This window comes from Camelus ferus, chromosome 9 (genome assembly GCF_009834535.1).
Source record: "Camelus ferus isolate YT-003-E chromosome 9, BCGSAC_Cfer_1.0, whole genome shotgun sequence".
In the NCBI taxonomy this organism is placed as follows: Eukaryota; Metazoa; Chordata; class Mammalia; order Artiodactyla; family Camelidae; genus Camelus; species Camelus ferus.
Window position 1 is genome coordinate 36,974,956 of NC_045704.1, and position 62,243 is coordinate 37,037,198.

General features: G+C 41.5%; 2 protein-coding genes across 3 annotated transcripts; one reads left to right on the forward strand and one right to left on the reverse strand.

Moving 5' to 3' along the window:
- Nucleotides 1-4,138: 4,138 nt before the first annotated feature.
- Nucleotides 4,139-24,633, forward strand: CCDC113 (coiled-coil domain containing 113). 2 transcript variants are annotated; one of them, XM_006179748.2, is made up of 9 exons: nt 4,139-4,332; nt 6,422-6,548; nt 7,629-7,790; nt 8,979-9,134; nt 9,925-10,005; nt 12,364-12,519; nt 13,406-13,513; nt 23,312-23,467; nt 24,468-24,633. In XM_006179748.2, exons 1-9 carry the CDS (start codon nt 4,232-4,234, stop codon nt 24,600-24,602), a joined length of 1,182 nt encoding a protein of 393 aa, XP_006179810.1. In that variant the 5' UTR covers nt 4,139-4,231; the 3' UTR covers nt 24,603-24,633. The 2 variants fall into 2 exon arrangements, with proteins under 2 accessions (XP_006179810.1, XP_032342328.1); XM_032486437.1 differs by lacking the exons at nt 23,312-23,467; nt 24,468-24,633 and adding an exon at nt 15,237-15,523.
- PRSS54 (serine protease 54) lies at nt 24,604-37,444 on the reverse strand. The gene is given in 6 exon segments (XM_006179791.2): nt 24,604-25,557; nt 28,864-28,995; nt 29,598-29,856; nt 34,935-35,106; nt 37,359-37,407; nt 37,409-37,444. Coding segments are annotated over 6 exon segments (1,200 nt in total). The 3' UTR covers nt 24,604-25,005.
- Between the last annotated feature and the right edge of the window lie 24,799 nt (nt 37,445-62,243).

Sequence of the window (62,243 nt, forward strand, 5' to 3'; positions counted from 1 at the left end):
TATCCATTCCCTACCCCTTTCCTCTTTGGTAACCATAAGTTTGTTTTCTGTTTCTGTTTTGTAAATAAGTTTATTTGTGTCATTTTTCTAGATTCCATGTATAAGTGATATCATATAATATTTGTCTTTCTCTGTCTGACTTACTTCACTTAGTATGACAATCTCTACGCCCATCCGTGTTACTGCAAATGGCATTATTTCATTCTTTTTTATGGCTGAGTAGTATTCCATTGTATATATTTACCACAGCTTCTTTATTCAATCATCTGTCAGTGGACACTTAGGTTGCTTCCATATCTTAGCTACCAAGTGCTTTCTGAGACCACCTACACCCACCCATCCCAGGTGGTGCAGCCATCTACCATGCAAGGCTGGATTCTAGATTACACTGGAAGGAGGTAGAAGGGGCAATGCATGGAAGCTTGTCTCTGCAAACAGTCTCCATCTTTCCTTCCTTCCCAGCCCACCTCAGGGGAGGATCATGCATCTAATTTAAGCCCAGAAAAGGGAGACCTGCCCAGCTGACTTAGTTTTCTTCCCTAGAGTCTGGGAATTCTCAGCTGGTACCAGCTCCCTGCTGGTCCCCAAGGTTTACTGTTTCATCCCAGGAGGGACTGGAGGGAAGACAGTGGAAATGCAGTGTCAAAACAAGAACAAGAACAGCCTCTCCTATCACCTCTCTTCTGTACCTTCTCTCTGCCTCAGTGGATATTTCCAGCCACCCATGAGATAGCTATTTATCCCATTTATCAACCTTTCTTCTGGAGGAAGAAACTTTAGGACAGAGGTGATGAGGGACTTGCCCAGAGTCACTCATACAATAAAAGAGTGACTGTCCAGATTCCAGCCTGAGCCTGTTCAATCTCAGAACCTGAGCTCTTAAACCCCTCGGAGTCCTGCCTTCAGAGTCTTTCACTTATTCAACAAATGTCTTTGGGGGATTTACTGTAGGTCAGATGTTGGTGCTGGGGATAAAGCTGTGTGCAAAACAAGTGAGACTGACTGCCCTCGTGGAGCTTATATTTTAGTTCGCAAGGTGTGGGGTGGGGCTGGGAGGAAGGGCGGATAAAGAAAGAAATAATTAAAATATATGGTATTTTATTTATGTTAAGTGTTATGGGAAAAGAATAATCATTGAGAATCAGAGCATAGAGAATACCAAGGGTAGGGAAGGGATAGAAAGGGGTCTCAGTTTTGCCTAGGGTAATTAAGGAAGGCTCATTGCAAAGACTGTAATTTAAGCAAACAACCGAAGGAGGAAGAGTACAAAGAGGGTAAAAGTTTGGCAAGTTAGCAGTGTCCCCCTCCCCCAGTTTTATTGGGGTATAATTGACATGTAACAAATTGCGCAGTGAGGAATTAACTACAATTATTCAGACAAAAGATAATGGTAGCTTGGATCAGAGTGGTCATAGTAATGGTAATGAGAAGACGTCAAGTTCTGGATTTATTCTGAGGGTAGAACCAATGGGATCTGCTGACAAATCAGATGTGGAGGTGAGAAACAGAGAGGAGACAAGGGTTAACAAGGATTGCTCCCAGTTTTTAATTTTTTTGTTTTTGTTTTTTTTGTTTGTTTGTTTTTGGCCTGAGTCCCTGGGAGGACGGAGTTGCCAGTTACTGAAATGGGGAAGAATGGGTTAAGAGTATATTTGGAGGGAGGAGTAAAATGATAAGTTTAGTGGCGGTATGTTAAGTTTGACATGCCCATTACACATCCAAATGCAGATGCTGAGTAGACACTTTGATGTACAAGGCTGGGGTAGAGAAGGGAGCATGTTTGTTTCACAGCTTTATTAAGGAACACTTGACATACAACAAACTGCACATATTTAAATATTAAACAGTGTATGACTTGATAAGTTTTGAAATTTTAATTTTGTTTAAAATTTAAAGCACTGGTGAAAGAAACCCATGTCCATCAACAGAAGAATAGATAAGCAAAATGTGGTGTATATATATATATATATATATATATATATGTATATATATACACATACATATATATATACACAATGGAATGTTATTAAAAATAAAGGAAAAAAGGAAAGAAACGTTGACACATGCTACATATGGATGGACCTTGAGAAGCCTATGCTAAGTGAAGAAAACAGTCACAAAAAGACAAATATGTATGATTCCATTTATCTGAGGAATTTAGGGAAGTCACATTCACAGAGGCAGAAAGCAGAATGGTGGCTGGCAGAGGCTAGGGGAAGCAGAGAACGGTGAGTTATTGTTTAATGGGTACAGAGTTTCAGTTTTGCAACATGACAAAGTTAGGGAGATTGGTTGTGCAACAGTGTGCATATACTTGACAGTACTGTACTGTACACTTAGAAATGGTTTAGGTGGTCAATTTTATGTTATTTTATATCTTTTACCACAATTTTAAAAATGTGAAGCAGTGAAACAGTGTAAACAACAAGGTGTCATATTTTTGTTTTTGGTAAGTGCAAATTTTAGTTCATTTATGTAGCATGTTACTACATTTGAATAATATATTTAAGATTGAAATTTATTATTTGTGTTAGTTCTGGTCCTCCAGCCAAGATGGAATTAGATATGAAGAGATTTATTTAATGGGGAAAATCTTGCAATAGACATAGGAAATGAAACAGAAGTAGACAGGGAAAGCCTTCAGACCATGATGCAGTTCTCATACTTGGGAGAGAAGGGAAGAATTGGGGAGGAAACTTCTCAGACCATAAATCCCAGTTCCTGCGTTGTGATTCTCCCACAGAATCTTGCTTTAAGCTCCACGCTGCATCTTTCCCCACCATTGATACCTCCAACACCACAGTGTCTGCTGTACCATATAGCCAAATTGACAGGGCTGTTTGCACCATAGCCGGACCTGCTGCAGAGTTCTTTCTTGCTTTAGGTCCTCTTGGGGCTGGCATGCATTTGTACCACATGGTATATGAGCATATTAAGCATTGTTCCCAGAGGCCATCCCAAGAGCCCTGCCAGCAGAGAGAAGGTGGTAGCAGGGCTCAGTCTCTCTGTTATCATCTCGTAACTCTACTCTGGCCCTACAGTTGTGCATCCTAAGCACAAAACTAAAGTCTTTATTTGGAGTTCAAGAACTATGTGTTGATGCTAACATATGTCCCTTAGGGAGGGGGACACAGAGGGCAGGGAGTGGCTGACTCTTATTCTAAGCAGTTTATCACAGCTTGCTTTCTGACCACATCCAAGCCCATCCTCCCTCAAAGAAGTCTGCCCATCCTGCCTTCTGTCCTCTTCCGTTCTGTTGGGAGCAGACAGCTACTCTGCTGCCTCGATGTTCTTTGCCATGTTGCACATAAGGGTAGAAGTCAACAGCATGGATTTGGATTTAGCTGGAGTGCGACTCCATTCTTGGGTGGCTGTGGGCAACTCATCTAAGCTACTCTATTCCTCAGTTTCCTGATCTGTAAGATGAAGATAATAATACGAATTTCATTAGACCATTCTGAGGATTAAACGAGTTGATAACTACGAACTGGTGTGAGACACAACGTTTTGACCATCATCACTCCAAGTTGCAACAGCTGGTATAGGGGCTGTTCCATCATTCACCTATTCCCTCACTTAATTTAGAAGTTCCTTGAGGGCTGGAATGGTCTGCTCCTCACATTCCCCAGGATACTCAGGACATAGTACATGATCAATACCTATTAAGAAATGGCTCTTCGATTTATACCCATTTAATAATCAGCCAAGTTTTTCCCTTCCAGGAACGCAGGATATTGGAATCCAAGAGAAATTGCAATTAGTATGTATGAGGCACTAGGTGGTGAACAGGGTAGAGGCCTCACAGTGAGGTAGAGGAAGGAAGACACTACGACAAATCGAATGAACTTTATGGGTCTTAGTTTCCTCATTTGGAGAATATGTAAAGAGAATAGATACTACTGCAAGGTTGTTGCAAGGATTTTCATAAACTATGCTTAACACGGTGCCAAGGGCATAGTAAATGCTGAGCAAACTGTAGCTGCTATTATTATCATTTTAAGAATTATTGTTGAAAAAGGAAAAAGTGAATGCGCTTAGGTACCTGGTCAAAGCCAGCGACCTCACTCTGGTCAGCGCGGAGCTGGGCGGGGCCCCGGGAGGCCCCGCCCCTCCACGCAGCGTCGGAGCGCCCAGGCAACGCACCGCTAGGACGCAGTGCGAGTGACGCGCGGTCTCTAGCACCCCGCGCTCTTAGCCACCCTCGGCACTGGCAAGGGTAGCTTCGGCAGTGATGACAGATGAGGACTCTGACACCCCTGTCGCCGAGGCGCAAGCCCAGGAGGAGAATGAGATGCCTATTATGCAACTGTGCGGGCTGGTGGAAGAGCTCAGGTACCCGCCGGCCGGCCTCTGAGGGCCGCCCCTCCTCAGCGTGTGGGCTGGGAGCTCGGTCCAGTGCGGAGATGACCCGAGTCCGTATTGAACCTTGAGGAAACTGAGGCCCCCAAAGTGAGGAGAGAACTTAGCTTTGCTGTTTATTTCTGTCTCCACAGCTGCTGAGCTAACAAGGCTTGGAAAGTCCAGAGGGTAATTGGTGAAGCCAGAGCTTCATCCTGGGTCTGGTGCCACACTGTGTGTTTACATGCTGTTCTACTGTGTGGCGGCAGGTTGGACCAAGTGACCTCTAAGCCCCTTTCTGATGCTAAGATTCTATGATAAAATTAATGTGGCAGCAGATAAAAAGGAGGCTATTAAAATTTTTTTAGTATGAGGCAACTTATACCTGAACCAGAGTATAAACGTGGAGATGGACAGCAATGGACTGGCCCAATATTCTGTATTTTTAGCTGTCCGTTTTATATCTACTATAGCAAGTACATTGGATGTCAGGATTCCGTGAGGTAGTTGAGGTTAGTTGTACAATTTACTGGTCTCACACAGAATATCCTGACTCAAGCAGCTGAATAGATGTTACTTCAGTATGTTTATAAATAGGTCAGAACGGAGGCGTTATTACTAATAGCTACAATCTTTTGAGTGCTTATTATGTGCCAATTATTTTGCATATATGACTTTATATAATGGCACAGTAATCCTAGGAAGTGGATGAGGAAGCAGACACAGAAGTTAAGTCACTTTCTTAAGGTCACACAGCTAGACACTGTTTAGTGCTAGGGTTGTGACTCAGGTGCAAGACTCCACAGCCTACATTGGGAACATGACATACGCTGAAAAAGAAAGATGCTTCAATTTATTGGGCTTTCTGTTGAGTCTTTTCCACTAATCTTAAAATTCAGCCAAATAGGAATTAGCTCAATAGTATACAAAAATATCAAAGCTGTTCACTCTCTCTTATATACGTATATGTACATATTTGTGTACTATACACACTGTTATATAATGTGTGTGTTATGTAAGTTAAGAAGTTAAAAGGGTAATAATCTTGGCATATACAGGATAAACCACGTTTGTCATCTCTAGTTGTTTAAAACCCATCTACTCAAAGCTCTTCTACCATTTGTAGTAAACTTCTACTTCATCCATGGGGTGCTGGAAATAAAAGAGCTGAGAAATAAAACAAAAGGAAAATATGAAGATTGTGGATGTGCGTAACTTCAAGAATGTAGTAATTTAGAAAAAAAAGTAATAATTCAGAAGGAATTTCACAAGTGGGTTAGGAGATACTGGAAGATGAAACTTGTAGCAATTTTCAATATACAGGCATATCTCCTTGTACTTTGCTTTATTGCACTTTGTAGATACTACATTTTTTTTTAAACAAATTGAAGGTTTGTGGCATCCCTGTATCAAGCAAGTCTGGTGGTGCTAATTTTTCCAACAGCGTTTGCTCACTTTGAGTCTCTGACACATTTTGATAATTCTTGCAAGATTTCAAACTTTTTCATTCTTATGTTTGTTATGATGATTTCTGATCAGTAATATTTGATGTTACTATTGCAAAAAGATTATGCTCCCTGAAAGCTCAGACGTTTGTTAGCATTTTTTAGCAATAAAGTATTTTTAAATTAAAGTATGTACTCTTTTTAGACCTAATGCTGTTGCACACTTAGTAGAATACTATATAATATAAACATCACTTTACATGCACTGGGAAACCAAAAAATTTATGCGACGCACTTTATTGAGATATTTGCTTTGTTGCAGTGGTCTGGAACTGAACCTGCAATATCCCCAAGGTATGCTGTAATCCCAGTGCTCAAAATTTTGTGGCTCATTAGATGTATTTACAAAATATATCAAATACTTAAATAGCATTTACTGTGCCAAAGTCTTTGCATTCCTTATTGCCACCCTAAAAGATAAGTGTTATTATTCCCATTTTACAGATGAGGAAAACTGAGGCTCTAAGAGGTTAAGTATCTTGCAGAAGGTCATACAAAACTAGTAAATGTTAAATACTAGTTATTAGGGGTTTTAATTCCTATTGGTGGAACTTACTCAGGCACCTCCTGTCTTGTAGCTATGGAAACTCGGCTCTCAAAACTGAGGTAGAGATGTTTGAGAAATATTACAATAAACTGGAGCCCAGGGACCTGCGACCTCCACGATTATCAGAAGTTATATTATCAGGAGCAGAAATAGCACAGGTACACAAGGGAGATCTAATAATTCTTCTATTCTGTTTGTCCCTTTAGATGAAAATGGTGTTTGTTATCCGCCTTTGGTGTGTCCTCTTTGGCCAAGTGGCATATGACTTCCTCTCTGCTCTGCTTCTGATTCTTCCTTCCTCTGCAAAGATTCTCTTTCAAATGAGTGTAAAGGGAATCAGGTTCCACTCACAGTGGATTGACTCTCCCAGAATATCTTTGTTTGAAATAATCCCCTTAAATTGGGGGACCTAAATGTTTACAAGGCCTGGCCTGCCACATATAGGAGTGAAGATAGGCCTGGTGAGGGCACTGGAGAGTTCCTCCCTCATCAGAAAGGGCCAGCCAGGCAGCCTGGTGTTGCCAGAGCAGCTGATTTTTCAAGAGAAGCTGAAAATCTGGATAGTTTTAGTGGAATCTTCTAATTTTCAAATGTGGGTAATTAACTTTTAGTTTTTTTTTTAATGGAGGTATCAGGGATTGAACCTAGGACCTCGTGCATGCTAATCATGCACACTACCATTGAACTCTACCCTACCCACCTTAATTTTTTTTTAATTTAAAACTGTGTGGGTCTATCTTTTGAGGACTAAACACCCATCTTCAGGTCCACACATTCCCTGGGCCACCTGCTTATGACCTTTGGCTTCAGCACATAGGAAATCTAAAATTTTTGTCCGTTTGTTTATTTTTTTTCTGAACAGCATGCCCCCAGATGCAATTTCTCTTATATATTCAATTCAGGAAGCACTGAGCTCTAGGCTTTCCCAGACACTGACTTGAATGCTAGCCTATAGCAGGTTCATAATTCTCCCACCCTCAAGACACTTCCCGTTATTTATTTTCAGTTTACTGTCTAGCATACGCCTTTGAAGTATTTGGCACAGGGCCTTGGGTTGACTTGTGAAATGAACATCGCCTCAGGCCCAGTATCCAGAATCCTTTCACATTGAGTTTGTTCTTTCTGGCTGTCATTCAGAGTGATTTCTAGCAGGCCTGAGTGGTCATTTTGATGCCCACCTTAGGCGGCTTTATTACCATGTTCTACTTGACAATGGCTTTGTTTTTCTTGTGTTACAGTTACGAGGCAGAGGTCGATCCAAATCCCGCTTAGGTATGGAACGTGTGACAGGCCTCAGTGTGGACCAAAAACTTGAGCTTGTGCAAAAGGAGCTGGAAGACACAAAAGATGAAATCAGACACATGAGGGCAAATGCCGAACGGGACCTGCAGCATCACGAGGTACACCTTTCTATAGGCCATCCTTCCTGGGCTCCCCACTTCTGCCTCAGCAAGAAGTGCCTGTGGTATGTTCACGTGATTGTCGGTAACTTGAAAGAAACACAATTAGGATAAGATAAACTGAAGGCCTCCCTTTAAGGAACTTAACCACCTGCCTGAGGTATTTGTTATCACAAATAACAAAATTTAAACTTTTTAAAATGAAGCATTTCAAAATACACAAATGCAGAGAATTTAGCACAGTAAACCCTTATGTGCTCAACACCCACACAACAGTTATCAACATATGGCCACTCCTGGTTCCTCCATATCCCTACCAACTTCCCCCTCATAATTGGCCACTGAGCTATTATGAAGTGAATCTTAAACATATCATTTATCTGTAGATGTTTCAATGTATGTCTCTTAAGATATGGGTTTTTTAACAAAAACCCATAATAATAAAAACCATAAATGCCATTAAAATTTATAATAATTCCTTAATAATACAAGGGGCTTGAAGTTTAAGTCAGTGAGTTAAGTGAAAAATCTCTTGTCACCCTCTACATGCAGCACACGTGACCATGGTCCGTGTCTTGTTGAAGACCAGCACGGTCAGTGTTCCTCCTGAAAAAGAACATCACTCTTAGTTTGGTGGTCCATGGGGTGAAGTTGTTGACTTGCATTTGAGAGCCATGTTGTATGAAAAATAGCTATTGCTGTTCTGTTCCTAAATTTTTCTATTTACAAATGGGGTACACACAGAATCACATCTTTTTTCAAATTACAGAAGTATATAGTAAGAGCTTTTTTGCCCCCCTACTAATCCATCTTTCCAGACATGACTGTGGTTAATGTTTTCATGTATATCTTTCTAGGTATTTTTATGTATTACATTAATGTTATAATTTTTAATGGATAAGTAATATTTCAGACACGGAAATACATATTTCTAGAGATACCCAAGGCCCTGTTTTTGTTTGTTCTCCCCCTTTATATAGATACTTTATACAGAACTTTTTTTGAGGCATACTTTTTAATAATAACATTCATATTGTCCAATTTGTACCTTACTGGTATCTTTCTAAGACTGAGAAGAAGCATTACATATTGGGGCACAAAAAGGCCTGAGAAGTTAGGGCTCCTTAGAGGGCTACATCCTTGAGAATTTTTGTAAACTGCATTCGCTCTTTGTGCTGACTCCCCCAGGCTATCATCGAGGAAGCTGAAATTCGATGGGCTGAAGTTCAGAAGGCAGTGCATGATTTTGAGAAAGACATTCTAAAGACCATATCCAAGAAGAAAGGGAGTATTTTAGCCACTCAGAAAGTGATGAAGTACATTGAGGACATGAACCGCCGGAGGGTGAGTTGGCAGGCGGTTAGAGCTTAGAAAGGGGCGTAGATTCAGACTGACGATACAAAAGTCATCCACGTGCGGCAGCCCCACCCCATTTGGTCCACCATAAATATTGCCCACATCTGCAGATTTTTTTGCACCCCCTAAAGTCTGTGTGTCTTAAAATGCAAGCTTATCAAGGCTAAAATCAATCAGGCAGATTGAAAGTTCATAGTATCTCAGATGGGCTTCTCTTTTATTTTGCTATTTGTTTCAAGATATGATGTGTTATCTTGAGAAAGGTGTGAGCCTGTCTAATGAGTGACTGTGTGGAGTGGGACAAGTAAATCTTAACCTCTTTGAGTTCCATTATTATAAGAATGAGACATAAAATGCTCCTTTACTTCCAAAGATTTTTGTAGTTTATCAGGCTTCAGATCCTGGAGATAGGTAAGATTACTTACTGTAATATGTTATAAGTTATAAAAAGTTATGTAAATTACTAAGAGAATAATAGATCAAAGAATCATAAGATGATTTTGTCATAAAGGTCCCTAAAAATACCCAAATATATGCCCAAATTATCTTGAATTTAAAAGCAATAGGAAATTTGCATGGAGCAGACCCAGTTTCCTCTGCTTCTTGGTCATGGGTGAACTACCATAGCAATACCAGTTTGAGTAGACGTAAAAGACCTAAAAATAAGTGACTGAATGTTAGGGCTCAAGGTTTAGTTTTGCAGCCCCAAAACTACCAGCTTTTCAAACCAGCAGGGAAGAAGAAGAGAAATGGATTAAAATTTACTTTTATTTTTTAGGATAGTATGAAAGATAAATTACGTTTGAAAAATGTTTCTCTCAAAGTTCAGAAGAAAAAGATGCTTTCACAATTGAGACAGGTATGTGTCTTTTTCTTCCTTTTTTTTTTGTTTTGTTTTGTTTTGTTTTGTTTTTAAGGTAACTGTGGTAGGTAGAACCACATTCTCCCAAAAGTGTTCATGTCCTAATTCCTGTGACTGTATTACTTCAGCAGAAAAAGGATTTTGCAGATGTGATTAAGTCAACTATCTGGCGAGATGGGGGAGATTATCTTGGATGATCTGAGTGGGTCCAATGTAATCACAAGAGGGAGGCAGGAGAGTGAGAGTCAGAGAAGATGAGATGAGAGTGATGCTCTTTTAAGAGAGAGGAAGGGATCATGAACAAAGGATGCAGGCTGCCTCTGGAGGCTGGCAATGGCAGGGAAACAGATTCTCCTCTAGAGCCTCTGGAAGGAGCACAGACCTGCTCACACCTTGATTTTAGTCCAAAGAATCATTTTCAGACTTCTGACCTCATGAGCTGTAAGATAATACACTTATGTTGTTTTAAGCCCCTGAGTTTGTGGTAATTTGTTACAGCAGCGATAGGAAACCAATACCGTTTCTATGCTGGCAAATCTGTAGCTGGAGTTAGCTTGAATTTAAAAGGCCCTCATGACATCCTCGTTGACCCTTTTGGAGAATGTGGCTAGGTGGCACAGCCAATAGTGTGCTTTAATTAGTCTTTGAACAGCTGACCCTAAAGCTTCCTGATTAAAGGCAGTAAGGCAGACGTGGTACAAGGCCTCTAGGATGTGATTACATAGCTCCATCCTCTCCTAGCTCAGTATTTTTATTATTATCTCAAAGATGGGGACCGATGGCATGTGCATCAGAGGTGGTCACTGACAGTGACACAGAGTTGGGGAGAATTAACATGCCTAGGGACTATTGCTTGATTGACTTGGGATCCCAACTGACTCAACAGGCCAGGGAGGCTCTAACAACACGAAGTGACTAAGGACAAATGTAAGATCCTCCACTTTGAGCCCCTGAATATTTGCACAGGTACTGCGTGTCTTAGTCGTAGAGGACCTGATGAAGTCAGCTCAGCTGGAGGCGGTGCCGCGGCCTAGGCTACACTCAGAGAACCACGGGGCCCCTGAGAAAGGGGTGGTCTTGCTGCACTCTGCTGAGTAGCCCCACCCAGAGCACTGTGTCCCAGGGAGAGCTCCATGCTTGAAAGAATCTGCAAACTGGAGTCCACGTAGGAGAGGGACCTGGAGAGCAAGGGGAGCAGAAAAGCACGTCAGATGACCCAGGACTGACAGGGCCACAGAGAGAGGGCTGCTGAAGGCCGTGGCTTCTGTCTCCAAGTGCACTGGCCACTGGGGGAAGAGAATACACTGCTTGGGAGGCCCCCAGGGTGGACCTACGGCCAGAGTGGAAGGTCAGTGAAGGAGATTTAAGTTCAGTGTAAGAAAGATCATGGCCCCAGCAGAACTGCCTCCTGAGACTAAATTCCTGGTTCTCGAGCTTCATGAAAACTCAGGCATCCTGAAGTATGAGAAGGGGAGCAGATGGATGACCTTTAACCTAAAAGCCATTGCTACACAGAAATGACACTGATGTGGTCCTGCCCTCGTGAGCTCACAGACTAGCGGGGAGTGGCGATGGTGACAAAAGGCATGGATACGTAACTGCTATACCAAGGCATAGCAACAAGGACCTGAAGGTCCAGCTTCCAGGGGCTGAGCGGAGGGAGGGATTACCCTCTGGTGTTGAAGGTGGGTCGGGAACATTTGAGCTGGAGGATGAGTCAAATTAGGGCTGAAGGAAATTGTTGTGTTGTTTTGGAGCAAAGGGAGGAAGATGCTTCCAAGGAGGTGAGTAGTGTGGGGGTGGGGAACAGTCCCAAGTTTGGCGCTTGCCTACCACAAATATAAGATGGCATAGACCTAGTGGGGCAGGAATGCGGTAATATACCTGTGGTGCAGAAATGTCAAGTGATCAAAGGAAGGGAATGTATGGGCTGCTTGTCCTGGTTTTTCCAGGTTAAAAACAACTTTTAAATGGCCTGCTTTCTTCACAGCCCTGTTTAGGCACTACCTCCTGGGGGAAGCCTCCCCTGACCCAGCCTTCCATTCTCCCCTGGTCTGGCTGAGGGGCTTCTGTTCACCCTCTGCCCCGTGTGTCCCACTGCAGCATGCTGTGACCTGTCTGTGAACTGTCATTGAGTATGTGCTCCTTGAGGCAAGGGAGCATCGTATTTACTCAAATCTCTATCACTAGTGCCTAGTACCATGCCTGGCACCAAGCAGGTCCCCAGTCCACGTTTGATGAATGACTGAATGATAACAGGCTTCCAGAATCTCACCCAGAATTGCAAGGTGTGAGCCGTGCATTCAGAAGTCACAACCTCACGTCATTTCTTTCTTTTTTTTTTTTGACCTATAGAAGGAGGAGGTGGGCGAGGCCCTCCACGATGTTGATTTTCAGCAGCTGAAGATTGAGAATGCTCTGTTTTTAGAGATGATTGAAGCAAGGAATCAAGAACTGATCCAACTGAAGCTGGCATCCGGAAACACCCTGCAGATCCTGAATGCATACAAAGTAAGATCTGCACCAATGCCCAAGTCCCCAAGACTTCCCGTGCCCACCTTTCCGGCCACAGTGAGCTTCCAGTGCACTACCGTGGTTTCACTGACAGCTTAGATGTCCTTTACTCTCCTGTTGCTTTCTGATTTCTCCTGACAAAGCCACATCTTCTGAAACAGTCGAAATGTCCCCACACCCTGGCTGTGCGTTAGAACCACTCGAGGAGCTTTTTCTTTTTTTAAAGATAGGCACTTTAGTCCAACCCTGACCAACTGAATTAGTGGTGAGGGCCATGTATCTTTTTTTTTTAAACTTCCCAGAGAATTTTTATGCACAATGAGTTTTGAAAACTAACCACATTTAGGGCCCCGCTTAATTTAAGTGTGTAATGTGCTTAAAACCCTGCAAAGGAAATCATCTTAGCTATAAATCAGAAAACTACTAAATAATTCCACATCCACACAGAACCCTTTTGGAGAGAGTCACTATTAATAATTAAGCAGGGACTATAGGCATGAACATGGTCTGTCCCCAGCAGACCAGACTGTCTGGTCACCCTGCTAGCAACTATCTGATGCAGTGGTCAGCTCACTGGGACCCAGGTTTCCTGCCCGCTGGCTTGTGAGAGAGGTTCTGGGACTTTCCCAGAGTTTCTCTTGATAAGTGGTAGGTTGGGATTTGGGTCCCGGTGTGTCTGGCTACTTTGCAGGTGACCAGGGTCCTCTCCTCCCCTGCCACATAGGCACCAGGATTTTGAAAATCTAGGCAGCAGTGACAAGGGCAGGCCCACATTCCTGGACAGTCCTGCTATTCTCTTACTTAATAAAGAGCTGTCTGTCTATCCTTCCTGTTGTTCTGAGCAGCATCTTTGCTCAAAACTTGCTGTATTGTTCCATTTCAGAGCAAGCTACACCGAGCAATGGAAATGTCCATCAATCTGGACAAGGAGTTCTTGCTGAGAAATGAGTTACTCAAAAAAATTGAAAAAGAAACCCAACAAGTGGAGGAGGTAGGAGAGGGTAAAACATGCTGTTTCTGGTGTTTTTCTCCTATCTACAAGGGCTCGAGTCAGCATCCACCACTATCTAGGCCACCTTGGTTTTTGCCTAGAAAAGCCTAGATCATAAAAATCAAAATAGCTCTGGCCATCAAAGGAGAAGGTGGCACCTGGAGACTCACATTCCATGGTGTTGCATTTTACTACTCAGAATCTGGAGTCAAAAGTCATGAAATCATCTAGAAATCACTTAGAGTCCAAATAACCCTTGAGAATTCCTTAAGTGACCCATAAGGTACCAAATTCAAAGTGTTGTGTCTACAACCTCACAGAAAATGTATAATGCAGGTAATAATGTAACTAACTGATATGAAAAAAAGAACACATGCCAAATTATAGCGTTCTGTGTAAAGGAGAGAAAGCTCTTTAAGCATATAACTCTCAGTCGGTATAGCAGATGCTCGGCTGGCAGACCTGTGACCTCTGTCCTGAGCCTGCTCCAGGGCCTGTGGTCACCATGTGAAAACATGTGTAGTGGCATCTGAGCTCGCTGCATCCACATGGGGATGTAGCGCGCCCGTTATGTTGCTGAACACGTTGAGTTGAATTTCCGCAAATTAAATGTACCTAGGAGATGACTCAGAGGGGACTTTTGGGGGAGGTTGGGGGAAAATGAGTCCTGGACTGTAGTCAGAAAGCCTGGCATCAGGTTTCGTGTTGCCAGTCTCTAGCCTTGAACAAGCCTTTGAACTAGACAGAACCCCACATCTGTGACAAGGACATCACAGCCCTTGCCGTGGTGATCAGATAGGATGATGCTTCATCAGCCTCTGAAACCATGAGTTCAGTTATTAGTGTCGTTGTCTTGAATGAACCTGAAGTGTCCCCGGCAGCGGGTGTGGCCCAGACCTGCCTACAACGGCCCAAAAGCCACGGGATTACTGCATCTGACTCAGTTTTGCCGTGGCAGTGTACCCTTGATGGGGAACAAGTGCCCTCTGCAAAAAAGTTGGTCTCAGTACAGTGACAAAGTTGAAGCAAAAGTCTGTGTGCTCTCTCCATGCAGGATTCCTGGGGTACTTATTTGTTTGGCTTGATATTTATTAGATTACAAGTAAGACATGAAATCAATTTTTAAATGCCTGGCATTCACTGCTTAGTATATTATCATTTTCTTAAGTTTTTAAAAACAGCTCTGTTGGGATGATTCATATATCATATTCACCCATTTAAAGAGTACATTTTAATGATGTATAGTATATTCACAGAGTTGAATCAGCACAATAATTTCAGAACATTTTCACCACCCCAGAAAGAAACCTTGTACCTATTTGAAATCCTACATTTCACCTCACCTCACCCCCACCCTCCAGCCATAGATGACTACTAATCAGCTTTCTGTCTCTGTGGATTTGCCTTTTCTCAGCCTTTCGTATAAAAGGGATCATACAATATGGTCCTTTAACTTTAATATTTTTTAAGATTCATGTTGTAGCATGTGTGGGCACTTGTTTCTTTTTTATGGCTGAGTAATATTTCCTAATATGGATATATCATATTTTGTTTATCCATTCATCAGTTTGATGGATATTTGAGTTGTTTTCATTTTTTGGCTGTTATGAATAGTGCTGCTATGAACATTCACATACAAATTTTTGTGTGAATGGTTTATGTATTCTTTCCTCTTGGACATTGTGGCTTACGTATGTGGTACCTCTGTGTTTAACATTTACAGAAGCTGCCGAACTGGTTTGCAAAGTGGCTGCACCATTTTACATTCCAATTGTGTGAGGGTTCCAGTTTCTGTACATCTTCACCAGCACTTGTTATTTTTAGATTTTTTTAAATGCTGTCCTAGTGGGTATGAAGTGGTATTATTGTGGCTTTACTTTGAATTTCCTTAATGATTAAAGACATTGAACATCTTTTCATATGCTTATTGGCCACTTATCTGTCTTTTTGGGGAGAAATATCTATTCAAAGCCTTTGTCCAATTTTTAGTTGAGTTATTTATCCTTTTCAAGGGGGAGGTAATTAGTTTGTTTATTTATTTATTTTTTAACAGAGACACTGGGGATTGAACTCGTGTGCTCTCTACCACTTGAGCTATACCCCCCCTTATTTGTCTTTTTATCATTGAGTTTTAAGCATTTTTTATATATTCTGGATTCAGATCCCTTATCAGGTATATGACTTGCAAATATTTTCTCTCGTTCTTTGGGTTTTCTTTTCACTCTCTTGATGGTATTTTTGCAGCACAAAAGTTTTCATTTTGATGGAGTCCAGTTTATCTGTTTTTTCTTTTGCACTTGTGCTGTTGGTTTTATAGCTAAGAAACCACTACCTAACTCAATATCATGAAGATTTACTCCTATGTCTTCTTTTAAGAGTTTTATAGGTTTTAAATTTATGATTCATTGTGAGTTAACTTTGTAAATGGTGTTAAATGGTGTGAGGAAAGGGATCCAAAAACTGAAAGAAGAAAGAAGATGCAGTATGTTCATAACATTTGTTAAATTAAGCTTCCTATTTACTATTTGTGTGGTTCTCCCCATTTCTTTTGTGAATTTGAGTTACCATCTAGTGTTATTTTCTTACTCAAATATAGCTTCATTTCAGCTTGCCTCCTTTGTGCTGTTATTGTCAAATATGTTACATTTTTATATGTTATAGGTCCAATATAAAATAATATACATATTGTTTTATGAAATTGCTTTTTAAGTCAGTTAAGGGAAGGAAAATATGCATTTATACTGTCTTTTATAACTACCTACATAAGCACCTTCACTTGTGCTATTTGTTTTATCAGATTCAAGTTACTGTCTGCTGTCACGTGTTTTCAGCCAGAAGAATTTCTTGTAAGACAGGTCTGCTAGCAATAAATTCTCTTAGTTTTTGTTTATCTGAGAATGTCTTTATTTTTCCTTCATTTTTAAAAAATAAACTTTAAATTTTAGAACTGTTTTAGATTTACAGGAAAATTGCGAAGCTAGTACAGACAGCTCCCCAATACCTCATACCCAATTTCCCCTATTATTAGCTGCTTACATTAGTAGAATACATTTATTAAAATTAATGAACCTGTATTGATACGTTATTATTCAAATGTAACATAATGTATTTTATTCATATATCTTTAGTTTTTAACCTAATTTTTTTTCTTTTCCAGGACCCCATTCAGGGTAACACATTTAGTGTCATGTCTCCTTAGGTTCCTCTTGGCTGTGACAGCTTCTCAGACTTTGTTGTTGAGACCTTGACAGTTTTGTAGAGTGCCGGTCAGTTATTTTGTAGAATGTTCCTCAATTAGGATTTGTTTAATTTTTTTTTCCGTGATTACATGGGGTCACATGGTTTTGGGAGGAAGACTCCAGAAGTAAAGTGCCATTTTCATCACATTCTATCGGGGAGCTTCCTGTCAACATCACTTTTCACTGTCGATGTTAACCTTGCTCACCTGGCTGAGAGAGTGTTCCACAGGTTTCTCCACTGTTATTTTACCATTTTTCAGACTTACTCTTTGGAAGGAAGTTCCTGTGTGCAGCCCACAATTAACAAGTAGGGAGTTATAAGGTTTTGGAATTCTTCTGTATGGGAGATTTGTCAATTCTCCCCTATTTGTTTATTTTTTAAATTATTTATTTGTATCTGTATCAACTCATGAATGTTAATTTTATGTGTTGGGTTATAACCTAACACTATTTATTTTGTTGCTCCCATTGTTCCAGTTTGGTCATTGGGAGCTCTTTCAGTTGCCTCTGTGTTCCGTTGACATATCCCCATTTTCGTGGGTTCAGGGGTGTGTGTGTGTGTGTGTGTGTGTGTGTGTGTGTGTGTGTTTTGAGCACCTCTTTCTTTTCTGGAACTAGAAGATGTTCCAGGCTCTTCTTGTATATTTCCTGCCCAGTCCTAGAATCAGCCATTTCTTCCAGGCGTCCTGGGTCCTTTTATTTGAGATTAATACTGGAAACCAAGATCTGAGTGTGCTCATTGCTTTCTTTTCATTTTTTAAAGATAGTTTTGCTGGATGTAAGATTCTTGGTTGATTTTTTTTGTTTTCCTTTGAGCACTTAGAATATATCATGCCACTGCCTTCTGGCCTCCATTTTGTTTCTTATGAGAAGTCAGTTGTTAATCTTATTTGGCTTCCTTCATATGTGATGAATTATTTTCTCTTGCTGCTTTCAAAATTTTCTCTTTGCCTTGTCAGTCAGAATTTTGGGTATGATGTATCTGGGTGTGGATTTCTTTGCCCTAATCCTAGTTGGAGTTTGTTGAAGTTTATTTATGTATAGCTTAATATTTTTCATCATGTGTAGGATGTTTTCATGTTGGTGCACTTAGGGGTATTCCACATTTCTCTGAGACTTTTCTTTCTTTTTCCTCTGTGTTTTTCATATTGCATGATCTCATCAGTTTACCTTCAAGTTTACTGATTATTTCTTCTGTTTTGATCCCTTCTATGAATTAAAAAATTTTTTTAATTTACAATGTTGTGCTAGTTTCAGGTGTACAGAAAAGTGACTCAGATATATATATATATTTCAGATTCTTTACCATTATAGGTTATTACAAAATATTGAATATAGTTCCCTGAGCTATATAGTAGGTCCTTATTATTTATCTGTTTTATATATAGTAGTGTATATATGTTAATCCCAAACTCCTAATTTATCCCTCCCCTCCTTTTCCCTTTGGTAAGCATAATTTGTTTTCTATGTCTGTGAGTCTACTTCTGGTTTGTAAATAAATTCATTTGTATCATTTTTTTTAGATTCCCCATATAAGTGATATCATACGGTGTTTGTCTTTCTCTGACTTTCTTTACTTAGTATGATAACCTCTGGTCCATCCATGTTGCTGCAGATGGCATTATTTCATTCTTTTTTATGGCTGAGTAATATTCCATAGTATATATACACCACATCTTCTTTATCCATTCATCTGTGGATGGACTTTTAGGTCACTTCCATGTCTTGGCTATTGTAAATAGTGCTGCTATGAACATTGGGTACATGTATCTTTTTGAGTTATAGTTTTATCTGGATATATACCCTGAAGTGGGATTGCTGGATCATATGGTAAGTCTATTTTTAGTTTTTTAAGGAATCTCCAAACTGTTCTCCATAGTGGCTGCACCAGTTTACCTTCCCATCAACAGTGTAGGAGGGTTCCCTTTTCTCCACATCCTCCCAGCATTTATTATTTGTAGATTTTAATGATGACCATTCTGACTGGTGTGAGGTGATACCTCATTGTAGCTTTGATTTGCATTTCTCTATTAATGATTTTGAGCATCATTTCATGTGCCTGTTGGCCATCTGTATGTCTTCTTTGGAGAAATGCCTATTTAGGTCTTCTGCCTACTTTTTGATTGGGAGTTGTTTGTTTTTTTGGATATTAAGCTGTATGAGCTGTTTCTATATTTTGGAAATTAAGCCCATGTCAGTCACATCATTTGCAAATATTTTCTCCCATTCTATAGGTTGTCTTTTTGTTTTTCTTTGCTGTGTAAAAGCTTTTAAGTTTAATTAAGTCCCATCTGTTTCATTTTTGCTTTATTTCCATTACTCGAGGAGATGAATCAAAAAAAAAAATTACTACAATTTATGTCAAAGAGTGTTTATGTTTTCCTCTATGAGTTTTCTGGTATCCATCTAACATTTAGGTCTTTAATCCACTTGAATTTATTTTACAGTGTTAGAGAGTGTTCTAATTTCATTCTTTTACATTTAGCTGTCCAGTTTTCTCAGCACCACTTATTGAAGAGACTGGTTTTTTTTCTCCATTGTATATTCTTGCCTCCTTCATTGTAGATTCAGTAAAGTCTGTTTCTCCTGCTCTTAGTGGCTCCTGATGTGGCTCCCTGGATGGTACAGCCTTCATCATGGATACCATCTCCCTGACAACCAGAAGATGGTGGTTCAGCTGAGTTCTCTTTGACTCAATCTTTCAGCTAAACTTGTGGCTGATCTACCTCTATTGGTATCAGACCCAGCTATTAGCCTCCATTAATTGCTAGCTGATCACTCTATTGCTTTCAGCAACATCTTGAGATGTTAATTGCTGCACATCCTGATCTAATTAAAGTCAGGCCCTTTCACAGGGGCAAAGTATTGCCAGTCATTGAGGCTTGCTCCAATCCCATAAGACTCTTCTTAATTGTCTCTTTCTCTGGTTAAACATGTAGCTGACCTACCATCTTGCTTGTTGCTACTAATATGGAACTATGAGTGTCATCTTAATTGCACACCCTAAAGATCTCCATTGTTTTCCACAAAGTCCTTAGGCATGAACTCCCCACACTCTGTTCCAGATAAAGTCCATCTTCTTAGGCAGTATTCCAGAGCTCTCTATTTTATAGCCTCTCCCCTTGGGCAAAATTTCTGCACCATTGCACTGGATCTGGGAGTGGAAACAGTGGCTGCCTTTCCTGTAGTTTCACTCTTCTCTACAAGTGGGATGCTGGGTAGGGATTGCTGTCACTGGTCTCCTCAGAATATCTCTCATAGCTAGTATTCATTTTTTTAATGCTTTGGTTCTTGCTACTTTCTTATATTTTATCTTAGGTATTCTTTAATCATTATCTTCATAAGAGGGCCCACTGATGATTCTGGATACACTTTTAGGTCTCCCTGCAGTTGTAGATCATGCTAGACAGATAGTAGATATGCACTGAACACTTCTTGACAAATTTTTATTGCATTCTGAAAACAAGTTAATAAAAAAAATTTTCATTGGGTTGCTTCAAAGTGTATTAAAACAGCACTTGTCAAACCAGGCGGTGAAAACCAATCACCTGGGGATCTTGTTAAAATGCAGATTCTGTTTGGATAGGTCTGGGGTGGCTTGAGAGTTTGCATTTTTACCTGGTTCTCAATGCCATTGACTGTACTTTGTGAAGCAAGGAATTAAATGACAATACTAGGTTAGGAAGACTCAACATCATGAAGATGTTAGTTTTGTTTAAGTTGGTCTGTGAATTAGTAGTATTCCAGTTAAAATAACAAGGAGATTTTTTTAAAGGACTTAAATTAATTGACTCAAAAATTCTTTTGGAAAAATAAATGAGAATATCCACAGAATTCTTAATAAGTAAAGAAGGGGCCTAGCCCTACCAGATACTGAAATGTGTTATGAAGTTACAGTATTTAAAACAAGCCCATGAATAAACTAGACAATCAAAGAAATATGTGTAAGCCATATGATGAACTTTTGATACAGATGATATATGATATGTATATGAACATATGATGCAGATTATATATGATACGTATATGATCAAGTATCTGATAGTTTTGTTATTGACATATTTAGTTTATGATAAAGGTGGCATTGCAGTGAGAGACAACAGACTATTCCATAAATGATTTGCAATGACTGGGTAGCCAAGTAGGAAAATGTAAATTTGGAGCTATATAATACAGTGAAATTAATCCAGGTGTATCAGAGACTTAAACATAAATAATAAAACCATTAAAGTCCTAGATTTATATAGTGGGAGCATTTTTATTATATTGGTATGAGGAGGACTTTTATAATGTGAAACCCATAAACCATGAAATCAAAGTCAGCTATATAAAAATAATTTTTTTCCTGCATGACAAAAACCATCATAAGCAAAGTCAAAAGATAACTGGGAAAATGTTGTATCTAGTATCACAGGAGCTTATTTTCTTAAAACATAAATAAGTTTTATAAATTAATAAGAAAAATCTAACAAAAAATAGGGGGCAAATGGGCCAAGAATTTAAACAGTTTACAGAAAAGCAAAAAAAAAATTTTCAACATATGAAAAATGCTCTTCTTTACATATGAGGAACACAAAATAAAGCTATAATGAGATACCTCTTTCCCTCTCTTAGACTGACAAAGATGAAAAAGTTGGTAAGACTATGTTGAGAGAATGGAGGAAAATAGACAGCCTCAAACATTGTTGCAGAAATAAAATTGGCTTGATCGCTATGGAAGACAAGTTAGCACCATTTGCCACACAGTCACATATGCTTAGGGTAGAGTTTCTCAGCCTAGACACTACTGACATTTTGGGCAGATAATTCTTTGTTGTGGGAGGCTGTCCTGTGCATTGTAGGGTGTTTAGTAGCATCCCTGACCTCAATCTATTAGATGCCAGTAGCACACCCCTAGTTATGACAAACAAAAGAGACTCCAGCATTGCCAGATGTTTCCTGGCAGCAAAATAGTCCTAGTTGAGAACCACTGCCTTAGAATAGGCAATTTCACTTTCAGTAGTTTACCCTACTGATATACTTGCATGTTTACCACATGTATACCCAGAAGATCAGTACTCACAGCACTGTTTGTTGTAATAGCAAGAGACTGAGAAGTTAAGTGACCATTTATGGGGACTTTTAAATAATGGTATGTCCACACAATGGAAAAGTACACAGCTGTTAAATAGAATGAGTAAATTCTTTATGTGCTGATACAGAAGAATCTCCAAGATTTTTTTGAGTGGGAAAAAAAGTTGGGTGAATAAAAGTGAGTAGAATTGGTTACTCTTTGGGTCAAAAAAGGTAAACATATACGTTTGTATGGATGTAGATTTCTAGAAGGATGCATGAAACCTAAAAATAGTGTATGCTTCTTGGAAGGGGACTTGTGTGGGTGGGACAGGAGCTTGTGACTGTTCTTTTTATACCATTTGAATTCAATGTATTGCCTGTTCAAAACAATTGTTAAAAATTAAAAGGACTTTGCTAATTCAAAAATCCACTCAAAAGAAAAAGACTAGTTAATTTTACTGCATGATAATTAAAAAAATAAAATTTAAAGATTCCTCAAAAAATTGAATAACCATGTGATCCAGTAAGTCGTCTTCTGGGTACAGACCAAAAATAATTGAAAGCATGAACTTGAACAGGTATTTGTACACTCATGATTGTAGCAACATTATTTACAATAGCTAAAAATGTAGAAGCAACCCAGGTATCCATTGACAGATGAATGGATACTCAAAATGGGTATATATACATATAATAGAATGTTATTCATCCTTAAAAAGGAAGGAAATTTTGATATGCTACAACATGGATAAACCCTGAAGACAGTTATCTAAGTCAAATTAACCAGTCACAAAAGGACAGATATTATATGATTCCACTGATATGAGATAGAGTAGTCAAATTCATAGACACAGAAAGTAGAATGGTGGTTGCCAGGGCCTGTGGGGAGGGGGTTGTAGGAAGTTTGTGTTTAATGGGTATAGAGGTTCCATTGGGGAAGCTGAAAAATTTCTGGAGAAGGATGGTTGATGACGGTTGTACAACAATGTGAATGTACTGAATGCCACGAACTGTGCACTTAAAAATGGTTAAAATGGGAAATTTTATGTTACATATATTTTGCCAAAAAAAAAAAAAGACAGGAAAATGAGATTGAACAAATCAAAGAGTACTTAAATACATAACTTTTCCAACACAAAAACCCCTGAGCAATAGAAAGTAAAGCATATTCCTTGCTGTACACCAGAGATTGACACACTGTAACTCACTATACTTCCATTAAAAAAAAAAGGTAAAGCATATTCCTTAATAAAGGAATGAAGTGGAAGAAGGAAGAAAGGAAGGGAAAAAAGACTGTTTCAGACTGCACTTTGTGTTTCTGAACTGGATAAAAACGTCACGATCTGTAAAGAATCAAAATCTTGTGATTCCACGCACTCCTTTGAAAATGTAAATGTTATTTTTAGAACTACATTGAAACCGGGGAGAGATGCCAGGGTCAGTAAGTCTCAGGAGGCTGGAACTGCCAGGGAGACCCGGGTTTAATTGGTCCTTCCCCTCCCAGGATCTAGCCAAAGCCATGGCTCTGAACAAACAGCTCCGGAAGCAGCTGACGGAGTTCCGAGCACCACAGGTGATGATGTACGTCCGGGAGAAGATCCGGAATGGGGACCTGGAGAAGACCATCAGGACGTGGGAGAGGAAAGTGGAGATTGCAGAGGTGAGCCCCAGGGAGTCCCAAGACTAGCAGTGTCTTACACCCCTCATGTTTGTATTGAGGATTTTGTTTTTTTGAGTTGACAGTACAGGTGTTTGGACAGATGTGAGATATCTCAGCTCTTGTTTCAACTCATACCAATGAGAGATGGCTTTTTTTTATTTTAAAGCTCCTTTTTCTTGTCAGGGACAGGATCTTTTCAGGTTATCAGGAAGAGACTCTGTAGTAATAGTGTGTTTTTAGTTGCTTGTTTTCTTAATGAATTCAGGAAGCGTCTGAGTCCTTCCCTGCACCATCGATAATTTAGTGATTGCTACTTATACACGGAGAAGACAGGTTTTTAAAAAGTGAGATATTAATGGATTTTTAATATCACTCAGAACCTGATTCCATGCATTTACACAGTTGTCACAGGTCTTTTCGTTGTTGGCTGACCCTGCAGCCTTTTCATGTGGGACCGTGTGCACAGAAGCACCTTTGCCCCTTGTGAGCTGGGTAGGAGAAAAGGGAAAAGTGCAAACAATATGGTGGTGTCAAAAAGGAAAAAAAAAAAGGACTGAGACTGCCACAGGCCAGGTTGCACACTGAGGGCACTTTAAGACATCCTTAGAGTAACTTAAACCCCAGTCAGGTCACTTGGGAGGCATGGCATTCTCACATCTAGACCTGAGTTGCTTTTTCCATGGTGCTTTCTCTTGCCTTTCCTGTGGTCACTTGGCGGTAGGGAGTAAATTAGGATCCAAACTTGGGCCCATCAGATCTGGAGTTGAGAAGGAGCAGAGAATCACAGCAGGAACCTGCAACTTCGCACTTCATGGAACAGAAACAAGTTCTTTAGAAGAATCTTTCAGACACCCCTAGGTGGCCCGTGTCTGCCGCACGCATGCTGAAGGCCCCACACATGAGGCCATCTGCACCATCACAGGGCTGGATGTGGGTGGAATAGTGACAGTCCTTTTGTCCCAAATGACATTCTCCCCCTCCCCCTTTTTCCTTTCTGCAGATGTCCTTAAAAGGCTACCGAAAGGCTTGGAATAAAATGAAAACAACCAGTGAGCAGTTGCAGGCAATTTGCCCCCCTGAGAAACAGCCAGAGGGAGGCCATGGCTGCCAACCAAAATGTGATCCATTAAAGTAATCAGATCCTTTCTAGTCTCAGGGTTCTCTCACTGTCCCCTGTGCTGGCTGGTGCCCCCAACTCTCCAGCCAGGCTGCCAGTCACCTCCCAGGCTACATCAGCCCCTGGGGAATATTTTCACAGTCTGGCCTCAGGAACCAGTAACACTGAAAAAACCACAGGGCACTCTAATGGTTTGACACTTGTTAGCCCACGTTTAGTTCACAAGCACACATGAAAGTGACCTTCCCACATGTGGGAGTGGGACAGAGGGTCGGGGTGGGGGAGGGGTAGCCCGCCCAGTCTGTGCCGTGGGCCTGTCTGTGGCAGCCCGGCTGTGCAACTGTCACAGACACCAAAACAGCATGGTGAATACCTGGCACTCAGCGTTCTGAGCTTACTCTTTAGTTTGGAGGGTTAGCTCCTAGACTAAGATACCATTACAAAAGAAAGCAAGCACAAAGAAAAACAAGATAACTTCTTGGGGTTGATGTAACCTGTTCTGACCTGAAGTAGACTCGCTCTCCCCCACCTCCCCAGTTCCCCCACCGTAGTAGTCATAGAACACGGGTTGTACGGCCATCTCAGAAGACGTGCCCAACTCCGTTGGCCCCCTTTCCCTGAAGTCTAGGCTCGCTTGAGTGCCATTTACTAGCCATGAATGCATGGTGGCCCTTTTTTGTCCTTGGAGGTGTACTCGGGACCATCCAACCTGGCCCAGCCCAGGATGTGTTTTCTGTGTCACGGCGGCTCGGGATGAGTAGCCGGGGAAGGGAATCAGGTTCTCCCAGTGGCGGAAGGGCGACAGGGGAGGGCTGGTCCTCTTGGTCTTAGACGTGATCCAGTCACTGTAGTCTTCTACATTGATGTACAGGAACAGGCCGGGGCATTGCTCACTGCCATGGGACAGGATTCCTTTCAGCATCCATAGATTCAGTTCCTTCAGCTGGCACATCATTGGGTTTCCTGGGTCCCCCTGTGACAAAGGACAGAAGGCTTCAGATCTTAGGAAAACTTGTTTTCTTTGTTTAAGTATATCCTTGTGCAATTTACTTTATGTTCTAAAAATGTTTTACACTAGTCCTCACTGGAAATTGGGTAAATCATGGGATACTATTTTTAATCTAGGTCATCACCACCACAAATTCCAACAAGATGACTTTTCCTTTATTATACAAACTAGGCTCCTGCAGTTTGCCTGTAGCTTCCTAGTTCCCATTTCATTTTCTTGCCCCTCTTAAGTACTTCAAATAAATCCTCCCTCTTTTTGGTTTCTCATTCCTCAGATGTTGATATTTCGTTCCTTTCTGGCCTGGAATGCTCCCATTTTCCCTTCTCATATTTTGTCTCCATCCTTCCTTTAACCTGCTCCTCCCCACCCCCAGTCCTGCTTGGGTCAGAGTCAGTCTTCCCAAGGAGCATGCGCAGGGCTGGGTTCACAGCTTCTCCACCCCGGCAGCAGCCTGTCAGTGCACCTGCTCCCCAGCCCCTGCCCAGGCTCCCTCAGGAGTAGTCCTCTGGGCCTCAGGAGTTCTGCCACACAGACCTTAACCTCCCTTCAGGTGTGTGGATAGAAGCCTGGCACAGCCTAGCACAGCCTTGACTAGACCATGTGACCCTGGCAGGTTACTCAAGTCTCTCTGAGCTAAAGCGGGGACACAGTACCTATAACACTGGCAGACATACAAGATGCACTCAGTAAACAAGTAGCTGCTACCACCCTGGTGTCTAGAAAAGGCCATCATTTTTATGTGAAAAGCTGAGAAATATGAGAAAAGTAATCAGATGTTTACTTGGTATACTTCACCTTACCTGTCGTGCCCCCCAGACCTCCTCTTAAAGGAATACCTGTCCCCCAGCCTGTGGTCCACCTTGGTCCCCAAAGGCTGGCCAGCCACCTTTGACCTGTGTGACCTTCCTGACTAGAAGGGCTGGGCAATCATACTTTGCTCTCGCTGTTTGGACCAAGGCATGGAGGGAGTGGGGTTGCAGTTGACAATGGGAAACAATCTGAACAGACTCGACCACAGGAAGCAGAGAGGCAAAATGGTGGCCGCCTCGGCCCCTGCCCATTCCCAGGCCTGGCTGTTCAATCTTTCTTGGGTTTCTACACACACGCAGCCTCTTTCACTAAACCTCCCTTTTTCTGAGGAACCAACACCAGAACAGAAATGCAGGCAAATAGGAGAAGAAGGGAGTGACTGCCAGCAGGGCCATCGGGAGGCACGCTCTGTGGGGCTACTGTAATTCCCTGGGGGTCCCACAGCCATACCCACGAGGATGACATGCTGTGCCTTTCATTAGATAGAAGGGAATGCTTTTGTGTGGAACTCTTGATTTTTCAGTTTTTCACATTCTACTCTTTTCACCCCACGCTGTCAAACAGCCGAGGGTGGGATTTCATCCCTGGGCTCTGGCTGGTCATCTGAGGACTGGTGAGCAGGCTCTTGTCTGCACCCCATGCTGTCTGCCTGAGGCACAGAGGCTCTCTGGCCAAGAATGGTGTGCTCTCCTCTCCGTTCACCAGTCCCACTCCCAGTTTGTTTTAACTGTGCTTTTACAGCTTGAGGAAGAAAAAGAATGCAGGACAAATAGTTTGACAAATGATTGTGCAGTGGACATCCCCAGCTATCGTGTAGTTTTGCCAGTTGCCGTTCCATCCAGGTGTAGAAGACACTGCTTTTTCTCTTTCCCGTAACCTGTCAGGCTGAGACTTCTGAAGCTCAAGCAACAAGAACATAAAGTACCAGGAGCAGCTTCTCTGGAGCAGCCCCACCTCATCTTCCCGGGGGAGCAGCCGTGGCAGAGAGGGGCCCTTTCCTTGCATGATCCTCAGCCTTGATGTTCAGCCAAGGGCCTAACAGTTGTGGGGGGAAAGGAGGGTGGTGAGTTCAGAGTGATTCTGCTTTTGTTGGGTTCTGGGGACCCATTAGGGCAGTCACTGAGCCTGGGTGGTTTATTCTACATGTGAGAAGTGTGGCTTTGAAGACTTCTGGACACTAGAACACATTTCCTAGGAAGTATCCTAGATAGACAAGTCACTATTCGTTTGTCTGAGACGGTTTCCAAGCACAATTCTGTTCAAAAACAAAGAACTGTCTACAGGTGTGCTAGAGTTAAAAACCAATCTGAGCTTTGTGGGTAGTTTAAAGAGGTGATCATTTAGAGTTTAAACAGCTTACTATATTCCGCTGAATCTATGATGCTCTTAAAAAATTAACATCTTTGAAATGGGGTGTGTCTTTTAATCGGTTGATTTCAGAGTTTAAGTGGCAGCATTTTTTCTTTCTTGGTGTTACATAAAATAATAGTACATTCTACAACTCAGCATCTTCGATTTGATGAAGTGTGGCAGTAGACTGATGGAGTGGCTGATGGCAGGATTTTGTTAAATAGCTACATCTTCTACTGTATTTTAACACATTGTCTAGTTTAAGAAGTTGTTACAGTCCTCCACTAGTAGCCACTCAATAAATGCTGAACCAACTTTGGAAGGGCAAACTTACTGCCCAGTGAAAGGCAGTCCTTCACAATAAAAGGACTTTAAAAAAAATGTCTACATATATATTTTTCCCCTTTCTCTAAAAAACTCCCTAGATTCTCTGGGGGAAAAAAAATTCCCCATCAGGGAATTCTGAAGGTTCTTAGAAGAAAGTGGTTGATCAGCATCTTAGACAATTTTAGGGTAGAGGAAGGAAACTGCCTGGAAATCTGGCAGACCTGGGTTCTCGTCTTTTACATTTTTTTAACTGTGTAACCCTGATAAGGCACACTTTCTCCAGACAGGGATACGAGGGGGCCTGAACAAGTGTTTGTGAATCGTAGACATTTTCCTGAGGCAGTAGGACAGCCACGTCTGTACAGCCCTCATCCGGGTAGAGGGCAGGACTTCTTACAGGGAAAAAATGAAAAACAATAACTGATGAGCAATAGCACCAGTCTACCTTCCAAAGAAGCCAAATACAGCGACCCTGCACTGTAGGTGTGCTCAAAGCATGTCTGCATGTGTAGTTTGGACTCACACTTTCAAACTTTTAGCTACTGAAAAAACATGTGACTTAGCCATGCTTAATCATGTCACACTTCAGTGTGCATTCAGCAGGCTGTTATTGGGCACTTGCCACCTGCCAAGTGCCCTTCACCCCAGAGACATGCATGAATCCCAGGTGACAGTCCCTCCCCTCACGGAGCTCACCGTCCAGCAAGGGGGAGTCCCGAGGGTCCCCGAGAGGTGACCACTGCTTACTCTCAGCATGTTGCTTCTACTCCACTGTGTTCTTACCAAGCAGACAGAGTCAGTTTCCTGCTCCACATGATTGCCACATCCTGTTTTCTGGATTTTGTTTAAGGGACACAGTTCGATGTCTTTCACGGAGATTTTCCTCAGGATACTCACTGTCATGTGATTTCCTGTCTGGACCATGCAAGAGAGAGCCCAAGAATTATTAACAAGAAGACATCCCCCAAGTCAGCTCAACTACAACTCACATAACCAGATGGCAGTGAGTAGGAAATATTCTGTTAAACCTCTTTTCCTCATAGACATCAGAGCCTGTGTCTGAGTTTTTACTGAAAAGTACCTTTGCTTTGACCTTGAATATGAAAATAGGCAGAGACCATGTTCACCCTTCCTCTACAGCTACAGAGGATGAATGCATCTCCTTGTTTATTTCCCAAGAATAAAAGAAAACAAGGATGGTTCAGACAAGAGGAGAGTCAGCTCTGGTTCAGGGAATAATGACCCCTGGCCCCTCTGTAACCTTGCACTCATTTCAGGCTGCCCACTGCCCATGTACTTCCAGTTTTAGTGTAGGAATAGAAGGAAAAGGACCAAATGTAAGAATGGCCACAGGAAGGGCAAGTGTTGGGAATCTTGACTGATTAGGTGAGGGTTTCAGCCCAACTCTAGAACCTCAGGCCATCTGAATTATTGAGCTAAGCCCTGGAATGGTGCATCCCAGCCAGACCCACTGCTACCACACACACAGCCTCCTCTAGGAGAAGGAAAGCATTAACTGCAGATGTGGGATTCCATCCTGCCACCCAGCAGTTCTGCAAGGCTGGCAACATATGCAGCTTCCTGCCAAGGAAGCAGATGGGCCGGACCAGGTCGTTGAAATGCATTGCCGTGTCTGTCTTCAGGAGGGCTAAGTTATTCTTCATTGTTTCATTATCAAATTCCTCATGGATGATGATGGTGTTGACTGGATATTCTTCGTGAGTAATCAGTTTTGCATCCATCTTAGCTATACCAACTATAGTGACATCGTTCTTCCTGGAGAGACAGCAAAGGAATCTTAAGAAGCCAAGGCACCAAGGAAGCTTCACACTTCCCTGGTTTCATATTTACTATTTTTTTTTTGGCCTGAAACACTCATCCAACTCATCTTCCCTGGGCTAATTTTTACTGACCCTTTTGGACCTAGTCCCCAGGAAATCTTTCCTGAACCCCTAGGCTTACGCCCATAGGATCTTGAGGATTCTTCCGTCTGACTATCATATGTCCCACCCCTGTAGATAATCTGTTATGTTATGGCTGATTATCTTTTTTCTATGCTTATTTATTTGTTTTTTGTTTGTTTGTTTGTTTTTACATAGTTGTAGTCACACCCAAGATGTAATCTTGATTCTTGACTTTTGCACTTAACATTTTAACTCAAGAATCTTTCCATATTATTTACTCTGCAAATACACTTCAGAGAAATTCCGATTTTAATAATGATGGAGTTCAATTGACTGTTTTCCCTTTCTCCTCTTGGGAATCACCCGAGGAACCATAATAATGAGAAACAAATGAAAACACCATAAAACTAAGAGACACTAGAGAATCCAAACCTCAGAACAGAGGAAGGGCTGACGGCAGAGGGAAGGACACCCAGAATACAGGGGGTTACAGATGATACCTCGTGCTGCAGAGTCAGATGAAGCTGTTCAAACACGCTTCTCAGCAAAGAACTGAAAAGTCTTTGAAGAAATAAAACCATGGCTAGAGTGAAAGCCAAATTGGAAGCAGCATAAAGGAGAGTAGAGACCACAGAAAACACAGTGAGGTACACAGAAGGTAGGCTGAGAAGACTGACTAAAATGAAATGGACATTAACAAAGATTTTTAAAGGCTAGAGAGGAAGATGACAAATATGGCAGTCAATGGAGAGTCAGCAGACCATGAGGAAGGTATCCAAAATAAAAAAACAAAAAAATAATTTCAAGATCTAATTTAAAAAAGCTTTCCAGAAATAAGACTTGAATCTATAGTGTGGAAGGGTACTCCGTATCCTGGGGAAAAATCAGTACAGAATGATCAATGCTGAGACATACCCTTGTCAGCTCCCAGCAGGAAACAGATGACATACTCAATAAGGTAAATTGAGGAAAGTTTAATAAAGGGACTCTTTACAAAGGTCTTGCAGGATGTAGGGAAATCATAAGGACAGTGCAGAATGCTGGGTTCCAGGTGATGTATGCAGCTTCCTGCTGAGGCAACAACAGGGTGCCGGGGGGAGGGAGCGGTCAGACAGAGCTGCAGGGAGTGGGTCACTTGGCTGGAGGAGGCAGCCTGTCTGCAGTACCTGTCAGGGGAATGAGGGCCCTGACCTCACTTCTCCACTCCCTCTGATCTCTAGCCAGTGCTCCCCTTGGCCAAAGCCAACTGGAACCAAGAAGGCAAGAGCACCCTTTGGTGTACCTCCTGGGACCCAACAGAGTAGAAAAGAGTAGAGAGTAGATCTGGAGGAGCAAATGGGAGCAACTCAGCATAGCTAGTGAGTTGCCAGACTTCAGTGACAAAGAAGGAAGCCTTGGGGATCCACACAAAACCAGATTAAGTCAAGGCAAGTTTGGCCTCTAATTTATTGTCTAACCCAGGGAACTTAAGAGAGTGAAAGGGAATACTAACAATAGGATGTTAGGATAATAGGTGTAAACCAGGCCCCTCCCAGGCGTACTAGGGTGTGTGGCCATCCAGCTACAGAGGGAAAAATCAAAGTGGCCTCAGACTTCTCCACAGCAAGATTTAATACCAGAAGCTGGGAGGTGAGGGACGTAGAATGCCTATTAAGCTCTCAAACAGAGGCAGGTATGATCCAGGAATTCTATACTTAAGTGGTCATTCAGATCTAAGGGCAGTACAACATTTCTGAATATGTAAAATCCAAGGAAATATGGTGCTTGAGAGCCCTTTAAGAAACTACTTGAAGACAAATTTTAGCCAAATTCTAGTGTTGAATGGAGAAAATCGAGCAAAGGGACTGTCAGAGTGTGGAATTCATTATAACTTGAGTCTAAAATTAAAACAAAAGAAAAACTTTTAAAGTTATAGGTTGGAGTAATAATATAAACCCTGGCAATAATCAAATGGTGTAACTAAAACTGAAAAGAAAGTGGAGGTAGGTATAGACACCAATTTTCTCATCTTTTATAGAAGTCCCAATGTATTATTTGTTTACAGCTGATACATGAAATAACAAAGGTGTGCAAATATGTATGTGAATCAAAGTAAACATTAAAGTACATAAATAACCTATTAAAATTGGGTAGTCATGGAGAAGGAGGGAAGGGTAAAGAGACAGGATTTCTGGCACCAGCCACAGTAGAGTCTAGAGAGGACTATCAGAGAGGAACAAAAGATTTAAGTGTCTTCCATGAAATGATAACTTTAAGAGGGACACCAGAACAAAAATTCAAACTTTCCAAATTTGTCAGAAGAGACATACAAAACAAAGGCCATATATGAAAAGAAAAACACGAAGCAATGAAAACAGAAAGCATAACCTAAAATAAAAACAAAAAGCAAGAGTTTCATTCTGAACATGAATTCAGAGCAGAAAAACTTGGAGTAAGACAAGGAAGGGCTTCTAATGGTGGTAAGGAATTCAGTCTACTGTGAAGACCTTAGTTGTAAATATCTGCAGCACGTGACACAGTGTTCACAGAGTAAGAATTCCAGGAAACAGGGGAACAAGAAGCCAGAAGCTTGTAATTTGTCTCAGTCAGCCTAGGACAGATCAAGTGGACTCCTTGCCCCCAATTTTATATATTAAATTGTACACCCAGGGTGGAGAATGAGCTTTTTAATTTACCTGTGGAAAATATTCACATGGACCACATAGTAGACCACAAAGACAACCTCAGCGAATTCCCTAATAGATCACCATGCGGTATAACTCTAAATCATGTTAGAAAACAAAACAAAACACCCTACCACCTGGATATTTTAAAACAGTCCTTAATAAAACCCAGAGTCAAAAAGGAAATCAAAACCCAAACAGCAGACTAGACAGAAAATAGCAGTAATGAAAACACTACATAGAAAGTAGAACTTCTCTGGAGGGCTGGTTGGCAATAACTATCAAGATTCAGTCCAGCATTTCCGCTCTTGGGTTTTTTGTGCTACAACATACTTGCACGTGTGTGAAATAACCTATGTACAAGTACATACACTGTACCATTTTTTGCTACTAGTGACAGACTGGAAGCAACTTAAATTTCCATTATTAGAGGATTATGTAATTATGGTACAACCATCATGGGATACTGGGCAGGTAGTGGACGAAAATAATGTATCCTTCTCTGTATGGATAAGAAAAGATCACCCAGCATTCACGACAGAGTGAAAAAAGCTGAGTGGTATAATGTCTATGGTGTGCTACCAGTTGGGGTGTGTTATGGATGAGTTGTGTCCCCCCAGATTCACTGGTGAAGCCCTAACCCCCAGTGTGAATGAGTTGGAAGATAGGGGCTTTCAGGAGGAAGTTAGGATTGATTGAGTTTGTGGGGTGGGGCCCTAGTCCAATAGGACTGGTGTCCTTATAAGAAGAGACAGCAAGACTGTGTGCACACAGAGGAAAGGCCGTGGAAGGACACAGAAAAGGCGGCAATCTGCAAGTCAAGGCAAGAGTCCTCAGGAGAAACCAGCCCTGCTGACGCCTTGATCTTGGACTTCCAGCCTCCAGAATGGTGAGAAATAAATTTCTATTGTCTAAGCCACTCTGTCTATGGTATTTTGTTGTGGCAGCCCCAACAGATTAATACAGGAGGGAAAGAAAATTCTCTCTCAATCAATAGATATGAGTCAATATAGAAAGACCTATAGGTATATAGCTATCCATGAGTGCACTGAGTGTTTCAGGAAGAATCCCCAAGAAACTGGTGATGGAAGTGGCTCAAGGAAGGGAAATGGTGAGTGAAGGGCAGGGGAGGGGAGGAGCTGCTTCTCATTATACACCCTTTGGTTTCCCCGTAAACATCATGGTATTAGATGTATTTTCATTTAAATGCATTATTTTTAATTTAAAATTTTAATTAAAAAATAAATCATGTGTTAAAAAATTCAGCAGCTGCACAATATTCCACCAGGGGTTTACACTGTAATGTTTTTAGCCAATTATAGTAATTATACTCTCCCCCCATACTCTATATGTGTATATATATATATATAATATATAAAGTATATATAGTATATCATATATAGCTTATATATGCTATAATATATAGCATGTGTCATATAGATAGATCTATATATAATTATATGTAATATTTATACACTATATATCATACATAACATATGATAAACTATATAAAAAAGAGTAACTATATCATAATTTATTTATCCATGATAATCAGACATTACATTTCAAGGGTTTTGTGTCTAGTTAATCATCCTATGAACAACTTTGTGTATAAAACTTTTCCAGTGATTGAAATTACTTCCTTAATGTTGATACCCAGAAGTTAAACCATGGAGTCAGAAAGTGAGATGTTTTACCAAAAGTTATCCCTTTAATAGCATGTATTGGGTTTTTTCCCCTAGTTTAGAAGAATGCCCATTTAATTGTGAAAAAGTTGGAGAATACAGAGAAGTTCAAAGAAGAGAACAGAAATCATGTGCATTCTGAGCATCCACACACAGGCACTCTTCAAGTGCGTATTTCCATTAAGTCTTTTCTCTACGTGCCTATATTTGTGGCAGTCACACTGTTAAGGCCCGAGGTAAGTGTTTTAAGGTAAGGGCTTAACAAGAGGTAGAGAGCAATAGGGGACCTCTAGTATCAAGAGTCAGTGCTTTTGTGATTGTAGAAAAATGGGACCGAATATCCTTCCTGTAGAGGTTGGAGAAACGATCATTTCACTTTGCAGGTGTGCAGCTGGCTGTCTTTACCGCAGAGAACACACAGACTGTGCCAACATTGGTGACTGGTGGTTTTAAGACCCCCAGACTCACTGAGCTGAGCTGATGAAAAGCCCTGTTGCCCTGTCACCAGGAGTCCACCTTCCAGGCCTCCCCAAGCTGAGTAGGAAACAGAGTCCCTCGCCCCGACCCAGTGGGCTGTGAGGACCAAAAGCAGGGGTACTGGCCTGTTCTGTAAGGCAGATGCAATGCTGAGGATCCAGAACTCACTGAGGATGCTACCGAAAGCCAGGTGGGTGTACTGGGAATCCTGCAGAGACACTACCCACGGGAACTCCTTGTCTTTGACCAGCCCCTCCTCAGAAGTTTCCACAATGTTGATATTCTGGATGCCACAACCTGCAGGGTGGGGTGGGGTGCAAGGGCCTCACTGCTGGGGCAAGGAGTTGGAGACCCGTGGCTACCACCGCCAGCACCAGACCTCAGGGCCCGCTCGCTCTCCCACTGGTTCCCCACTCCTTCAGGCTCTCCATCCTAGTCACCAGTAACTCTACCACCACCGCCACCCCCACCTCCCATTCTTTTCCTAGTGGGTCGCTTCCCCATAAAAGACGCTTGGTGGCATCTTTGGATCTAAAAGTAATGTTAGGCTACCGATAATCACTCTCATCTGTTGAGCGCTTAGCACTTAGCAAATACGAGGCAGTGTCTGAAACCTTTTATATCCATCAGTGGTTCTTAAGGTATAGTCTGGGACCTTTGCGAGTCCTCAGGACCCTTTCTGGGGTCTGTAAGGTTAAAACTGTTTTCACAAGCACACTAAGACAGTGTTTGCTTATTTCACTCTCACTCTCTTGCTGGAGTACAGTGGAATTTTCCAGGGGCTACATAATGTCATCACCCTGATGATCAATAGCATGTGTGACCCCAGATATTTTTCTGTTTTAAATTTTTCCTGATTTTAATTTCTAATATGCTAAATATGGAAAGATATAGCCCCAAAAGAAAAAACCCTTTTGGGGTCTCAATAACTTTAAAGTGTATAAAGGGGTCCTGAGACCAAACAGTTTGGGAACTGCTGGTTTCCACTACTTCATACAATTCCTCCAGCAGAACTAGAGGCGGACGTTGTCATCCTCAGATTGCAGATAAGAAAATTGCACTTCAGAGTGGCTAAGCCCTTGTCCGCATTACACAGCTAGTAGACTGTAGAGCCGGTCCAGGTGAACCCAAACTCCACACACTCAACCCCTCGCGGTCTGCGTTGCAGCGGCATTTCACATCCTCATATTTGTCCTCACTCTTCCCGCTCAGGCTGTGGGCACGTGCCACTCCCCCAACCAACCACACTGTCTGATTTGCTTGCCCCTGTATCCCTAGGGACTAGCACAGTGCCTGGCACGTCATAGGTGCTCAAGAAATTATCTGGTGAACCAACAAAAGCGTTCAGCCAGCCAAGCACTCCCTGACGGCTTCTTGTCCCAGTGCTCAGAGGAACCGCCCAGGCCTGCTTGGTCTTTGCCTCCCCGAGCCCTCAAGTGGATCACCTCTGACTGGACAGTCTCTTTGCAGTCTGGCCTTTGTTTCAAATAAGAGTTAAATATGACTCAAGTTTTAAATTGTATCCTGCCCCTGCCAGCCCTGGCTGAATTGTCCTATGTGTACACATCACCAAAGACAGGAATTCCGTTCTTCTCACGGGACCTCGGCAGTCTGTGGTGAACAAGGCACTCACCGAGTCTTCCTACCCCAGCAAGTACCTACAGGTGTGTGATGACTTTTGCTTTTCCAAAGCTCTAGTTGGCTGGTTCATCTGACCTTCTAAAACCCTTGAAAGGCCAAGATATAATGAGGAAATCTGACACAGAGATGAAATGCTCACTCTGGGTCACTTGCCTGAGGCTTTTTACGAGGGGGAGAGGCACGCATGGAGCTCGCGCATGTCTCCCATCTAATTCCAGGAAGACAGGACAGAGCCAGCTGGGTTGGCAGTGAGGTGAGGCAGGACCCGCTTTAGTCAGGGACCCCTCCTCCATCTGCCCCTGTCCAGGCTGGACTCTTATCCCCGGACAACCTGGAGGTCGGGGAGGGGACCAAGGCTGCCACTTCTGCCGACTGAGGCTGGGCAGCCTCAAAGGCACCTCCCTGAACCCCTGCTCAGCCCTGCAATTGGGGGTCAGTTTAGAGGTAATGATGAAGGCTTAAGGATAAAGGGCTTCACTGGAACAATGATGCTGAACACAGGGAAGGGCTGGTTCCCAAGTGCTTAAGACACATCTCGTGCTCCCAACCTGACAATGCCTGACAATGCCTGACAATGCCCCCAGGAAGAGCAGGGCAGGGGTTGTGAGTGGGGAGTCAGGCCTCACACTAACCCCCTCTGCCCAGGGGGCCTCTCGGTAGCCTCAGGCTTCTTTTCCTAACCACACTCTCACCTGAGGATTAGCCCTGACATCAGGCTGCTGAAGCCAGTTTCCTACATCCACGCCCCACGTTCCACTTCTTTGCCTGGTTCCCAGAGCAGAGCACTGTGAGTCACCTGCCCAGAGTCCCTCTCTGAACATGAAGGAGCCTGTCCTTTTCCAGGATGATTCCCCCTGCCACGTCACACGATCAGCTGAAGTCGTTACAGAAAAAAGCCGCACACTCACTGGCAGAAGCGTGGGAGACGCAGAGCAGCACTAGGAGCATTCCTCTCATGTCTGCCATCCCCAAAGAGAGCCGCGGCAGACACCATGGGCAGCTGTGAAAACAGGACATCCAGATGCATGGGCTTTTCCTCTCCCCCCCATGGTGGCGACTTTCCCCCAATGTCGGAGTCCCTACCCCTTTGCTTTCCACTGACCAAACTTCTGAGACATGGGAAACAGACCTGTCACGTCCCTATTTCTTGGTTCCGTGCAGTAAAGAGGCAGGGACCCACTGCCCAGCACCGATATTCAGCAGGCGATTTGTAAGACAGCCCAAGGAGAGGAGGCAGCCCACGCTGGTCACTTTCCTCCTCAGTCCAGCCAGGGTCCCCGACCTTCCCACAGAGTTGGGTCTCAGAGAAGGGTCATTTTTTGACTCGTGGAATTCAACCGTTGCTTTAACTCTGTAGCCCTAAAAAGCTGCTGAGAGAAAAAGCAGGGGTTCAGGGAAAGCCCACGCTGGTCTTGCCCCTGCGACTAAACTCTGCTGGCTTACGTCATGCTTGGATTTCTTTTAACTGGTGACAGTTCATACTTTTGCTTGGTAACAGCCCCAGTGTGTTGCTCAGTAAATTCACACAATAACCATACGAAGTGGACACTATTATCACCCCCATTTTACAGATTCAGAAACTGACACTCAGAGCCGTTGAGAATCCCGCCCAAGGCCACACAGCTGCCAGGTGGCGGAGCTGGAATGCAAAGCCCAGGCGTGCTCCGCCATCCACCACACTGCCAGGCCTACCCTCGCCTCAGATGCTGCAAGACAGGCCAAGGAACCCACGTGTGCCATTCTCAGTCACTATGGTCTGCTCGTGACACCACATGTTTCTTGTCGTCAGAATGGTTCTCAGAGTTCTTCTGTGAACCGCTCCTGCCAAAGGAGAAATGAACTCACTCTGACCTTACACCGCAGAGCTCAACAGAGGGATTCCTTCTACCACCTTAGGAAGAATGTTCCATTGTGGCATCACAGTTACCATGGTGTCACCAAGCAAACATCTGGACAGGGGAACATCAGAGGAGCCAGGATGAAAAGCCTGCCTGTTTCTTAAACTTGGCAGGGCTGTTCTGGAAGCCTGGCTCTCCCCAAGTCTGGCTGAGATGACATCCCCTTTGCTAGATCAGAGAGTCCTGTCCAGTTGTGGCCATGGTCTGTCTGCTTCCTCAGCACCCGCCCTGTGTCTATACGAGTCTGTCAGGCTGGATGGAAGAAGCCCACAACTTGGGTGGGTTTGGTTTTTCCAATCCCTGACAACATTCTTACACCCCTAGTGTGGTTTCCTGGAGGCTCAACCCAGTTTTCTTTAGCCCTGCAGCTGGCAGGTCCACATGGAGCTACCAGAAAGGCCCTGCCAGACCACAGGGCCAGATGGAGCTGCACTCTGACCACTATGAACAGCTTCAGTTTCAGCACAAATGCCAGGACTTCAGAGAAGTGTTGACAACATGGTGGTAAGATGTAAGTCCAGGGAACCAGAGGGTGCACAGGCTCCTGGCACAGGCACGGAAATGATGTTTATTGGACAGATAGGTGAATGGCTGAGGAGGGAAGAATGGCTGGATAGAAAGTGAAGCCTGAGTAGAGAGGAGCCGCTGTCTCCTTCCCCTCATGATCTCCCTGACGTCCATCCTGTGTGCCTCGCCAGCCTCCATCACCTCCAACGCCCAGCAGGGATTGGCTTCCTCTGGAAGAACTGAATGGGAAAGATTTTTGGCAGTGGAAGAAAAGGGAGTTGTTGATCCTTCAATATGCTCCGCATTGCAGGTCTCAAAGAGCTTTCACATACATTTTCTCACTCATGATTCACAATCACCCTGCCAGGATGAGGGAATTACCCAAGTTTTCCAGATGGAAACATGGTGCCTCAGGGTGGGAAAGTTACTTCCCTAAAGCCGAACACCTGGAAAACGTGGGCAGGATTCCAACCCAGATCTTTCCAACTCCAGGGTGGTCAACGATCTCCGAGTCTGCATTTCTCAGCCTGGACCACATGCTGCCTTTATAGGGGATGGAAGTAGAAATGGTGACTGGGGCAAAGTCCGGGGTTGCTCTTTAAAGTGGGGATGCTGGGGTTAGTGTACAAGACCCTAACTCTCTCCAGATTCCTCTTTAAATTTCTGCATGAAAAGAAGCCAGGTGCAAGCCGCCAGAAACACTCTTATCTGCTCATAGGAATGATGTAGCATAACTCACAAGAAGAAAGGCTCACAATCCTACAGGGGCCAGCGGACCTTATAGACAGTGGGTCTCAAATTTTCATCCTTTCCGCCACTTAATACAGACCACCAGCTTCAGGTAAATTTTTTTTTTAATTCATCATATTTTAAATAATTATTTAATTCTTTAAGGTTAATAATAATGAATTTTTGAATCTTATATCTTTGAGAGGAAATTCTTTCACAATCTTACATCAAGGGCTCCATATCCAAGACAGTGACAGCATGAAACATGTAGTTTATCAACCTGTCACTTTCTACTTTTACTCTTTATTTGCATTAAGTTAGAAAATCCTCTCCGTTAAACAACATCTGAAGTTGCAGCATGTTTGGAGGCTCTGTCAGAGATTCAGTCCTTGGTAATCAGACTGAACGTGGACTCCAAAATCATGGAGAGGTTTATTTTTTTCACTGATGACTGCTCTCCGGTGCTCATGGGGCTGCCCATCATGCTCAGAACCTGGGGAGCTGAAAATTTCTTCTGAGACGTTTCATCCTGAGAGATAGTGATGGTTGGATTTCTAGTCCACTCAGTTGCTTTGTCCTCTGGAAAATATTTCTTCATGTCCTGTTGCAGTTTTGGAAAATGGCTTTTAAACCTGCCAAAAAGAGCTTTACTACATTAAAAAAAAATCTCTTGTGAAATTAAGAGGAAAAAAAAAATCAAGCACTTCTTCATTTGTGTGTGACCTGTTTTCCTAGCTTGCTTCCTACTTACGGCTGGTTTGTTGAATTGTTAAGTGAAATATCTGCTCGCACAAATATGTCGTAGATCTTGCTCAGTTGCATGGGGTGACTTTGCTCCTGTACTGATGCAGAAGCATAACAAAGAGTTTTGAACAAGAATTTTGTTGTGAAGGTCTTAATTTTAGTTTTAATGAAGTCAAATGTATGAATAGTATACAGGGAGGGCTCTTTTATCTTGTTAAGGAAACCTTCCCTAGGTCAACATCAGAGATCCATTCTACTATATCATCTTCTCAGATCTTTAAAGTTTTGTTCTTCACACCCAAGTCCTCAATCTGTCTGGAATTTTTTGTGCATGGTGTAGATCTACTTTTCCTCCATGGACACTCAGTTGTGCTAGCATCATTTCTCCGCAGGTCTCCAACATGACCTCAGACATATTTCAAAGTTCCATATGTGCCTGGCACTTTTTCTGAGATCTCTTCAGTTACATTGGTCGTTTTGTCTATATCCCTGTGCCAATTCCACACAATCTTATTATAATATTAAAATATTACAGCTTTGTAAGCTAGTAAGGCAAGCGCTCCCACCTAATTTTTTTTTCCAGAATCTCCTGCCTATTCCTGGCTTTTTGTACTTTTTAAAATCAACTTGTCAACTTCCACACAGAAAAAAACCAAAAAACCATCTTCTGATATTTGGATTAGAATTGCATTGCATCAATAGATCAATTTGTGGCTAATTTAATGTCTTTACAATATTGAATCTTCTTATCCATTAGCACAATGTATCTCTCAATTTAATTAGGTTTCCTTTAAAGATTTTATGATTTTCTTCAAAAATGTCATGCACATCTTTTGATAAAATTTATTCCTAGGTATCTTATACTTTTTGGTTCCAATTAAATGATGTCTTCTTTTATCTCACTTTTAAACCATTTCTTACTAAACCCTCATTATTTCCGATAATTTATCTTCAGATTCTTTTGAATATTCCATGTGAAGAATCATATCACCTGCAAATAATGACAGGTTTGTTTCTTCCTTTACAATTGTTATGCCTTTCATTTCTTTTTACTGTCTTGCATCCCAGGCTAAGACCTCCAGTACAAAGCTGAAGAGAATCAACAATAGTGAGCATTCTTGTCTTAGTCAAAGGGAAGATTTCTAACACTTCCTCATTTAGAATAATGTATGATAACAGGTTGCTAAATAGATTTACTTAATTAAGTTAAGGAACTCCCCTTTTATTTCTAGGTTTTGTTTTGTTTAATCAAAATGTGAAATTGAATTTTGTCAAATAATTTTTCGGTGTCAGTTAAGATAATCGTATGGTTTTTCTTCTTGAATTTGTTAATGTGGTTAATACAACATGGAATTTCTCAATTTAAATCACTGGAATTTCAGGGATTAATGTTTTAGCTTTTTATACACTACTGTTTGTCAATGTTTTATATGGGATTTTTGGCATCTGTGTTTGTGAGTTAAGTTGGTTTGTGATTTTCCTATCTTGTTTTTTTTTAATTGAAGTACAGTCAATTACAATGTGTCTATCTCTGGTGTACAGCACAATGTCCCACTCATGCATATACATTCATATATTCATTTTCATATTATCTTGGTTTCTTTAATCAGTTTTACAGGCCCTGTAGAATTAGTTGGAGATGGTCTCTTCTCTAAAATATTGCAGAATTCATTAAAAAATTCTCTGGGTCTGGTGTTTTCTTTGTGGGGGAATTTCTAAGGGCGGCTTAACTATTTTAGTGCTTCTAGGACCATACAGGCTATTGACCTTGAGACAGCTTTGGTAAGTTATGTTTCTCTAGGAACTTTTTCATTCTGTTTATTTTCAAGTTATTGGCATACTCACTATCTTTTTAAATCTCTATTGTAGAAGTAAACATCCTTTTTTCATTTCTAATAGTGTTTATTCATGCCTCTGTCTATTCTTGGTCAGTTTCTCCAGAGTTCCAGTTTACCTGTGTTTTCAGAATAAACTTTTGTCTTTGTTGATCTCTTTGTTTTTGGTGTTTTGGGTTTTTTAGGATTTTTTTTTTAATCTTTATTTTTTTAGCTTGTCTTTTTTTATATCTATATATACTAGTACTGGTTTATTACTTTCTATCTTTGTTTTCTAGTTTATATTCTCTGCCCTTAACGTTTATTATCTGTTCTCTTCTACATTCTTTGGGTTTATTTTATGTTCTTTTTTGAAAATTTTGTGTTGGACAGTCAGCTTGTGAATTCTTTGCCCTCTTTTCTAAAATAAGAGTTAAACTCTTGTATTTCCCTTTAAGTTTTACTCCCTTGGCCTCTCTTAAGTTTCGATGCATTGTCTTTCCTTATCATATATTTCTAAGTATTTTTATATTTCCATTATGGTTCTTTTCTGACTCTCGAACTACTTAGAGATGTGTCCTTAAAAATTCAAAGGTGTGTCAGTTTTAGTTAATTTTTAATATCTGTTTCTAACCCAGTTGGTTGGAGAATATCTGGGTAATACTGATTCTTAGAATCTCTTGAGACTTGCTCTGAAGCCTAGTATGGAAAAAGAAACTTTTTAACTGTTCCATGTTTGCTTGAGGAAAATGTAAACTGTCTATATCCATCAATTCACCTTAAGCTCATTGATTGTTCTGTTCATATCTTCTGTGTCTTTTCTGATTTTCTCTCTGCTTGACCTACCAATAATTAAGAAAGATACCTCCTATTATGGTGGTGATTTTATCAGTTTCTTCCTATGGTTATAGCAATTTTTGCTATGTATGTTTTGAGGCTATTTTATTGAATATATAAATTTAGAATTGTCATACTGAAATATAGTTCTTTGTCATTATTTTCTGTAGCTATGTTCTATGAAGTTGCAGTAAACACTGAATTAATGAATACTGAACCATTGCTCCTAGGTGAAATATTTCCTGTGAGCTTCTGGTTATAACATATTCATCAGCTAATCAATATGTAAGCTTGTTTTATGTGTGCTTCTGTCTAAAGGCACCTTATTTAATATATATTGTTTTTTCCCTAACATTGAACTTGTGGCAACAGCACATAGTTCATGCCTCAGGGAAGCTTCTCTAATCCATGCATTTTCTCAATAAGGCACATTACAGTTTTCTTGCACATGGAAACACTAGACACCAGCACTATATACTTGGGGACCATTTTACAAAACAAAATCACCAACAAAAAGCACAAAAATACAAAAACCATGCCATTAAATAGACAGCAGGAAGGATACTTGTTTACAGTATGAGCTACAACAGGAAGGCAGAGCCTTGTTTGGCCTCAGCTGGGAATCTGCATGTTGAGTGACTCAACTTTTTTATTCCTCTGTGCCTGTCTGAAAATGACTGCGAAACACTGCAAGTATTTATTTCAGGGTTAAAATAAGTTTCAGTGAGCTGGAAAATTTGCAAATACAGAATTCGTGAATAATGTGTATTGACTGTATTTATGATCTCTATCCCTAATAATACCTTTTATCTTAAAGTTTATTTTCTCTGACATGAATATAACTATGCCTGCCTTTTATTTGTTGATGTTTCTTTTTCCATATGTTTTCTTTTTTACTTTCAAACTTTCTTTAACGTTATGCTTCAGATATATCTCATAAATAGTACACTGCTGGATTTAAAAAAACCCAATCTGACAATCTCTATCTTTTTAACTGGTATGTATATTCCTTCTGTATTTATTAGGATTGTTGATATATTTGGAATTGTTTTACTGTCTTCCTTTTATTAAAAAATTGTTCTGCTTTTTCTGTCCTTTCCCCTTCTTTCTTGCCTTTTTGTCTTATGTTTTGTTTTGCCCATTCCACATTTTCTGGCTACTGGTTTGAATTTGTGCTGTATTTGAATCTAGCTATATTCTTCTAGAGGGTACCATTGAAGCTATCACACATACACATTTGACTTAATCACCTCTAACACTAGTTTCTATAGTAGCTCCCCCATGATAATACTACCACCTTAAAATTCGTTTACTCTAATCTCCCCCTCATGATTTACATGCTGTTCTCCTTCCATATTTTTGCTCTTTTTTAAACCCCATACGTTATACTTGATGATAATGATGGTGATGATGATGATGATTTTATTCAGATAGTGATTGTTTGGTTTTAAATATTTATTATGTCATTTGCTCACTATTCCTTTTTGTATGTTAGATGTTAAATCGATATCTTGTACAGATCTTTAGTACAGATTTCTTAATGACAAAAATTTCTCAATTTTTGCTAGTCTGTAAATGTCTCTTTGGGCATTCCTTTTTCTTGAAAAACAGTTTTGGTGGCACACTACTCTAGGTTGAGAGTTGTTTCCCTCAATTCTCAGGACGTGTTCTTTCCTTGTCTTCTAGATTCCATTGTTTTGAGAAAGGGTCTCCTCAACCTGACTGTTGTGTCCTTACAAATTATCTGTCCTTTCTCTCTGATCCTTTTTAAGACCTTCTTTTGGCAGGTAGTAATTAGGTTTACTTACTTATTTATTTTTAAAGTTATTATTATTTTTCAATGAAGGTGCTGGGGATTGAACCCAGGACCTCATGCATGCTTAGCATATGCTCTACCACTGAACTACGCCCTCTCCTTAAGACCTTCTTGTTTGGGGTGCACTATGCTTTCACTAAGGTGAGTTGAAGCATGAATTTATTTTATTTATGCTTTGGGGGGTATTTTATACTGCCTGGCTTTGTGTTTTTATATTTTCTTATTGATTCTGGAACTACCTCAGCTATCACCTTTTCAAATATTGCCTCTTCTTCAGGCTCTCTCCTCTTTACTTCCAGGACTCCAGATAGACTTTCTTATCCTCGCCTTCATCTCTCTTCTCCTCACTTTCCTGTTTTTATCTGTTTGTCACTCTGTGCTGCATTCTGGGTGATTGCTGTGGATAAGCCTCCCAGGCTACTAATTCCCTCTTCACTTATGTCTAATTTACTATCTTCAGGAGGGTTTTTTAATTGGACAAAGAAACACTGTTATTTCTAGAAGATCCATTTTTAAGGTCTCTGTTTCTGATTGTATCTTGTTGGTCCTCACCTTTGCCATTGCATCCTTTATTTCTTCAACCATTTCATATACTTGTTGCATATTTAGTATCTGACAGTTCCACGATCTGCTGTTTGAGGGGTGGGGGAACTCTAAATGTGTTTTCTGTGTTATCTTCTAACTCACAGACAAAGCAGCTTGCCTTCCCATGTGCCTGTAATGATGGGAGTTGTTAGTTTCTTGTTCTTCATCCTTGGGTATTGTAGCCTCTAGGTCTCAACTGGGGACACTTTCTTCCATAGAGTTTGCTTCTGCCTCTGGTCACCAGAGGGCGCCACAACCAGGGTCTGTGGCTTGGCTTCCCACCCTCTCCACCCAGTTAAATATTTTAACAGCTGTGCTGCTGAGAGCACCTGCCCCTAAATTAGCAACCATGATAACAGCTCGGGCCTCAGCTCACTTTTCTTGAGATTGTCTCCTCAAGCTTGTGGAAGCAAAGATAACTCAAAGGGTGTGTCCTCTGCACTGTTTTGCCATGAGAGGCCTCCTCAGACCACCCAGTCTGCAGTGATGCTCAAAGGCGGAAGGGCCTGAGCTTCACTGCAGACCACACGTTAGAAACTGGACTCACTGGTTCCCAGGAGAGCAAAACGTAATTTCCAGGTAGTCATTTTACTCCTTATTTCACTTTTGGATTTCTTTGTTGCCGTTGTTTGGTTTTAGTCACTTAGATTTTGAGCTGCTTTCTTAAACTCCTCAGGCTCTCAGATTCATTTATTCCAGCATGTGTGAGTAACACTTGGGTCCCAGCCACTCCTTCTCTGAATTACAGTATTTACACTTCTATTTCTCATCACTATTTTTATACTTCATGGAACCTCTTTGAGTCATCCCCCCATTTTTGTGAATTGGGGGCTATACCACCACACAGGTCTGATATTCCCACAGGCCCCAGGATAGACCTGTGACCCTAACCAGGCCCCTCAGATCCTCCCCTCCCTGGAATGTGAGTCTTGAGTCACAGGGCAGAAAGACCAGAACAGTGGAGCCCCTGGGCCAGGCCAACAGCAGGCCCTGCTGGCTCTGCTGTGACATCAGGGGGTCCTCCCTGACCCCTAGCTCTGAACCAGCTCAGATCCCACCAGCAAACTTCTTTACTGCATAAGAGTCAGAAGCTGTTTCTGTTGCTTCTGACCAAAGAAAACTTGACTGATGAGCTGGTCCCGTGCTCAGAGTATCTTCTATGCCTTAAAATTTTTATTACACAATAAGGTCCCTCCCACAAGAACAGCAGCAGTCATTGACAAGCGGTGATATTCTCCCATTTAAATCTGTAACTGGGTGACACACATTATACAACAGTTACACAACTGCATCCCTTACATTCAAAAAATCAAACCTTTTTGAAATTTTACTTCTTTTTATTTTCTTTAATTCTTCTTCACTCATCCTTTATAGATGCCAGCACCTAACACCGGGATGGGTGTTGTAGAGTGACTTCTGAGAGTATTCACTTCATTCCAGTCTTCCCCACTTCATGGGGAAGTGAGCTAGTTGCCTTGTCTCTCTTGTTCACTGCTGGTTCCTCAATTTCTAGGACATTTGTTCAAAGAATGAATGACTGAAGGTGTGTGTTCATCTGCGTTGGACCCACTGAAGCTAAGGGCTGTGGGCTTTGCAGCTGTGCACATGGCCACTCAGCACAGGAGCAATGCTGACTACTTTGCGTGGTTTGTTAGGATATCTTTTTAAAAAATTCAAACCACAGTGAGTTTCATTACAGAATTTATTTTCCAAAGCATTTATAAAACAAGATATTGATGTGTTGAGTGAGAGACAGGAAGAAGCAGGGTATGCTTTGGGTCACCCCAATTTCCAATCCACCCCATTCTTTTGCTCCCAAAGGGTGATCTCCTTGAAGGAGAGAGTAGAGAGACAAAGAGATGGAATTAGGCCACCTTTGTGCTGGGATCTCCTTTCATTCCTTCTTCTCCAGGGAGAAGGCAGGGTGCAGCTAAGGATTTTTATCTTAATGTGGATTTGGAAAATGTGCAATTCAGAGAGGCCCCCTGTGGATTCAGTGGCAGGCCCAGAAGATCAGTTTTAATGATGAGGAAAGAAGGAAATGATTGTCATAATGTGAATTCAATAAGGCATATTCCCTAGGGACCTATTTTAGCAGTAAAGATATTTAAGCTTAAGTTTTAAAGGTCAGTTTTAACTGGCTCACAAGGTAAATGGCAACAATGACATATCCTGGTCCTCTGTATCCACGGCAATGGAATTTCTGAGCCCTGATTAAACATCAAACTAGAACTACTGCATTAGTCCCAGCACCAGCCCCAAATAAATATTTGAGAAAGTGGCTGAACTTTACACATCCTCTTGGGATATTTTGGCCATTGACTGAGAAAACAAGCAATAGAACCTGCTGTTAAAACTGCCTGCTAATGAAGCCAGGTCACTGGCCCCCAGCCTCCCCAGACCTTGTGCAAGAGGAGGGTCACCCCCAAATCAACTGCTTTTCACTCATGTATTGGCCTAAAGTTGGGAGCAACAGTAGCATGAAAAGGTGATTTCTTAGGCATTTGAATTATCTTTGTTTAAAAAACAACTGTTTTCTTATCTAATCATAAAAATAATAATTAGATAAGAAAACAATACAGTAATCCCCTCTTATCTGCACTTTTGCTTCCCACGGTTTCAGTTACTCTTGGTCAGCCGTGGTTGGAAGATGGAAAATTCCAGAAATAAACAATGCATAAGTTTTTCAATTGGGTGCCCTTCTGAGCAGTGTGATGAAATCTCTTGCAGACCTGAGATGTGAATCATCCCTTTGTCCAGTGTATCTATGCCATACACACTCCCAGTGGTTAGAATAGGGAAAAACATAGTACACTTGACCCTTGAATATCACAGGGCTGAACTGCGCTGGTCCACTTATATGCAGGTGTTTTCAATAAATACCTGCTACATGATCTGAGGTTGGTTGAATCCAAGGACAGGACCACAGTTACAAAGGGCCAACTGTAAATACTCAAATTTGAGGATTTTCAGCTGCAAGTGGGGAGTGGTGGGGTCAGGTCAGCACCACTAATCCCCATTGTTCAAGGGTCAAACCAACACCTCAGACCTTACACAATGTTATACGTCAATTTAATCCTGATAAAAAATTTTTAATCAGTAATTATCACACTTCTGAGGCTTATTCAGAGCTCAGTTATAAAGTGTTTTGTTGTTTATTTAAAAACATATATTGAGATATAATTCACGTACCATACAGTTCACCCACCTAAAGTTTAAAATTCAGTGGCTTTTAATATAGTCACAAATTCATGCCCCCATGACCATAATCGGTTGTAGAACATTTCATTACTACCAAAAAAAAACCCAGACACATTGACAGTCACTCCCCATTTCTCCGTAACACCCCCTCTCTAGCCCCAGATAACCACTAGTCTGCTTTCTGTCTGTATGGATTTGTCTATTCTGGATACTTTATTAAAATGGAATCATGCAATAAATATAGAAGTAGAGAGGGGATGGAGAATGATTGCTTAATGGGGTTTGAGGGTGATGAAAAAGTTCTGGAACTAGATGGTTGAGAACATTGTGAATTTATTGAATGCTACTGACTCGTACACTTTAAAATGGTTAAAATGGTCAATTTATATTATGTGTACCTTACAATAATTTTTAAAAATCCAAACTAAGGGAAACCCGTATTTGTGAAATCACTGGACATGATCATCTCTAACTAAAGAATAAGTCATGAATATTTAAGTGAATTATGTTTTGTCACATTGAATTAAGAGAAACAACAAACATTACCAGCGAAATATCACCCAACACAAAAAATATTTAAGTTTATTTAATTAAAACAAGGATTGTAGGCATTTTGTTTCTTCAACAGCAAGGTATAATAATTTTAACAAAACAAACATATGGAGTTAAAAATAGCTGTAAATGTCAAATGTGCTGTTGCTGCCTTTTAATAGATGATGTGTGTGAATGCGAAAGCCTTGCAGTGTCAGGTTTGAGACTGGCTTCACCTTGCTCTTTATTTACAGTTGAGAAAGACATAACCCTCCAGCTTTTTTCAGGTCCCTAAAGATTGCTCGCTCGAGCAGCATCGAGCTACATTGACAGAACAAGCTGTTTCTTCCTTGGCTGCTGCCCCATCCTTTCCCTCTCCCCTCGGACTGCCTGGTTCAGCCTGTGGGCAGGGGGGCAAATTATCTCCCCCAAAGGCTGTCTGACCCTGAGGGTGATGACACTCAAAGAAATGGCCTCAAATTCGAGAGCAAGTTCAAAGCATCTACCATGTTGGTGCTAAACATCCTTTTGCGTCCATGCGAGGGAAACTTACAGTCAGTTTCTGAGAGGTTTGGGACTTTTAGAAACAAAATGAGTCAAGAATACTGCGCACAAACATGCATACAGTGGTTCGTGATACTGGCTGCACATTAGCACCATCTGCAAACCCAGAGCTGTTTGACTTCCAGGAGTCTAAATTTCAAATTACACATAACTCCCTTAAAAAATACATTTCAGGAAAGGAATGACCTACTGATGTGCACAGATGCTGCCTGCAGTCAGAGTAATAAGAAGGATCTGAAAAGGATAGTCACTGGGCGTGTCTGAAAAAACAGAACATGGTGTGAACTAACTACAGTCTGTGAGGCAAGGGACCTGTTGAACATTCTTGGTTCACAACACCTAGCCTGGTCCTGGGCGTAAGTACTGCTGGGTAAAAACTGGTCACTGATGACGCCCCATTTCCTATAATGAGATCCAGTGATTCCTAGTTTGGACCCCAAAGCAACATGCTTCATGAAGAAATCATGCGTTTGATTGATCTTGAAAATGTAATAACTCATAAATCAATAAAATTCCACATTTTTAGAGCTTCTATTCCACAAGATGAGTTTGTAAAACATTATTCATTTTGGACAACACAAATTTTCCAGAGGCTTAGAGGATTCCAGGAGAGTTGCAACAGAAATGGGAACATTTTTCCCTCAACTGGGTAAGTTTTGAGCTCACATTCATTTCCTGGGGTGACCACATAAACATTATCACCCCTCTGTTGTCCAAAAAATCCAGCCAGTGAACTCTTGTAGTTATTACATTATTTCCATCCCTCAAGCCGCCGCCAACCAAATGCCACATCGGCGCTTGCGTGCAGTGATCATTTCGGGCGCTGGAGGGAGATCTTGCTCGCAGCATTCTATATTATTCAAAGGGCTGCCAGAAGTGGCACTGGAGAAAATGAATGTTAAAAGGTTTCTACGTTAAAACGTATACTGAGGATTCTTTGGCAGCGATACTGCTATCCGCAAACAGCAAGAGAAAAGTGTTCAAAAGAAAACCAGGGAAACCTGGTTTCTGATCACTGTGTTTTAGAAGAAACTGCTTTAAAAATAAAGAAAGGGAAGGAAGGGAAGGAAGGAAGGAAAAGAAAGTGCTTAGTTTTGTCAATTTATTGAAAGTGTTATAACTTTAATTAAAATTTTGGGTTTTTTAGTTTTTCTTCATTGGTGTCACGTGGCTTTTTCATTTGCCTCATTTTCCAAGGCGGCTAACACCTGGACTTTTAAATGAACTCAAAGCAGAGTCTGAGCAGCCTGACTGGTGCTGCAGGAAAGTGTCTGCTGCACTGGGCTGCAGCGGTTAGAAGTTATTTCTGCATCACAGAAACTTGGGGTTCCAGCTGCTGCTTGGTTTCCCTTGCAGCATCTTATGGACACCCTGCAAACCAGGAGGCTAAGAAGGGACCTCTTTAGCCAGCTCGCCTGTTTTAGTGTTGGAGATCAAAGGTAAGATTACATTTGATGAAAATTTTGTTGCTGTCAAAACACACCAACCAGCAAAACACCCTCAAAAACCATTATATCCCAAAGGCCCAGGGGTGTCAAGTGACGTGGACAGGCAGCTGGAAGTCTCTTGACTCAATAAATAAATGAGGTTGGCAGACCATCTCCTGCAGAAATGGTTCTTTCAACTTCGTTATGGTCAGTTTGAACAGATTTTCAAAAATGAGTGTTTGTAAGCTTGAATTGTAAATGAAAGTAAACTCAAGCTTCAGAAAACTGTAATCAAAATTATTTTTTGAAAGATGACCAACACATAATTGTTTTGGATTTGCACAAGTGACAAGCATTCCAAACTCTTGTTTGGGAAGCTGGAAATGGGCACAAATGAGATTTTGCAAGAGCACACCTAGAAATGGGACTGTGTAATATCCATGAGGTTAGGGACAAGTATTGGGCAAGAGGAAATACCTGGATGCAGACCTCTCTCCTTGCCCCCACGTGGCTGGGTGGGGCAGCTCCCTGGGGCTTGGGCTCCTCTCCTGTCCTGTCTTCAGTCACTGATTGAGCTCCGTGTTGTTGCCTCAGGGAAACCACAGTCCCCCTCTCTTTGCTCCAGCCCTGATGACAAGTGTAAGTATATACCATACTTGTTTATCCAGTCATCTGTTGATGGACACTTAGGTTGCTTCCACCTCTTGGCTCTTGTGATTAATGCCACTATGAACATGAGTATACAAACACCTGTCTCAGTTCCTGCTTTTAATTCTTTCTGTTATATACCCAGGAGTGCAATTGCTAAATGATAAGGTAATTCCATGTTTAATTTTGTGAGGAACCACCATTCTGTTTTCCATGGTGGCTGCTCCATTTGACATTCCCACCAGCAGTACACAAGTGTTCCAATGAATCCACATCTTCACCAACGTTTGTTATTTTCTGTTGTTTTGTTTTTGTTTGTGTATTGGCAACCCTAGTGAGTGTGAAGTCGTATCTCCTTGTGCTTTTGATTTGCATTTTCCTGTTCATTAGTGGTGTTGAGCACCTTTTCATGTGCTAAATGGTTCATTTTTATATATTCTTTGGACAAATTTTTATTCAAAGCCTTTACCCCTTTTAAATTGGAGTCATTTGGGGTTTTTTTGTTGAGTTGTAAGAGTTTTTGTTTTGTTTTATTTTTATCTTTATTTTTTCCTTTGTTTTACTGATATACAGTTGACATACAGTATTGTGTAAGTTTGAGGTGTACAGCATATGAACGTGGTGAGGGTGGGCATCCTTGTCTTGTTCCTGATCTTAGAGGAAATGCTTTGAGCATGATGTTAGCTGTGGTCTAGTCATATACATCCTTTGTTTTGTTGAGGTATATGCCCTCCATACTCACTTCGTTGAGAGTTTTTATCATAAATGGATGTTGGATTTTGTCAAAAGCTTTTCCTGCATCTATTGACATGATCATATGGTTGTTATGTTTCAGTGTGTCAATATGGTGTACTACGTCAACTGATGTGCAGAGACTGAACGTGCTTGCATCCCTGGCATAAATCCCACTTGTTTCGGGTGTATGATTCTTCTCATGTACTGTTGAATTTGGATTGCTAATGTTTTGTTACGGATCTTTGCATGTATGTTCATCAGTGATACTGACCTGTAATTTTATTTTTTTGTGATATCTTTGGTTTTGGTGCAGGGTGATGCTGGCCTCATAGAATGAATTCAGAAGTGTTCCTTCCTCTGCAATTTTTTGGATTAGTTTGAGCAGGATAGGTGTTACCTCTTCTCTGAATGTTTGGTAGAATTCATCTGTGAAGATATCTGGTTCTGGACTTTTGTTTGTTGGGAGTTTTTTAAATGACTGATTCAATTTCATTACTGGTAATTGGTCTGTTCATGTTTTCAATTTCTTCCTGGTTCACTCTTGGGAGATCGTTGGCCTACAGGATCCTGTAACATATTTTCATTACTGGGTGAAACTCCGTCCTTCTCAGAATACCTTGTGAGGAGCAGAAGGGTGTAGACTCGGTCCTACAGAAACAGTTAAGGAAGGAAAAATATTAGGCAAGGCCATCTCAGAAAAGATTTTTACTCTTAGAATTTTAATTGGCCAAATAGTGTTATAGATTTTAGCTGAAAGGCATATACAAGCAACCGTGTAGAATAAATTTTTACCTCAGAAAACAAAGGAGGATTGAGTGAACATGTAACTCTATCAGAGGTGAGAGAGGGAGAGAGAGAGGTTTGAAATATGCACTAATCACAACTTTACGCTTATCCTGGTGTCAGAACTGTCAAAATCTTCAAGTACAATTTTCAGAACATCTTAACCCCAGAAGGATTTATTTTTGTCATTCACTTATAGTATCCATAAAGTTACTTTATGATCTACTCTATATGATTTAAAGATGTTTCTCTTACTTTTCCCCCAAATTTGAAAGCAAGCACTGTTTTGTGTGTGTTCATGTAAAAATATAGCTTTCACATGAACATGAAAACTTAAAATGTAAATTCTTCGGAAGTCACCAAAAATATGTGAAGTGTCAAAAATACATTTTTATTATATTCTAGTTTGGTACTTTCAAATTTTTTTGAAAATGAAAAAAAACTTCATGTTAAAATGTAAGTTGGCCTATTTCCAAACAGTTTTACTGAGAAGAGAGATTGTAGGAAAATAAAATTTATGTGTGTTGTACCTAGCAATTCATATTTATGGAGAGTTCTGAGAAAATGATAATGGCAGTAACATTTTAGAGTGACTGCTTACTAGGTTGGAGATGAAGATTATAATAAATGTTCGGCATCTTTACAGTGTTGCAAACTATCCATCAGAGAAAAACAAGTGTAATATATTTTCCACCTATAGGTGGCAGTATTTGTACTATCACCATCATCTTTATTAAAGGGAATACTTTTTTCTCAAAAAAATTTTCAACTTTTTATTATGGAAAACCTCAAGCATACACAAAGATATAATGAGAATAGTATAATGAACCACCATGTTCCCACCACCACTTCACCTGTTAGCTTGGCCAGTCTTGTTTCATGAATCCATAGCCACTTCCCCACCATCTGGATTATTTTGAAGTAAATCCCAGATCTTCTGACATTAAAATAGAAAAATAAAGTTATGATACTACATGTAAAACACTTCCAAGAAATTGTAGTAGCATCCATGGAATCCTAAAAAATAAATAAGTGGACAAATAAGAAACAAACAAAAAGCAACCTTCCTATTAGGAAGATGAAAGGCATTGAATGCCATATCCTGTACAATGTGGTGTGCTAAGACTCAAACAATGTAAGAATGTATTATAGTATGTACAGAGTGTATGCAGGTGAAATAAAAGGTGATACTTTGGAGGAGAAAAGCTCTTAATTTTTTACAAAGTGATTACGTTACAGAAACGACAGAACACTAAATGATAGACTGTGTGACATGGACATCCTCCCTGGGGGTTAAAAAGGTGACAAGACCAAGTCTGAAGTTTCTGCAGAATGAGTGATTAGGTATATAAAAGGAACACAAGTAAGCAAGGGGGATGGAAAATTACCAACTTGTTAGAACAAAGCAGTGACAGCTGCGGGCTCTAAAATTAGGAACAGAGACAAGAAATTTTCGGAGCACCACCAAACAAATCACAAAGGCTCCATCCGCCCAGAACCTTCCAGAAAGGTTTTAACCCCTGAAAGAATGTAAGGAAAACAGCTACCTCCAGGGCAATCACTTGGCTGGTCACTCCCCATAACCTCGAAGCTGAATACAAGGCCGTTTCTCAACAGAGGGCTGCCCTTTAAGGACAGCTCAGATACAAACCAGGGGCAGAGAGTGCACGTCTCCTTAAAGACTTTCATGTTCCCTACGATTTGCTGAGACTTTTATGATTTCACAGGCAACCTGAACATCCAGCCCCTGTCACTCACACCTTCATCAGACTCTGAGCTCTTGCAGCCCAGTCTCTGGAACTAAAATGATCCCCTAAAGCAGTCTCATTGCACCACGAGGACCATGAACATGTCCGGGCCCCTGGGTGGTAGATTCTTTCACCCATCTGAAGTAGAAACTTAAACAATGCTACTTTAAAAAAAGGATTTCATGTAATAATCTTAAACCGAGCCCTTCTGTCCTCAGGATGAATAGGAAGTCATTTTAGGAGGCCAAGACCTGGCTTCTACTCAGACTGCTTTCCCAGGGTGACTGAGGACATCACACAAGCCATGTGGGGCTTTAGTTTCTTCCTCCAAGAAGGAGTGTGGCTATACTTGCCTTAACAGAGTCCCGGGAAGACTGCTACAATGACCAAGGACATAATCATAAACACACTTGGAAAATTTTTAAATGCTGAAAAGTTAGCTGGCCCCAGGGTTTCTTTTGCTTGGTTTCATTATTGGTTATGCAGTTTTTACACCAGTGGTGGTCGTTTGCTTTTTTGGTGGCCCAGCATCAACTTCCCCTTCTGCTCAGAACAGCAAATTTGCCCCCAGGGCTGCCCCTCCTTACTCTTAGTCCTGTGTTAGGGTGCACTGGACCCCACCCTCACCACCAGGGGATGGCATGTGCCCCCGTGAGGGGCCCTGCAGCTTTGGATGGGCCTCTGGGGAGAGATGAGTGTCCTTTCTTCTCTTTTCTTCCTGGGCTTGAACCTGGAAGGATGGAGGGTGGAGCTGTGGTCACTTTGCCTCCACATGAAGCCTGAGAATGAAGCCAACCCCAGAGCCAGTCGGCCAAGAGATGGAGGCCTGAGTTGCCTCCCTTAAAGATCCCAAAGCCAGCTCCCCTGTGGACTCCTCAGTTATGCCAGTGAGTCCCGTTTTGTTTAAGCCAATTGAGGCTGAGTCTTCTGGAATGATAGCAAGAATCCTAACTGACAAACACCAACACAGTACCTTGGTACCTTACACAGGGTAGTTAACTACATCACAAACTTTAACTCAGAGATTCATTTAGTCACTGACTAGCCCATAGATTCTGGGGCTAGTCTTGCTTACTTTCAAATTAGAACTCTTTAATAATATCTTACATGCCTAGTTTTACTTCTTCTTATGGTCTCAAGAAATCAGGGAAATATCAGTACGTGGAATTTTGAGAATTTCTATCAGGATGTTGGCTGCTAATTGAACAGAATTATCTAAGTACTGTATGTTTCAGATGAACTGCACGATGGTATTAGTGTGGAAATTTTTGCTGCAAAGAAGTAAATTTGTGGATTATATCCATTTTCTAGATCACTTGAAAGTTGAAAGTACTCTCGTACAATAACTAAAAGAAGGGTTCCTGACCATCACCTCTCCAAAAATCTGGAATATTGGTACAATTTTTGGATTCCAGTGTAAAATGCCAAAAATGTAAAGTAAAATGAAGAAGAGGTCATAAAATCATCATGTACAGTCAAGTTGTAGAGTCACTAAGCAGGGGAAGCTTTTTTTAAACATAACTTACTGTTCAGAAATATTTCTGTTGATATACTGAAGCTCTTAGGACCTCCCTAAATCTCCTTTCAGGAAAAAGAAGCATCTTTCAATTCCATTATATTCACTATGAGTCTTGGGTAAAATGTGGTCAGTGTGGAGCAGGGAAATGCCACCACTGCCTAGATCACGATTTCTCAACTCCAATACCACAGACGTGTGAGGCCAATAATTGCGTATCATATTGTGGAGGGTCGTCCTGTGCATTGTAGGATGTTTAGCAGCATTCTTGGCCTCTACCCACCAAATACCAGGGTACCCACCCCCCAGTGTGACAACCAGAAATGCCTCCAGACATTGCCAGATGTTTTGGGGGGAGGGCAGATTGGAAGACCACTGGTGTACAGGTTCAGCCATGGAAGCAGAACTGTCACCAGGTTGAAACTGAGCTGGTCACATCCACACAGACTTGGGACACCATCCCGGTCAATATGAAGGTGAATGAAGACGCTGTCTACCATGGCCCATGTGGACATTTCCGAAAAGTAAAATGTGGGCTGATAATCTTACAGTGGTTAAGTAATCAGACTGTCATATACTTAGAGTGTTTATAAACTGTAAGCTATTTCAGTTCAATAAAATACTTTTAAATTATTTTAGTGCAAACAACAACTACTATAGGCTTTGTATGACTCCACTTCTGTGAGGTTCCTAGAGGAGTCAAATGCATAGAGACAGGAGAAGGGTGGTGGCCAGGGGTGGAGGGAAAGGGAAAATGGGGAGTTATTGTTTAGTGAGTACCAGAGTTTCCATTTTGCAAGATGGAAGTAGTTCCGAGGTTAGGTACACAACAGTGTGAATGTACTTTACATTACTGAACTCTACACAGAAAATGGTTAAGATGGTAAATATAAGTTATGTGTATTTTATTGTACTAAAAAAAAATTAGAGTTCATTCACCACATTTGTAGTGGAGAGAGAATGAACATTCTCCACCCTTGAAACATCCCTCTTAGTTTTCCCAGGTTAATAAACCCCTGTAAGGGTTTCAATCTGCCTGACTTTGGAAAGACCCATGTGTGGACCAATCAGAGGTGGACAGGATGGGGACACCACGATTTTCTCAGGCTGCAAAAGAGAAGGAAAGATCAGATACCCATCCCTGATCCAGTTAACTCTAGCCAGGGGTGGGGCATCTGTCATGGCCACCTTACATCCAAACCATATGGCTGAGTGGGCAGAGAGGCAAGTTCCCGAAAAAGGTGGGGAAGGAGGTTCAGGGCAGACAAAACAATGACTGACTAATCCAGTATTCAACCACCATAATTATGATCCAGTGTTTTCTGACCTAGTTCCCTCCTGTTATCCCTGTCGTCAAGTTGAAACTGAGCTGGTTACATACACATAGGGCTTGGATACCATCTGGTGCAGTCATTGTGAAGATTAATGGAGAGCTGCGGGCTTCTGCAATGGGAAACGTGATTTATGAAAACTAAGCCTGTGCTGAATAAGAGCCTGCATTGTGTAGCCCGAGCAAGGGACTGGGGGTGACACAGCTGGCTTTCTTCATTGCCTTATCAGTTAAGGCATCAGGCATTGGAATGCCTGGAACAAAGCTGCGCCGCCATGAGCTTTAAAGTCCATTAACCTGAGTCTATAACCAGCTCCACCACTTAAAAAGGATGGGGGAAGTTTCTTCACCTCTGGGAGCCTCTGTGTCCTTGTGAAAATTAACCCAGACAGCAATGTAGAGTATCCATAGCAGGGAGGCTTTGGAAGAACACAGATGCAGGCAAGTAACTGGGGCATATCATGAAGGCATTGGCAGTGGGGGAGCTCAGACACTCACCCAGGCACTGACCCCCTGCAGCGCCACACAGAAACAGCCACCAGCCAGCCTGATGGAGAGCGATGTAGTTGGTGGTAGGAAGCTCCAGGGACCAGACAATTTTGCCTCCCCTGTGCTGGGGGTGTTCCTTCACCCCCGCATCACTTGCTTTTCCCTGTCTGTGCCCTTGCTCATGTCACTCCACCATTCCCAGTCCACCACTGGGCCCTCCACTCTGCCCTCCATCTCTGTATTCATCAGAATCTGTGCCTCATCATCTCTTGCCACGTATCTTTTCAGCTTCCGCTTTTGCTACTAACCATGTCTCCCTTTGTGGGTCCCTGGTGAGATTCCCAGGAGAGAATCTGAGGGTCACAGCTGTCCTCCATCACTCTGATTGGGTAGAGGCTTTTTAGCTGGGCCTTTCACAGGCTGCCATCCTCTTTGGGTGGGCTGGTCTGAGCCAGCTCCTCATCCCTGGTTTGGGCATCTGCGGTCCAGGAGTGGGGTTTCATGATGTAGAAAGTGGAAAGAAAATCATGTCATCTGCAAACAGAGACATTTTATTTCTTCCTTCTCAGTCAGTATACCTTTTATTTACTGAGCTGGTTACATACACATAAGGCTTGGATTTCCAGTAGAATGCTGAAAAGGCATGGTGAGAGGGGTGTCCTTGCCTTGCTCCGTGTGGGAAAGCTTCTAGTTTCTCAGAATTTTTTTTTCTTTAAAAATATTGAACAACACAAAAAAGTTAAAGTGATCCATGATACCTCTGTGTGTGTATGTGTGTGTTTGTGTGTAAAACCCTCCATGCCTCTAATCCCCTTCCTCCTTCCCCCATCTCCTTGCCCTGGAATCACCACCTGTTCATAATTTTGTGCATTTCATGCTTAACTTTTTCCTAAATATCCTCACATATACTCTTGGGAAAACATAAATGAAATTGCAGGATATGTCTTTGCTTGCAACTTATTTTTTTTTAACTGAAGAGGATGCTAATCATTTTAACTTTCCAGGCCAGTGTGTATAAATTTACCTTATTCTTTTTTTTTTATTGAAGTACAGTCAATAGAAACTTTTTTTTACCTTATTCTTTAAATGACTGCATTATAAGGAAAGAAGATTTGGGGAAGCAGTATCTAAGATTAATAATAGGACCTCTTTTGATATTTCTTAAGATGTAGAAGTAAGTGTTGGAAGTATTTTTAATTAACTTTGGTCACTGGGATGTGTTTCTTTTAATGCCACACCAAACTTGGATGGGCACTGGGAACTCCAGGATTTATTCAGGTTACGTTAGAGAGATGCCCAAGACGGTGAGGTGGAGGGTAAATTCTTGGAAGATAGTATTTAGACTAGAAAGGGGAAAGGTATTAAAGACAGAATATATCCATGGAAAGAGAAGAATGGAGTGGCAGATCATGTGCTGCAGAGAAGCCAAACCAGGTAACACCTGAAAAGGGTCCATTGGATCTGAGAACTTGTGGGTAAATTCACCGACATGGAGGGAGCAGAAGTCAGAGAGCCAGGCTGTAAGGGGTGGAAAAGCGAATATGGAGCAAAAGGTGGGCATGGCAAGGGTAATACTACACTTTTGAGAAATTTCACTGACAATGAAAGGAGAACAGTTAGGCAGTGACTAAGAGGAAGTCACATGAGGCAATGGGGATAATTTTGAACTCATATCATTGTTATATATAGAGATAAAAAAAAGTTCAGAGAGTCCTCTTCAATTTTATAAAATCAAACTCTGTCAAGTTAATGAGGCTTACATAAATGAGTCAGACCCCATTAGAGCATATGTCATTGGCAGTTATAGGTACCCGGCCATGACTCAGAAATGCTGACACAGAGCCATGTGGCATCATATATTACTAAATATTGCCTATGCATTGTCTAAAACAGTGAGTTAAAAGTTCACATAATGGTACACAGCTGGCAGACCAGCCCAGAACTATGGGAGTTACATCTCCTTTCATGGAAGCTTTGGGAACATGTATTTTATTAGAAAATGCCATGAGATTATGAAAGCCAATCTGCAGATACAGAAACGTTGCAGCTTTCTTCATATTTAAGCCTCTGTAGGAAAAAAAAACTGACTCAGAAATGTATTTATTCAATTCCATAGAAGTATTTTTTTTTCTGAATCAAGTAATTAGTCTTAAAAAAATGGCAACGTGGTATACTGCTTAAGATCACAGGCAATGGAACCCAACCAACTTGAGTTTGAATCCCAGGTCAACCTTTTATGAGCTGAGAGATCTTAACCAAATTCCTAATTTGTAAAATGAGAAAGATGATAGTACCTGCACAGAGAGTTGTTATACAGATCAAATAAGGTCGTGCATATATAGTATTTGGCACAGTCTGTGGCACCTAGTAGGTGCTCAGTAAGCATGAGCTGGCATTCAGTTCTCTGGGACCAGCAGGTAGACGCTGGTGCAGAGAAGTGCAGGTGCAAAGGGCTAAAAGCAATGAAGACTGACTGGGCTGGGAGGGGGGAGGATATTGGGAGGAAACCAACAGGAAATGAGGTGGGTTAGGTTGGGAGCAAAGTATACGGCTCTTCTGTTGGGAAAAACAATAAGCAAGACTCCAAATGGTGTTGATACTTCACACACACACACACACCCCCTACATGTTACCATAATAGTCTTTCCTACGTTTTGCTAAACCTATGACAGAGATACTGAGCTACTCCATCTCTCAGTATTAGGTGACAGAAACCTCACTTCAAATGGCTCAAGTTAAAATTGGAATGTACCTGCTCGTGTCACTGAAAGCTGCAGGGGGTGGCTCTGGCACAGCTAGATCCAATGCCTTAAAGAGGACTCAGCCTCACTCACCCCACCTCTCAGCTCACTTGTCTCCGCAGACTCGCAGGTTAGCTGGGTGCTCCCCTCCAGGTGGCCAGAGTGATCTTCACAGCATCCCCCACTGGAAGAGCATGCTCATGGTCCCAGGATTGGTCTGGTTTGGTCCCATAGCCATCTCTTTATGCCATCACTATTGAGAATAGGAGGGGAGAGGTGTTGATATTCTGAATGGCCAGCTTGAGTTCCATGACCATCCACATCAACTTGGCAGAAACCATATGAACTGAGACTGGGGAAGGGTAGTTCCCTAAGAACCAATCAACCATGAATAGATCCTGAGCAGGCAAAACAACTCACGTCTTCCATCGCCTCTGTCTCGGAGGCTGGAAATACTTTAAAATGTTTTCAATTTAGGAAATTAAGGATCTGAATACATTCTTGTGCATATTTTTAAAAGACTCCAATCCAATGCAGCAGAGTTTTTCAAGCTTGTCACTACTGACATTTTGAGACAGATAATTCCTTGTTGTGGTCAACAGTGTCTTTCACAGCATCCCTGGCCTCTACTCACTAGAAGCCAGTGCATCTACATACCTTCTCCCTCCTGCTTTGACAACTAGAAATGTCTAAAAGTTAGCAAATATCCCTTGGGAATCAAAATCACACACACACACACACACACACACACACACACTCCCCGTTGAGAATCACTGCTATAGGCTATGTGATTTCCCTGGAGTTTATTTTTATTAAAATCCAATTTTGTCAAGTGCTTCTAACTGTAGAAGATTTCTCAGTGAGTGCAACTGGCATTTGGGGAGTCAGGGGAAGAAATCTGGTCCAAGTAGCTCAAGTGAAAGGAGGTATCCTAAGAACGAGTCCTCATGTAATCCAAAGAAGGCTGAATCTGCAAGCCTCGAGGAAGGAGTCCCTATCGGCCCCTTCTCCCTCTTGCTCTCTTTCTTTGTCTCTGCACTCTGGTGTCCAGTGCCAACTGCAGCTGCACTTTGCATCAGCTAGCGCAGTGGTCAAGGGAGGAATCTGATGTTTAGATCAGGAGTGCTCTGCTTAGATCAGGAGTCTGCCC

Excerpts from the sequence above, each read along its gene's own strand:
- CCDC113 (XM_006179748.2), top strand. The coding sequence starts at position 4,232 with ATGACAGATGAGGACTCTGACACCCCTGTCGCCGAGGCGCAAGCCCAG. Across the intron at positions 4,333-6,421 it reads GGGCTGGTGGAAGAGCTCAG|CTATGGAAACTCGGCTCTCA; the intron begins GTACCCGCCGGC and ends CCTGTCTTGTAG. Across the intron at positions 6,549-7,628 it reads CAGGAGCAGAAATAGCACAG|TTACGAGGCAGAGGTCGATC; the intron begins GTACACAAGGGA and ends CTTGTGTTACAG.